This window comes from Rhea pennata, chromosome 10 (genome assembly GCF_028389875.1).
Source record: "Rhea pennata isolate bPtePen1 chromosome 10, bPtePen1.pri, whole genome shotgun sequence".
Classification (NCBI taxonomy): domain Eukaryota; kingdom Metazoa; phylum Chordata; class Aves; order Rheiformes; family Rheidae; genus Rhea; species Rhea pennata.
This window is the reverse complement of record NC_084672.1, coordinates 17,367,064-17,437,774: the sequence shown is the minus strand read 5'-3', so window position 1 is coordinate 17,437,774 and position 70,711 is coordinate 17,367,064. Positions and strand designations below refer to the sequence as shown.

General features: G+C 38.7%; 4 protein-coding genes across 7 annotated transcripts; 3 read left to right on the top strand and 1 right to left on the bottom strand.

The window, feature by feature from the left end:
- The first annotated feature begins 23,681 nt into the window (after window positions 1-23,681).
- TARS3 (threonyl-tRNA synthetase 3) lies at window positions 23,682-39,379 on the top strand. Its single transcript, XM_062584226.1, has 18 exons — window positions 23,682-23,912; window positions 24,815-25,005; window positions 25,571-25,694; window positions 26,883-27,004; window positions 27,767-27,884; window positions 28,511-28,575; window positions 29,270-29,348; window positions 30,600-30,746; window positions 32,304-32,402; window positions 32,754-32,920; window positions 33,470-33,632; window positions 34,529-34,666; window positions 35,156-35,233; window positions 35,329-35,429; window positions 36,478-36,582; window positions 37,412-37,484; window positions 38,153-38,267; window positions 38,392-39,379. The coding sequence occupies exons 1-18, from the start codon at window positions 23,682-23,684 to the stop codon at window positions 38,538-38,540; spliced, it is 2,265 nt and encodes a 754-aa protein (XP_062440210.1). The 3' UTR covers window positions 38,541-39,379.
- Window positions 39,380-41,089: 1,710 nt separating this feature from the next.
- On the top strand, window positions 41,090-47,579 carry TM2D3 (TM2 domain containing 3). Of its 3 annotated transcripts, XM_062584230.1 has the most exons (7): window positions 41,090-41,184; window positions 41,943-42,041; window positions 42,872-43,029; window positions 43,618-43,792; window positions 44,404-44,479; window positions 45,537-45,665; window positions 47,520-47,579. In XM_062584230.1, exons 1-7 carry the CDS (start codon window positions 41,103-41,105, stop codon window positions 47,536-47,538), a joined length of 738 nt encoding a protein of 245 aa, XP_062440214.1. In that variant the 5' UTR covers window positions 41,090-41,102; the 3' UTR covers window positions 47,539-47,579. The 3 variants fall into 3 exon arrangements, with proteins under 3 accessions (XP_062440214.1, XP_062440213.1, XP_062440212.1); XM_062584229.1 differs by lacking the exon at window positions 47,520-47,579 and having other exon boundaries at window positions 41,946-42,041; window positions 45,537-46,660; XM_062584228.1 differs by lacking the exon at window positions 47,520-47,579 and having other exon boundaries at window positions 45,537-46,660.
- Window positions 46,857-56,694, top strand: ADAL (adenosine deaminase like). Its single transcript, XM_062584227.1, has 10 exons — window positions 46,857-46,935; window positions 47,520-47,650; window positions 48,206-48,266; window positions 49,062-49,149; window positions 49,667-49,748; window positions 50,754-50,880; window positions 51,584-51,664; window positions 51,969-52,107; window positions 52,803-52,903; window positions 54,356-56,694. Exons 1-10 carry the CDS (start codon window positions 46,876-46,878, stop codon window positions 54,545-54,547), a joined length of 1,062 nt encoding a protein of 353 aa, XP_062440211.1. The 5' UTR covers window positions 46,857-46,875; the 3' UTR covers window positions 54,548-56,694.
- A 149-nt stretch (window positions 56,695-56,843) lies between these two features.
- On the bottom strand, window positions 56,844-64,842 carry LARP6 (La ribonucleoprotein 6, translational regulator). 2 transcript variants are annotated; one of them, XR_009959479.1, is made up of 5 exons: window positions 64,703-64,842; window positions 62,709-64,234; window positions 60,711-60,788; window positions 59,105-59,194; window positions 56,844-57,709 (listed from the first exon to the last, which is right to left on the bottom strand). XR_009959479.1 is itself a non-coding variant. In XM_062583923.1 (2 exons), the coding sequence occupies exons 1-2, from the start codon at window positions 64,742-64,744 to the stop codon at window positions 63,155-63,157; spliced, it is 1,122 nt and encodes a 373-aa protein (XP_062439907.1). In that variant the 5' UTR covers window positions 64,745-64,842; the 3' UTR covers window positions 62,608-63,154. The 2 variants fall into 2 exon arrangements, 1 of the variants encoding a protein (XP_062439907.1); XM_062583923.1 differs by lacking the exons at window positions 56,844-57,709; window positions 59,105-59,194; window positions 60,711-60,788 and having other exon boundaries at window positions 62,608-64,234.
- Window positions 64,843-70,711: the final 5,869 nt, after the last annotated feature.

Sequence of the window (70,711 nt, the reverse complement as noted above, 5' to 3'; positions counted from 1 at the left end):
TTTTTATCAAATATGTAGAAAATTTGTCAAAGGACTAAAAACATCCATTTGCAGGACTAAGTAATTTCTCAAACCAAAAGCAGTAAGCAATGGTGGACCTTAAATATGTGAAAGTTTCAGTCTTGTTCTAGAATATCTGCATAAGTATTTATAATGTTATAGGTTATTAAGCACGCTGATGTATAAAAATAGAAAGGTTGGCTGCTTATAGATCGTGTAGCACATAGAGATACTAACTACATAACAAATTAGTAACAACTGGATGATTTGGAACCAGAAGGCCTAATGTGACAGTGCAGGGCAAATTTCCACTCAGTTTACAAAACAAGACTACTTTACCTAGGGCAATAAAACAATGCCTCTAGACTGGCTTTTGCAGAACCTAGGGCTCCCTTGTGAAACTGTATGATAACTTAGTAATGACAAAGATGCCACAGGATCAGGGAGCCCAGAGGAGAAATTCTGCCGCTAGGAAGTACTCTGGCATGAGAAATCTTGGGTGCTTAAAGAGCTGAAATGAATAAAGGAATTAAGCTTGAGGATACAATATTAAAAATGGAAGTCTATGCTTTAGTATATCTTTATGAATACCTTTGTTTCTTTAAGCAATAAACCTGTATTCTATCATCTTTTACCTTTAGACAGATTTCATTTTATGAAGTGCTTAAGATTTTCTACTTTTAAATTATTTTTTTTGGAAGAGTTTTTTTTTTCCAGTGGAAAAACTCTTTAGTTTTAATATATTTTAAAAGAAATTTCCTTGCTTTCTCTGTCTCTTTCCCTTTGACAGCAATCATTGCTGAGTAATGCCGAGGGTCATACTTTCGAAAGGCAAATTCTTCATTTGCAACATTGCTGCAGGACCTAGGACAGAGTGTATATCCAGAAGACTAGGCACTTGTCCCTTTATAAGATATAGGTAGAATTTTGCAATGGATCTGTCTGGCACAAAGAATGGACAAAGAATTAGATGCAGATCAGTAAAGAAATATGTAAGGGAAATTCATCAGCTTTAGAAGTAGATTTAGGAATCTGTATACATATACACACACCTGCATACACAATTTGGGAATGATAGGAGAGAAATGCATTAAATGCAATATAATTTCTTCCACCAGGAAACACACTGTGAGCTGTTAGTCCACGTCCTTCTTCGCTTGGACAAAACTCCAGACCAAGCCAAAATCTTTGCCACTGAGTGCAAACAGCTTCCACCGAAGTCAAAATAGTTGACCCAAAGTATCAAAGATAAATCTTGTCTAGATAAAATGTCCTGAAATAATGCCTAGAGAGCAATTACTTTCCTAAAAGAATTTATTACTAGAACAAAACTTATTTGGAAAAAAACCCTTCTCACATCTCTTGGCAGGGTATCAGATACTGTAGCAAAGTAAAATAATCTTATCCGTCAACAAATTTCTGCACTTAAAAAATCTTGGTACAAAAGGTCACAAGCATTTGACTCATATTTAATGAAGAAATTGCCCCAGCCAGTGAGACCCTTCGCATAAATACGGCATTGCAGAATGATTGTCCAATTCTTTCATTGCTAAATTCTGCTTCTGCAAAATTAAATAATTAATTATGTTAATTGAAAGGAAAGCAGAAGTGGACCGTTACTTACATGACAATTCAAGAGATAATGCTTGTTAAAACGTAGTTTTGTTCACACTAAGCTGATGGATTAACAAATCCTGACTTTGATGGTTACCATTTTTCAGTCATATGGCAGGTCTTTTATAAGGACCTTAAAATCTTCCTTACTTATAATTTCATTTCTACTCCCTAGCTTTGTTCCAGCATTTTAGTTCAACTGGTTTATGGTTGTCCTACAGAAAAAATGACTAGTTGGTGTATGACATGTTACCTCTGCAGTGTATGAACATATTGTAATTTCCACAGCACTGAGTCAGCATTCTGATGAGTTAGCATTTATATTCCCGACAGCTGTTTATTCCTCTCAATGTAATTTCAGAGATAAATGTCCAGAAGGGATTTACTGCCCCAGATCTATCAGAAAACATATTTAAGATATTCTGTGGTATTTAAATCATAAAAATTCTATTATTCAGTAATCTTAGGACAAAAAGTGTTTAATTTTGAACATTAAATAAAAAATCTAAACTTTATTTTATTATTTTTAAACATAAGGTGATAAAAGTCATTTTTTCTCTCTTTTCCTTTATTTCCCTTGCAAAATCACATTGATGGTTTCCAGAGACATTATAAAATGAAAAAACATACTAAAACGTCCAATTTTTATTTTTTCTTTACCCTTTGTATTTGGAGTTGAGAAAGGAGGTAGCCCTCAGAAAAGAAGAGATAGTAACCAGTGTACATAAGGGGCCAAATTGTTCCTGGAGTAGCTGATGGGCTGTACCTTATTAAAGCCAGTGACTGGTTGGCATGGTAGAATATGAACCCTAATAGAAGCCAGCACCAGTATATGAGAAGAAGTCATTGCATTCTGAAATTCCTTCAGTGATCCTGAAGGGATATTTTGGCAAAGATGATGTTGGCTATGATCATTCATATGTCATTTTTATCTACAGTATTTTTGCTCGTAGACTTCTGGTAAAGCCATGCAGGTGGTACAAAGTAGCATAAGATTTTGTTTCCCTGCACAATTCCTAAAGACTCCAGAGGGGGTGCACTGAATTACTACATCCGCCTTGCCTTTGGATTTTTGTTAGAGTGGTACCATAAATATCTATACTAAATTCTCCCCAGGAGATGTTTATTCCTAAAACTCTTCTGTTAGGCTTGCTTTACAATATGGGAGGGGTATTAAAGTTGCTGTTAATGTGATCATAGATGTGTACATTATCTACACAAAAGTAAAATCTAGTCCTGAATCCTATTGAATTCTTGACTTTGATCATGTCTGGTGGCAATGAATTCTACAGAATACTTAGTTTTTGATTAAAAAATAAAATTACAGTTAATTGCTCTGTGCTTTCAAACTCCATTTTTTTCTTATCTCAGAAAAGAAGGTGAAAAGGGACTCCTGGTATAGCTACTCCAGAAGTACAATTCATATCTTCTATTACTCACCTTTTGCCTTTTCCTATTCTCCAGTCTAACAATCCCATTTTTCAGTGTCTCTTCAGGCAGAAAAATTCTATGCTTATTACAGTAATAATAAAGACAAATAATAGACAAAAAATTGCCTGACCATATTAATTTTATTTGTATTTATTCTGTATTTCTTGTATATGCTTCTGAGATAGAGTAAAATGAACAGGGAACATTTATTACAGAAGAGAGTTTTCTACTGATTTGAAATAATATTTTCAATGCTATTTTCCAGTACATTTTTTCTACCTCCTGATGTTTTGCTTGCTCTTTTGACTGCCACTGACCACTAATCATCAGTCCTCACTGAGCTCCCCATGTTACTGGCGAGTGTTTTTTTTCCCTCCATATAGTAAATCTAAATTTAGAAATAAAGATTATAGACCAAATAGCTTGCATGTAGTTTCATTCATCTCAGTTATAAATGTAGCCGTAAATGTGCAAACAAGCCAATGAATAGGATCATCATTGCTACTACTCCAGTAAAGTTTAAAATATTTAAAGTTCAAGCAGTGCTTTTGATGCTAAGCTCTTTAATAAAACACCAAAAATTGAATGTTGTTATCCTGGGACTGCTTCCCCAAACCTTACTCATGTCAATAAGCAATGCATTTAAATAAGGATTACTGATATAGGTATGGGCGTAAAGGATTAAACCTTAGCCTGGAAGATTCCTGTCTAATCCTGTTCATGAAAATCAAAATCATGATGTGAGGCTTTTGCTAATACAGAGATAGCATATTTTATTTGCCATATGAATGGACCCAGTGAGGGTTTTTCCTAAAAATCTTACCACATAACGGCCTTAGCAAATTTTCATTCTTTTAAACTTCTGTCATAATATTCCATGCTAACAACTTAGTTGACACCTCTGACTGCATCATTGCTAGGAAACTGTCATAGGGAAGAGAAAAAAAGACTATTCTGAAATGTCTAACTAAACTCCTCCTCTTCCATCTACATTAACTGTTGCTGATACTAAGATCCAATGTGTGCAGAATTGTGCCTAGAAGGAAAATACGACACAATTTAGGTTGGAATTTTACAGTCTGATATGTAATATAATACATAATGCAGTTAAAAAAAAGATTGCAATACTAAACATAGGCATGCCTTAGAGATGAAGTTAAAATCTTCATCCATATTTACAGTTAAAATCTAAGCTTTGAGACAGACTTTACTATAAAAAATAACTGCCTTGAACCTAAATATTCAAGATCTTTTATATGGCTCTGGTATATGCAACATAAATAAAAATGTGTAAGTAGAAGATTATACTGTGTAGGATCCATTCCTGAAAATCATTTGGGCCTTTTCTTTACAAAGGTTGCATTGCCAGTGTAGACTAATGTATAGCTTTCTTAACTATTAAATGACTCTTGAGAGCTGAAGGTTGCAAATTACTTGATTCCTTTTAAACTCAGTTCATAATCCTGTGTCTACTTTTGTCAGTTTTCTTCTGACTGTAAAAGATCTCAAAGATTGCAGTGCATGGATTGTGATTTTGAATCTCTTGGTATGTTCAACATTCTACTTAGGTTTAAAAGTGTAGAGAAGAACGGACAGTAGGGTCAACATACTTGTCTAAAAGACATTCTAAGTTTAATGCCTTACTCTATTCCTACATTTGTGGATACTGCAATTTCTTATTTATAGCTCAGTTTTGTAAAAGATGTAAAAAAATAAATTATTTGATTGATTGAAATGTGGCTTTAACTGGTTGTGTATCTAGCTCTGTCTACCTCTTGAGAAATCGTCAACTTGCATATTAAACACCTGCTTATATTTTCACTGCTAGAACTCTTCACAAATTAGCAAAGTTCTCTTGACTATTCACACAATATCCAATACAAGAGTCTCCAAAACAGTGTTGTAATACAGATTGTGAATACAAAAAGCAACAATAATAAATGTATTTTGCATGAACTGAATATCAATATTTTTATGACTGTATCACCTGCAGGTCCTGTGTGGCAGTGGATAAACGTGTTCCCACGAACAAGTGTTTGCAATCTAAATATGTGTTTATGGAAGTATTGCTGTGACAGAAAAGTCTAATGATGTTATAATATGTAGTTTAGTAAGTTTTTTCTCATTGTGCAAGCAGAGCATATGCCAACAGCACTCATAGGTGAATTTTTTATGGCAGTTAGTTTTATTATTCATTGCTGTTAGAGTGGAGCTGTAGCAAACAATACAGAAATTTACAGAGAGGTAATCAGATTTCTAAATAGAGTCAATTCTTGAGACAGAGTGTTTCTGTGAGAAATTTTTGCTGAGACATCATTTTATTATGATTTCTTACTCAAGGACTGGTGTGAATGCAAAATAAGTAAGTTGTGGCAGAAATGTACTCAGATTTCAAATGACTAATCTATAATCAAAATATTAACAGTGGGTATGCATGCTACCAAGTTCACTTCCTCTGACATGTTCCCCTTCTCAAGACTGACCCTTCCATTTTATTAATCTTTACCAAAACCCCTTCACTTTTAAAAGAGGAAAAGAATATAGAAAAGAAAAATCCTCTTAAGAGGGGAATATTGGGTGGATGGATGGTTGGATAGATAGAGACATGACAGAAGGATGGATAGATGGATGGACAAACAGTTACAAGGCCCAATTCATTTCTCTGTGTTCGGGTATTTTAACAACACAAAGTAGTATACCTGGCAAGCACACTTGGTGGAAAGAAACTCTCTGGATAGTGACGAGAAGGCGAGATACATGTATAGTAGCCCTGTCACTGCTCCCACAGCATGGCATTTGGCTGGATTATCACTGCACTCTGATCTACTGACTGAAGGAATAAACTTTGAGGCATTCTTAGACAAGAGTAGCCAAAAATAAATTACAGTAGTCTTAGGCTGCACTAATTAACTGTAGAAGCCAAAAATTAGAGAAATCCAAAGATCAAAAAAAATGATTTCAAGCCCAAAAGACACCTTTTTCTTTTCTCTGTTCTTTTTGCAAACAGAATTCAGGGAGAACAGATAACTGTGTTCTGGATATTTTGAGGCAGGATCTTGTCTTAGGAAACATGCATAATACATTGCTATGGTAATGGTTACCATAGTTGGTATCTTTTATGGAATAATTTTTAGAATTCTGTATAATATAGTTAGTTTACATAAGCAACTACCATTTTAGTCAGAAGTATAGATACTTTTTAAGTATCTATAATATAATAAAACTCATTGTATTTTACATTGTGTGTGCAACAAAGGTAACAGCTTAGGGAACTTTCAATTTATATAGATGAACAAGCAAGTTATTACCTTTAGCTGAGCAGACTATTTAATTTTAATTTGTGTTAATTAAGAAACAGTCTTGTATTTATTATGATGTCCTATACTTACAAGACAATTAAATATAGTATCTGATAACTGTTAATGTGGCAACAATTGCAAGGAATGCCAACAATAGACTGGAAACTATTGTTTATAGTATTTCTAAGAGGGAAATCTCTAAAATTACTTGTTCTGACATCTTTATTTGCTTTTCTCTTCTAATCCTTCATTTTGCTTCTACACTTCTTTCTGCTGCTGACTATAGTCATGGCACATCTGTTTCAGTTTGCAAGCAGAGACAAGCAGCTTCTTGTCAGATAAGCTAATGTTACCAGGCAAACAGACCTTGACCTGACTGCTGTGATGCCAAAAGCCACAAGATAACTGGTAATGATTGTTAGGTAGGTCAAACCCAGCTTTTATTATTGTTGCATCTCATGAAAATATCAGGTGGTAAAGAAACACAACAGTGTGGTTTATCAGAGTCTAATCAGTTGTACCTCAATAAACATTTGGGATAAGACATAATCTAAGTAAAACCTCTTCCATATGCTTATTACCTCCTGTATGAGTTTGCAGTCTACAAAACATGGATGTTCTTTGCACTAAAAATACATGTAAAATTAGGAATGGCACTTGCACAGTACTTATACTGGCAATGAGTTGGTCATACTAAGCAGCAATGTTTGCAGGAAGTCAGTTGAAGTTTTGTCTCAGTAATTGCTGGCAGGAAATAACCATTCCTACTTTTCTTGAACTGTAATTACATTGGCTCAGTTCACCCTCTCTTGTAGAATAACCTGCAGGAGGAGACTGTAAAGCAGGACAACTCCATGGGAATTTCCTCATGTAGAATCTTTCCATATTAATTCCACCAGGCAGGCAGGACTGCTTTTATACCTTCCCCCTTCCCCAGTCATTCAGACATATAGAAAATGATGATTCCAGGACCATTCATGACAAAGCTCTGTATTTCCATACCAAGTGGAAATACTTCTCTTAATAATCCTGAGAAGTAGGAAAAGTGTGAGCTGGAATAAGTAGCAGCCTCAGGTTCCATTTTTTTCTTTCTGCTAGCTAGTTTCCAGGGACACATCAGGAAGGTGATTTACACCCATCTTCCCAGCTGCTTTCCCCAGACAAAGCACGGGAGTTTGAGAAGGAGAGAAAAGGAGAGTAGCACTTTATAAGTCTAAGAGCCTATTTTCAGAACAAAGGTAAAGCATCTGCAGCTAGAGAATTGCTCTGTCCGGAGTGTGGGGCACAATCTACCCCCACGAGGCATTGGTAGCTCTGAGTGCTCACTGGAATGCTGCTTTACATTTCTAAACATGAGGCTTTCTACATCAGTAGTGTAAAGATGATTAAAATTCCAGGTAATAATTATGTTTGAAGGCTGTCTTGTCTTGATTTCAATGGTTATATTTTCTGTTCATAGTTCAAGGCATCTTATTAGAATCGGGTGTATTTCAGATTCCCTACACATTTGTTTAAATATTAAAAAGTTAATGAATTACATCCAGATACAGCACAGGCTTGTCTTTAATAGGATTTAAAAGTGTGGTTTTGGAAAGTGTTGGTTGGTGTGTTCTGAAACATGTTCTGAAAGCACAGTGGACCTCATTTCCATCTTTGGATGGAGCCTTGCATTATGCTGAACTGCCTATTCAGTGGCTGGCTGATTTCATTTTATGAATTACTTATGAACCAAAAGTGGCTCATCTAAGGTCCTTCCAATTTGGAGGGCCTGCTGCCCTTGCTAGTGTGGCTTTGCACCACACCAGGAGGAGGAGGAACCCTGACAAGGAGGATCCAATTGGCTGTGGAGCCAGATTGTGTTTCCTTATCCTGCCATGATTCTGGACAAAACACCACCAGGCATCACCTATTGCCTCCTCGGACACCTTCTAAAAGTGGTGGGTGTTGTTAAGGGTATCATGCTCAATATTCCCTCCATCAACCCAGTTCCCCATACTTGCATATCTGATCCTTTAATCCCTCTCTTCTTTTTTTTTTTTTTTTTTTTTTTTTTTGTCTCCTTCCGTAAGGTGTTTTCTGGAATAGAATCACACCCTACTCAATTATTTTTCATTTGGAAGTCACTAAGTCCCATTTCTCTGATCATTGTTGTTGTGTTTCTCAGAACTTTTTCCAGATCTAACCTTTTTAAGATACTAGCACCAGAATGGCACACAATATTCCAGGTATAAGGAAATGGTGGAATTATACATTGCATAATTGTATTATCTGTTTTGTTCTTTTTTCCTTTCCTAAGAATTCCTAACAGTTGCATTTTTGGACTGCTGCCATTCACTGAGTTGATGTTTTATGTAATATGTGATATTATTATGTGTTAAGCTATGATTATGAGTTATGTGATAGATGTATCTAACAATCCCAAACTTTCATGCTCAGGTGGTAACAGGCAGCTGAGAGCCCATCACTATTCATAAAGCCAAGAATATGTTTCCCCATATACATCATGTCACATTTATCTACACTGAATTTCCTCTGCCATTTTATTACTCAGTCTTACAAGACTTGTCTACAATTCTTTGTATTCAGCCATCGTAATAACTACATCAAGTGAGTTTGTATCCTTAGCAATCTTTGTCATTTCACAACTAACACCTTTTTCCACATCATTTATGAATTTATTAAGCCAAGTCAATCCCCTGCAGAATTCCACTGACAACTTCTCCATAATGTCACTACACTCACATGGCTGGAGGTTTGGGAGAGGGCATGATTAGGTGGCTGGGGACCATGGCATTCAGCACTGGTCTGCAGGCTGTTACAGAGCAGTGTGGTCCTGTATCTCAGACTTTGTGCATAAGAATCATTTGCAGTACTGTGCCATGCTCTCTGACTTGCAATGGGATCCTACATATCAGACAAAGCTGATCAACCCCATCTGTGTCCTCTGGTTCATCTGTGCCTGGCACACTGTTGGGAAGTGAGGGAATTACATGGCATCTCCCAGCAGTAGAGGACTGTGTCTTCTGCCAAGATTCTGCAGTCACTGAAGTCCTCATGAAAGGGACATTTTCTATAGGCAACGTGGTCCTATGGCCTTTGCCGCTCAGGTGATCTGACCCCCATGTTACATATCCCCCCATCATATGATCATATACGTGAAATATCACACATTAATAAGAAGAAACTTAAGAAGTCTGACTTCTACTAAGAGATAAGGAACAAATAGTTTTTGCTAAAGGAATGCATCAGGGCACATAAAAAGTATTTTAGACCAAGGAAGATTAAGAGCACACAGCCCAGTAACAGGATAGGACCTGACACATCAATTTAGTGAGGGAACTATGTAAAGGAGGGATGGAAAATCAATGGATGTGCGTTTGGTCTGATACATGCAGGCAAAAGGGAACCTTGTATAATCTGTTTGAAGTGAGTGAATATACCAAGTGCAGCTAGTACAGCAGATAAAACCTGCATATTTAAACGGCTATCATTGTTGATTTGGTTCAGACTCAAGAGGCTTGATTTACCATGACATTGCACTTAATTTTGTCATTTACAGATAGGAAAGTGGGCATGAGATGTTCCCAAATAAACAAAGAATCATATCCAAATTCCCAAAGTGATCCAAATTCCCAAAGTGTAAAAATTAACACATCTCCAAATTTGGGTTTGTATTCTTCACTGGGTTGTGTTTGGATGCTCTTTGCCCCTGTTTGGGGAACTCAAACTCCAAAAGGCAGTTTTGTTTACCACATGCAATGAAAGACAGGCAGTATTTGCTGCTATGTCTTTGAAACGTTGTAGTTACATTTGTATTGGTTGGTGAGGAGTACAGATATGCATGCAACCCATGTATCAAGTATTATGTACAGAACAACTGGATAAAATAATCAGTACTGCTAAATGCTATGATAATATTACAAATCTAAATATTATTTCATAATAGTAATTTCAAATAGGTAGCAAAGATGGTTTTTAACAACTGTGATACAGTACCATCTAGTGGCCAAATTGAACAGCATTGTATCAAAAACTTACACTAAGTATTTTGTATTAATTGCCAAATATTGCATATTTATTACATTTTTGATTCCTATGATTTTGAATCCTGGAGAGGACTGAAGATGATTTTAGAAAGTCTTCCAATTTTGAATCCAGCATTGCTTCTTTGACAATTTTGATGTCTATTATTATTTCACTGAGTATTAATTCTAGCGAAAGGTAAGTTCTCTCTCTAAAACAAAGAGTTTAGCTGTAAGGAAGGTTGATTTTTTTGTGAAGACACTGAAATAATTCATAGCCTAAGCAGACTGATTGTGATTTAAATAAACCTAAATAGAATGCCTTTGTGTGATTACATTTTGCCTTATAATTATTTATATATTAAATCTACATCTACATGTTTTATGATACTTTAAATCTATTTCAGCAGTGAAGTTAACTGATATATTGATTAATTACTTTTTTGAATTATAAAGGTAACAGAAATCTAAAATACAGCCTGGATTTCACACTGTTTACAGCTGGAGATTTTTATGTCACAGCCATCACAATCTCAGTAATAGAGAGTAAGAAAGAGATAGAGAAAGAGAGAGCGAGAGAGAGAGATAAAGTGATATAGTGGAGAACATTTGTATTAAATTTATTAGACCAATACGACCTCAGAGCTGGGCATTTAAAGCCTGGTTTAGAATTCGGCCCAATTCCTGTACAAATGGGTCATGTGGTCTAAACATGTGATTACTCTGACCAGTGAAAGTAGAGACTTCAGTTCCTCTTGTCAGATATTCACTGTCAGAAACATAATGGTTATTTGTATTTAAATAAATTATTCAGAAGATAGTCCTACAGCATAGGAAAATGGCAAAGAAATATATGCAAGCATGATCATGTGATCAAAATATATTTTTAACAACTGTCAATAAAATAATCTATAATGAAAAAGAAACAAGAATGGTTCATTCCATTGAATTGGGTAAAATGCGGCTCTAGCTTAAAATATTTAATTTAATTTTGAAGTTAGTTCTACTATTTGAATATAAAATTATATGTTGTTCTGCGTGCAGATAAACTAGACATGGATGGTTTCATTCTGAACCTGTTGAGAGCTGGTTGTACGGGTGTGAGAGCTACACAAGTCTGTTGGTGTAAATCCTGCTCTCCTGACAGCAATGGGGACATTTATTGTTGTCTTTCTGAGAGCAGAAATTGACTCATTGACTGGAACTGAAGTTTTAGTCTGGAAAATTGTTGCTTTGGAGTTGAAAAAGTGATTTTCAGTGGGATATAAATAATACCTAAAACTGAAAATCCCACTGATTATTCTATTACTTACAAATGGTATGGAAAAGGAGAAAAAAATCAAGTTACAACATGCAGTGTACAAACCTTTTACTGTAATACCTTCTCAATCATCCTGTTTTAGCCCAAATTTACTTTTTGTAGCTCAGTTCTTTTCATTATATGTTAAAAGAAAACCAAAAAGCTGTATTTGTTCAGCCAGACCAGAAGCTTAGAATTAATCATGTATTTTGAGCCTGACATATATTGTAGATATTATCTGATGTTTATAAGCTGATGAAATAGTGAAAGGTTAAATAAAAGTTTACATTTATAAGCATCAGATTGCTATCCTTCAGAAAAATGTAATCTTTTTGTGATGGCTGGGCCTTAGTGCCTTGTCAGATAATGGGGTCTTTGCCCTTAACAGCACAAATTGGTATGAATTGCATTTTTTGGATTATGCTCCCTGTCCTCTTACCAGGTTCCTGAAGGAATGCATAATACATGTCAACATGCCATAAACATGGCAATTCTCAAATTGATGATTATGTTTAAGGATGTCAGAAACCAATATATGGACCTGCATCTGCTTTACATGACCACTAGTCTGACTTTTGATAAAATCAGCAAAGGGTGAAACAGAGTCCGTACCCTCTGTCTTTGTTACATATTCTGCACTGTCTACTCTTAACAAAATTTTAGCTAGTAGTCTTTGATCAGATATCAAAAATCCTGTCCAGATAAATTATAAGAATCTGATGGTGCAGCCTAGCTCTGCATTTTTTTTCCTGAATAGATCCTGTTTACACAATCGGTGCATGTTATTTTTGACTATCTAAAGCAATGCAGGGACTGTCTGGGTGATGTTTTGCCACATCTGAGGTTTTTCACACTGCAAAATGTTGGATTTCAAATGTTGAAAACTGAAAAAAAAATATTTTAAAGCTTTAAAGTACAATTCCAATAGATTTCAGAATAGTATAGTCTGGTGTAGAACTGAGCCATTCCAAAAATTTAAACAAAACCAGGAAATCTGTAAAGCAGATTTCACATACAAACTACCTACACTCTAAAGCATGTATACAGACATAGTCCATTTATGTGAAAATGAAAAAGCCATGTGAAAAATCTCTTTGTGAGAAGAGTGAGAATAACTGGCTTGTGTTATAACATCTGTAAAAATATTAGCTGACTGTCACAGTTAGATATCATTTATTCTGATAATTTCTTTGACATTGTCACACAATCTTTTCTTAATACATGTCAAGTAACGCATATATGTTCTATTAATGCTAATGAGAGCTGTCTGCTTCAGAATTTCTGTCCTCAAACAAGAGAATAAACACAATTCTAGAGTAGGAGGGGAAAACAGAGACCTTGAGGAAAATAATTACATATTTTCTTGTATTTGATCTGCATGATTTTCATAGGGCCAGCATCAAATGTCCAGTGATGCTTCAGGAATAAAGGAAAATAGCAAAACAGAATTTTGAAAGCAGTGCTAACTTGAGACTATATTCAGGCAACTACTGACCCAACCCATAATTCCATCCTCTTGCCCAGTAGAGGTTGTCCTTTTTGGAAAGAATATTTTGGAACAGAAGATGAACAGAGAGCAATCAACAAATCCAAGAATGACACTTTCTAATCCAAGGCCAGACCCAGAATATATACTAAAGATTGATTTGCAGAACACATGAAATGTGGTAGCTCTCCCTGGTACCTCTGTGAAGATGCTGCTTGGATAGTGAAGTCTAGATTGGACTAGATGGTCTAGATGGTGAAGTTGGATAGGCTGCTTGCCCAGTGAAGTCCTAGACCAAATCACAGTACGCAAAGCCCTATCTTACATAATCTCACTTGTAACCATATTTGTATTATAGTCTTCTTATATTCTGTGATGGAGCTGACTGTCGCAAGAGGGAAGCTTGTGGAAGTGGAGCAGGGCATCCTTAGCAGAGCTTTCACCTTTCTTAAAAAATATGAGTATTAAAAAGTATTAATCTACATACTTTTGCATCTTTTATTTTTGTTTTCTTTTTTGCTCAAGGTACTTCACTGACTGAACTATGCTATGGCTATAGTTGGCTTACTCCTAACTTCCAGTATCAGCTTCACGTTGCAGAAACTTTAGAATAGAGGTGGTTTTGCTCTTCTCAATTATGTGAAGTAACCATATATAACACTTGTGCTCTGCAGTGATAAGACTCTGATAACTTGTATAACAAAAACATAGCTTTACAATTGCTATGTAACTGCATAGCATCTATTATTGTGCATTACAAAAGTACTCCAGCTTACCATGATGCTCCCATTAACATTTGGATTTTTGCCATCTACATCAAACAGGAAGTCTATCTGCATCTGGCATTTTTCTATCAGTGGAAATAACTTACAAATTATTGAGAATATTTACAAATACTGGGGGAAAGGGCAGTGATTTTATTTTCCATTTTCTTTTTATGTTTACCTCTTCTTTTCTAACTACTGCTGCATTTTTGTAGTTGTCTGTGTACCTCGTCCTTGCTGCACTGTTATATTTATGGACAGTATCGTCTCTCTCCTATTAGTTGCCTTGTTGATAGCAAGCTTGTTACTGTGGTTTGTAATGTATGAATTTATGCAAGATCTGTGTGGGTGGCATATTTGCTTAGCTTCCAGCTATTCCATTTTCTTCGAAAGTGGGGTTGTCATTCTCATGAGTTGTTACAAGTAATTGAGACTCTCGTCTCCACGAATACTGTGTTGATTGTGTGTTTAAGGTTTTCTTTGTGATGGTTGACACAAGCATGACACTTAGGAAGAAGCTAGCATAAGGTAGTTGCCTATTGTATTTTTTCTTTCGGATGGAGGACAAGAGTCTCAGCTTATAGCAACGTGTGGAAAGATTTGGATTTTTTAAATCAGCATACTTAACATACTTAAGAATGTGTCAGCATACTTAAGAAAAAAATATATTTTTTCGAGAACATTGGTCTTGGAGTAAATTATGTGCTGTTACATGCAATTTGTCTTCCCATCGAGTTCTGTGTTTTCAACAGAGGTGGCTATAATCCCTTCTTTCTGTGCAACTTCAGGGGCTAGAGCAACTTCCACACTTCACACAGATACAGCACTTACAGAGAGCACCTCCAGCACCTTCTCTACTTCCAGGTTATTCACAGGACTGGTACAGCCTATGCTTTCTTATCAGGTGGAATGCATATCACAGTCTGATAGTGAGACTACTTGACTGTAAATACTGATAGTGTCATGTTTTATGGTATCTATTTGATCTTTTCTAAGGATTTTTAAGCTATTAAGGATTTCCAACATTGAATGGCTTTGAGAAAGCTTTCGTATTTGTCTATTGCTTCCCTAATACGGTTCTTCAGCTGCAGGCACTTTTTAATTGGTTTGTTTCTGTAAGTGAATTGTCCTGTGGTATTACAAGAGCAGTGCTATAGAAGGAATTTATTTAAAGGCAAACAGCACAGATTCAGATTAGGAATGACTGCAAGCTCCTGGATGCTTTGTGAATGCCTGTATGGAGAAAAGAGTATTGACTGGGATTTTGTTAGCTGGGACTAATGAAATTCTAATTCTAACAATCTTAATTCTAATCAGAATTGCAGTTTGGGCCCACACTGTGTTGTACTGTTTGTCGTCATATTCTGATACTATTTCATGTGTCTCATATTGCTCAAGATAAATTTTACCTCTTACCTTCTTAATTTTTTTCAGTCACCTCATGAATATTAAGTTTTATGATACTTCTACAAGCTAGTGTAATATAATGCCTGTTTCACAGCCAGCTGAAACTTAATTTACAAAATTAAGCTAGACAGGCAAAGGTATTAATGCCCCTAAATATAGCCTTTTTATGCCATGGACACATCAGAACAGCAGTACAGCTTTTACCTAGCTTTCATGTATTTTTCTCAGAATGTAAGTTTCTGTCTTAGCCGGGCCATATGGTAACTATCTAAACACAGTATTTCTTCACAGGCAGTGAGCTGTTGAGAGCTGTGGCCCATTCTCAGCTGGAATTCTCATTGAATTCAGCAGAAAATTGATTTCAAGGCCTCAAATGTGAATGCCTGAACTGGATGCTACCTGCATAAAATATAGCATTCCAGAATTTTCGAGTTTTGTGTGGGATACCTTTTTAGGTTCAAATTCCTGAAGCAGGAACTTAAAGCCTCGGTGTAGTTTATCAAGTTATGTGCTGTTCTTATATAAGCCTTCCTCAGTTTCTGTTCTATTTATAATAAATTGAATGAACGGGAATTGTGACATTAACTTAGGTCTTCTTTCACAATCCGGACAAGTTTCTACGTAACTGCTTAGTCCCTGAATGCTGATAACTAGCAGTGTCATCAATATTATATCATTACAAAATACTTGTAGTAAAGACCTGAGATGACCCCCAGCATTCATCATCATCAAAAACATTAATTGTACAAAATAACGTCATATTATACAAATACCATATAAATTCAGATGCAAATGAGAATCATCTTGTAAGCATCTGTGGAGTACTTCACATACATAGAAACTATCTGAACAGCAGCTATTGTGATAATTAAAAATATCATGACATTGATAATTTTAACCTGTACTTGTCGAATGATTGATTCAGTTGTTCCTCAGCAGAAGGGCTTCCATCTCGGTCACTCATCTCACAGGTTTCAGGCAGCTCCATCTCTGATACAGCCCTCAGTTTTGTTTGCTCTGATAACACAGGGAAACATCTATGCATATGGTCTGAATAACAATAAAGACATTTCTCTAATAGCTGATGCATAGTTCAAAGTCGCACTTACTGCTTTATGTGGTGCTACTATGATTTTGCAGTTGGGTAAGAGACTGGTTTCAGCAGACACAACATCTTTTGACATATTATAGATAACATTGTTTCCATATTCATTTTTCCAACTGCCTTGAGAGGTACAGGTCAGGTTTAATTTATAGGAAATCTGGAAATAAACCTGCAATTGTTATTCCATATAAAATGCTTGGCCAATGAAGAATTGATTTCTTAATGTGTTACGTAGAAAAGTATCATCCAAAGCATTTCTCAAAGTCACTAGACTTGGGCTTTAATACCATAATGTGAATTCTACAAGAGAAGAGTAGAAGGATCAAGTCACTAGTATCTTGAAGAATGAATACTGCTATATCACCCCTTAAGTTACTGTGAGTCTAATTCTGTGAAATAATGAAACAGAAGAGTTCAAAATGACGTTAAATCAACTGTGTGTAAGCAGCAGAACATCATTCAGTGATCACAGTTCAGTAGCAAGCAGAGTTTGCAGTTTTTACAGTGAACTGCGTTAGTCCAGAGCTGAGTGACCTCTTGGAACTGTGCCCTGTTTCCAGCCCCTGTCAAAGGGCTCTTTATGTAGGGCATTGAGACAACGGGAACACATTAAAATACCCACATCTGCCAGTACGGGCCCACCCAGAAACAGAAACCGGCCCCTACTGTACATGCAGTTGATCAATAATGCAGATTGATTTGCTTGTTCAGCCTGCAATGTAGGCTCTCTAGGTAGTCTATACTAACAAGTATAGAGGACAGCATGGCACCCAACAGCTGCGTCCGCTGTGGTACTGAAGCCGTCTAACACAGGCATAGCAACTTCAGCTGATGCATCTAGACCAGACAGTATTCCTTCCCCTTTGATTCCTGTGTTCAACCCATCAGCTTTAGTAGGGTGGAGAAGAAAACTATTTTAATGGAAATAACCAATAATTCTCTTTTTTATCATACATTCCTCTGTACCTTATAGTAGGGCTTATCAAAATCAACATGTAAAAATGCACAGTGCATAAAAATTCATAATGCATGATCTTGTAATTGAATCCACAATGTATGCATGTGTGAATTTAAACAAAATACGTGCATGAATTAATGTGAATATATAGTATGTGTTTTCCTTTCCCTGCCATGTAGTAGATTATTATTAGCAATAATAGATTCTGAAACAGTGGCTTGGCACATTAGATGCTCCTGGGGGAGGGGAAAGAGGAAAGAGAATAGTAGTGGCTGAGCTGAGGCAGCCTGAGGCGTTTGCTGCCTACACAAGGCACAGACAGACAGAATAGATTGGGGAAGCTGTTCCAGCAGTATCCTTTACTGTTTTGGAAATGTGCAGCATTGGCTTTCTCCTTTATTCTCTATATCTGCTATGATGTTGTCAGGGAGACGGAGTCCTTGATTCGCATCCAGCTGCGGAGGCCGTCACCTTCTAGGGCAGTAGTAGCCCCCAACCATATACCCACTGGAGGATTTAAGCCTGTTCTGTGACAAGTCTCTGCATGAGAGGTTTAGGTGGTAGAGAAGAAAAATTTTCCCTCACCATCTCTACAGTTAATTCAGAGAACACCAGAACTTAATATCTGAGAACTGCCTTTGATGGTTTTATTTTAATTGCTGTAAAGCTGTACTGTAAATTGATCTTGAAAAATATACTAAATGGACATCTGTTCATAAGCAAATTATGGTAAAATATCTGCTGCCTTCTAGCATAATTAGATCTCTAACTGTCAAATTTAAAAGTAATCAGGCTTTCAAGCAAGGACAGACTCCAGCTATTTTAAAAATGAAAATGGTTTTAGAGTTTAATCTTTCTTTTTTATTTGTTAAAATTATGGTTCTCGGCTTTACTACTGCTTTTTTATGAGTAGTTGTAATTCCAAAGTGTCTTAAACCTTTTACTGAATGAACTGATAGAAGACATTAATGTTTTAAATAAATTTTAACAGGACATTCTGTACACAACCTTTGAGCACAACCCAGCAATCATTACTCAGAAAACTCCAACTGAATTGAAAGGCTCCAATTTGGAATATATAGACACACACACAAATTAAAAATAGGTTACTAGCATATGACCGTAAACACCATACATATTTTTTCATATGATCTTTGCTAACATCGAGTAAACCATTGTTTCTCAAACAGTATGAATAGGGCCTGATGTCCAAATAATATTCTGAATAACTTTGATTGCATTGTTGATATTTAGAATACAATCTTTTTCGTGCAGTTGTAAACAGAAAGGTACAGCAAATAATGTGGTTCACAACAAAAATTGCAAACAGATCTATCACTGAGGCACTATGCCTACAAAACTTCTCAGTGTATGTTTAAGTATTGTCGAAATGACAATGAAACTAAAATATCAGTTATACTTCTGAGTTAAGCCTTATCAGTAGTACTTAGGAATTCTTTTCCTTATGTTGCCTATAATTTATTAGCAGCAGCAATATTTAATATACAGTATTTTGCTAACAGTTTAAATATTCAAGGTGTCACGTAAAATATTTGTTCATAAATTTCCCTTCTTGTGAATTTCTCTAACAGAAAAACGGTATCACAGACAATGACGGTATCACAGAACATAAAGGAAACGAATACTCTCTCTTGTTTAGTGCAAGAGAGAAAGTAAACACTAATTATAGCAAATAACTATTAGTGTCAAAGGATTCCAAGACATTACCAATACACACTTAAGCATTTCAGAGTGGACAGTGACCTTACCTTCATAGCCAAGGAGAAAGCATGTCAGCAAGTTAGGACAGACCTCCTCCAAAACGGAACAAAAAACAGAGAAAGCACTTGGGCCTTTTAAAGAGAGTTTACCTAAAAAATACTCAGTTCTCTTGTAGCTCTCCTGGGACCAAATGTCTTCGTATTCCTCCAAGGAAAACACTCTCTCGTAAACCAAATATGACAGCACTTTGTTCACATCCAGCTCTTCCAGTATTTTCTTTCTCTGATTGCTTGGGATTTCAGAAAGCCACATACTCCTGTTTTCGTTTTCTTTTTTAGTAGATTTTGCACAGTTATAAAACCAATATTTGGCTGTTCTTCCAAACATTTTGGTATTTTAACACAAAATAAAAAAATCTGCCTCTGCATTTATTGTACAGTCTTCAGTATGCAGAGCAAACATAATGTGGATAGATAGAATGCAAATACATACTGCTGCCTGTAATTATTGTAATTCTAATGGAATAAAGAAGGCCTACATACAAATTATAAAGAAATCTAGCTCAGTGCCTGCAGCTCCTAAGAGGATTACATTACACTAATTAGCCCTTTACAACTGTTAACAGCTTCTGAACCATAATGATGAGACTGAGAATTGCTTAGTTACTGTTACTTTTTAATTCTGTAACTGATCTTCAAAGATATCTCTTTGCAAGAAAATAATTTATTCAAGAAGATAGCTCATCAAACTGAAATAATGTGTAGCAACTGCTATAGGACATAAAATAACATGTCATCTGTACATTTATTTTTGTATTCCTCAGAGACAGTCACACAACTCACAGTACAAATGATCCTCTCTTGTTATTTCATAAAACATTGACTTTACAACACATCAGAATTATATATTTAGCAATACAATATTTAGCTTTAGCACAACAAAGCATATTTCTGTAAATATACTGCAAGAATATATACAAAAAGCAAGAAAAAAAGGAAGCTTATAGAATAAGACTTTTTCTGTGAAGATCAGTATATGTCTGTGTTAAGATTAAACACCATTTCTGCATGTTTACATCTTTAAATGGTGTCCAAGCAAAGTAAAGCATCAGAGTAGTTTCCATTTCAAAAACCAAGTTTAACAGTGGTGATTACTGCAGTCCCAGTGGAGGTGTTCTGCCACTGATAATCATTCACTGAGGATCGCGCACTTACATAACCTCCTTACACAAATGCTGCTTAGTGCGTGGACTTCGTGGTTTTATTTTTCATACTTTCTGCCAGCATAAATTCCCTCTCTGTCAGAGCTGCGAGTACTTCTGTCTCCTCCTCCTATTTCTTAGTCCAGTTCTTCTATTTCTTCCAACTAATAATGTACCCATGTCCTCACCTGGGCAGCCTTCTCTGTGGGCTCTCTAATGGGCACTTTACCTCTTGGGCAGCAAGCAAAAATATTTTGCCAACCTTTAGGAAACCAAGCTTTGCGATATGTTTAGTCCTCACCACCTTAAGAATAACCTTGGTATCTTCCAGGCAGGCTGCTTCTGTTTCTGAAGTTGCAAGTGTTTATCAGTCAGCATTACAGCTGACCACTGACCATTTTATCCTTCAGGAATTGTATTATGTGTGTCACCAGCTCTACAATTAACTAGCCAGGCTTCACAGAAGTGGTTGAAAGCGATGCCTGTCACCTTGTGGTTGTTTGTAGATATAACAAGCCTTATAGGTGATCTGGAGCAAGGAAGAGTGGAATTACGCATTATTTTAAGTCATACTGATGACCGCTTTTAGCATGTGATGGCTTACTGAACGCAGCAGTGAGATCCCTGCTGCTGCCTCCGTAATCTGCTCAGGTAGAGCTACCTCTGCGCTGCCTGGCATTGCGGCCCCCGGGACAGAGGCCGTGCCTGGGCAGACACGGCAGCGAGATGCCGCTATCCCAGCTGGCAGCCTGGGAGCTCAGCCGAGCGAGGGCAAAGCGTGCTGGGCAGAGAACGCAGCCAATCTATCTGCAAGGCTTGGCGCATCCTCTAGGCAACCTTTAAAAGTAAGGGCTCCTTTATAAGCCTAATTTTTAAGATTCCGTTTGATTTGTGAACCACCATCATAGTAGTACAAACACTACTTCCTCTTCTTTCTATATTTTCAAATTCTTGCTTCTCTTCCCCAAATTGCTACTATTTTTACTATTATCAGTAGTGCAATACCTCGGCACATAAAAGCTCCTGGTAAAGCCTGCAGCCTCACTTATGTTAGACAGCATCTTATGAGAGTTTTTTTTTTACCTAATGCAGTCATTTTGAATCATTTACCTAACAGAATAATTATATTACTTTTATCCAGTTTATATAATTTGATATTGCCCTAAAGGAATTCTGGTATGAATCAGGCATTTCAGCCACTATAACTTGCTAAGTTTTTCCATTACTTCAATAAATTACTTTAATAAATGCTAGATCAAGCCCAGGTTACAGTTTTTCGGTTCATAGGATAATGGCCCAGATACCAGATACAGAGGATGTAGCCTAAATATACTTCTTAAAGTTTAACCTTGAAATTTAATCCACATTTCTTTATTTTTATAGTGGAGTACACTGATTGTCATCAGTATCCTAAACTAGGTAATGAACTGCACAGGAGTGAATTTAGAAGTTAAAAGGGGAGTAATTTGTCAATTTAATATTGAACTTAATTTTTAAAGGAGGGGATAGAGAATGTCCTATTTTGACACCTCATGGCAGTTCTGCCCATGACAGTCACTCCTCGAAGAAGAGTGACTCTGCTAAAAGAAATGCTACACATAGGTGCCAGTGAGTTGCATCTCTTCAGAAAGAGAAGCAAAAATCAGTGCAAAGCAAAAGTATACATAGGTATCACTTTGCTGAGGGAGATTCACAGTATCTATTAAATAAACCAGCATGAAAGCCAGTAACACTAAAAAGCCTGATTACAGGAAAAACACCTAATAGAACTAAGAGCTACCGAGCTCTTAGAAAAAGTTCTTAGAAAATTCTGGGCATTCATGGAGAGAGGAAACAGTATTTGGCCATGAAGATGCAAGGAGAACTTGGCCTAATAGGAACAGGTGGATATAGACAGTGAGTTGTGCTACACATGGCAGCTCTCCAGGGTAATGGAAGACAAATGGCAGCCTGAAAATTGTGATTGTGCAGCATGAGAGGGTCTTTGAGCTCTGAATACCTTATAATTTCTTTTTAAAGAGTACAATCTTCTGAGCCAGCAGTATCCACATGACTTACTGGTGAAAGAATATATCCTTTTAGTCTCAAATACATTTCTATAAACTTCTAAGGCCACTGCAGATAATGAGTTATATCATAGGAAATGTATCAAACTGTGGACAAATACAAGAGTTGATTCTCTACCTCTTCATATACCATGTAGTTATTCTGTAAACTGGAGGAAAAATGCTAAAATTCTGATTTGGTAATTACCAGAATTAAAATCCACACCTTGCAAACTTTAAGTATAGGACAGAGGCAAAAATCTGAAAGTGTGTGTTGAGAAACCAAAAGCAGAGAAGTGGGTGTGGAAACAAGGGAGGAAATCAGAGCAATTGAAGATGATGGAAGAGTATTTGAGACAAAAGGACACGTGGAAATAAAGGATTTGTGATGGAGAACTATTCTTGCCCCGGGTAAAGGAGCTGAGGGTTTTATCTGCAATGTTGCAGTGCAGACTGACTGAATGTGCAATGCAGGATTTACAGTCCTTGGCTTCCCGGACTCCGAGTCCTAGCAGACACGCACCGAAGTTCAAGCGCGCTGCCTAGCTGCTCAAGCCTCTTCAGCTGATTCAACTTGGTACCACGTTCTGCAACCTATGCGAAGGTCCTACCTGGCTCAGACAGTCTAATTTACTCATGAAGGTGCTACTCAGTTCAGACAGTCTAATTTACTCAGACATTAGATATGCCAGTAAAAGAACTGATTTGAGCTGCCTGGAAAGAATAGGGTGTTCATACATGCAGGTGTCAAGCAGGAAGCCTCCACAGAAAGAAGTGCCGTTTATTTGGCTTTCTAGCCCGGCGAGGATGCAGCCTGACCCACGGTTTTTGACATCAACGTTCGGTTTTTGACATCAACGTTGTTTTGGAGTGGGAATAGTGAAGAGGGATGCAACAGAAGGTCTCAGGCGCTGGTTGCGCTAACAGGCCCACGAACGTGCCTGATGGCCTCGACTCTCGGTTGGCCCCAGCTGCTGCCCTGCAAGAGAACCACCCTCCTGGGAACAGTGCTCACGTAGCCTCACCGCCCTATGGGACACCATGGGAGAGAAGGTGAATGCCGGTTACGGGGAGCTGCTGGGGAGGAGGCCTGAATAACCAGCTCACACGGGGCAGGAGCCCCGGGACGCCGGCGCGGCGGGGGCGGCCCGGCGTGCGGCCCGTGCTCGGCGAGCTGCCGCTCGTATGGCGCCGTCCATCTTCCGCGCCGCCGCCGCCGCCGCCGCCGAGGCGCCGCCGCGCCGGGGCGCGCTCGGCCCGCGCGGCCCCGCTGCCTGCGGGGCGGCGGCGGCGGCGCGGCGCGGGGCGGGGCGGGGCGGCGCGGAAGATGGCGGCGGCCGAGGCGGCGTCGCGGCGGCTGTCGCGGCAGGAGCAGGAGCTGCGCTGGCTGGCGGCGGAGATCGGCCGCCTGCGGGGGCCGGCGGCGCCGCGCGGGGCCGGCGGCGGCAGCCCCGAGCTGCAGCGGCTGCGGGCCGAGAACGAGAAGCTGCGCTACCGGCGGCTGCACCTGCGCCGCAGCCTGGCGGCCGAGCTGGGCCGGGCGGCGCCGCGCGGGCAGGTAGCCGGGCCGGGCCGGGCCGGGCCCCGCGGCGGCGGCGAGGTTCCTGGGTGGGGCCGGGGCCGGGGCCGGGGCCGGCCCGGCGCGCCCGGCCGGGTGGTCCCTGCGGGCCGGCGGCGCGGTGTGGCTGTCGCTCCTCTCGGGAAGGCTGCGGCGCGAGTGCAGCCGCTGCCGGCGGTGCGAGGGGGATCGGAGAGGAGACGGGAGGCGAGGCGAGGCTGCGCGCGGGGCCGGAGCGCTGCGGGGGTTGCGCTAGCGGCAGCGCGCGTGCGGGGAGCCTGCGCTGCCCCGGTGTCGTGCACGTCGCTGGCGGGCCTGCTCGTACGCCCTTAGCTCCGCTAAGGAGCGTGGGCCGGCGGGACACCGGGGTGTTTCGTGAGCGGTCGCGCAGCGGAAGGGGCGGGGGGGCTGCAGGAGGACGCTAACAGCAGTATCCGCAGTTCAACAGGTTTTAATAATTCTGTCTATGCCAAACTAAAAGAAAATGATTCTGAACTTCACCGAGTTATTTGGATCTGATGCTTTGAATGGTATGGTGGAAGTGAGGTCTTGCTGGAATGGTCCAGACTTCTCCACAAACTCAGCCACATGCAGGTTCTGAGGCAAGAACATACGGTATTTTTTGGAGTCAAAACACGCAAACCCATTCAGGCACAGATGAATGAAGATGCGCTGGAAAACTGAAAAGCCACTATAAAGTAGTCAGCAACTTGAACCATACTGTTCTGTGTATAATGATTTACAAATAATTTTCTGCATGTTAATATAAACTTTAGCACAGTGAACTCTAATCCCAGTTTGAACCTCCAGGGATGCGTGAATGCTGTAAACTCCTGTATTCAATTTGTCGTGCATTTTTTTTATTATTGTGTATGATTTCATGTATTTGCTTATTGTTGCAGCTGCAGCATGAGCCAAGCTTTATAGAAGGCAGACTGAAGCTTTATGAAGCACTGAAAGAAGAACATGATGCTTTACTAGCTTACCGAGCGGCCAACCAGAGCGAACCGATCAACGTCATCCTGACGGATGGGAAGAAGGCTGAAGGGGAGTCTTGGAAAACCACACCGTATCAGTTAGCTCTGGGAATTAGGTAACCTGCAGACTGAAGGAGTTGTGCTTTTGAGGTGGTAAATCTGTTACTAGCTATTCCCTCTTACCCAGTTATATTCACATCGTAGTCAGTAGCAGATGGACAGCTCTCTTATTTGGATTACCTGGAAAGCATTGCTAAAACTTGAGTTTAATGTAGAAATAGCTGGATAAAGTTATTGTTGTGGGTGATGCTTGAGGTCGTGTTCTGGGGTCACAGTGGTCACTTACAATTAAAAAAACATAAATGTATTTAAAAATATATAAATTCCTAGCAGCAAGACTGCTAGGAATTAATCCGTATATCTGAAGTCTTACGAGTTGTCAAATAACTGTGAAATGTACTGTTAGAAGCAGTATTCCTTCCTGATCCCCAGCAGTGAAAACTGTAGCATGAAGTTAAGTCCTTTAAAGAATTTACTGTCTGTACCTTAAAAGCAAACAAATACAAAGGTCTTTAGGTGCTACAAGATGTAGAGGGGTATCTCCAGGTGTTTACGTACCTAAATATTTTCACAAATCTAAACCCAGATGTTTTGTCTCATGCCTTCATTTGTGTTCTTCAGCCAAGGATTGGCTTCAAATGCAGTCATTGCCAAAGTGAATGGTGAACTGTGGGATCTGGATCGTCCACTGGAGGGAGATTGTACTCTGGAGCTCCTTATGTTTGATAATGAAGAAGCACAAGCTGTGAGTAAACACTCTCTGGTTTCTACGTGACTAAAAGAACTAATGACGTGGAACTGATTGCAGTATTATGTTTTTAAAACCTTTAATTAAAAAAAAAATCTGAACAATTATTCAAATTACATTTGTTAATGATACTTCAAAGAATGTAAAATACCTATAATCTATAGATGAATAAAGTCTTAGGGTAGTCTTAGGGTTCTTTTCTTTCCTCCTCTTTTACATAAACAGGTTATTTCTCAATTGAGATTTAGCTTTTGTACTTCATGTCTTTATTCATGTGCTAATTTGAAATAGTTTGATGTTTTAAAAGTGCATGTGTCTCATTGTTTGACTGTGTGTTTGAAGATCAGACACTGGAAGCAAGCATGGTTGTCTTAGACTGTTCAAAAAATTGTCCAATATTGGATTTTAGCCATAAATAAAATGTATATGTCCCTGTACCTGCAGTGTTTATTAGAAACTTTGGTAGGCATATCTTAGTCAATTAAATGATGACTATACATAAAATCACATGCCTAAGTTTTATGGGATTCAGACTCAAGCCTATGTTTAGCTTTATGCAGTAGAGTTAGACTTCATTTTGTCAAAGACCTTTTCCTGCAGTTAAGCTTGTTAAAGGCATTTCAAGAGCTCCTAAAGGTTCTGTCGTGTAGTGGTGGCTATTAAATGATCTAAATTAATATGGACTTAGAATGTAAGACTGGTGTTGATCTACTGAGTCACTGGATTCTCTCTTCTGACATTTCTGGTAATGTGGTTTACAGTACTGTTAATAAAGATACCGTATGTGAAAAATGGCAACTTAGTTGGCTAGATTGCTTTGGATATTATTATTGCTGCATGGGCTTTCAACTGACAAGAAACTTATTTGTAAAAAAGCAAGTAAATCATGCATGGGTATAATCACCTTTCAGATCAGGATAAAAATGGGACTTTAAGGCTACACTTGCCGCTGTACTAGCAATTGGACTAGCAGTTACCAGATTAAAAAAAAATCAAATGAACATTAATCATATAGCATAGCACGTAATGAGAGCAGAGAATTGTTATCCTTCACACAGAATTTAAACAACAATTTCAATGTTTTTCCCATCTGCCTATATAGCCCCATTTTGTTTTTAACTATGCAGCACCAGTGAGCCCATGACTTACTCAGCTGACTTTATTATTATTTTTATTTTTTTGCAGGTTTACTGGCATTCAAGTGCTCATATTCTTGGAGAGGCCATGGAAAGTTATTTTGGTGGTTGCTTGTGCTATGGACCACCTATTGAGAATGGATTTTATTATGACATGTACATTGAAGATAGGTAAAATTTCACAATGTTGAAGGACTTCAATGATCAGCATTAAAGCTCTGGATTTGAATTATTTTTGCTTGATCATGTCTCTACATGCTAAAAGTAAAATGCTGTTTATCAGATGCAGTTTAAAAATAACCACTAAGTTGCTTTTCTTCGTAATATAGGTATATACATCTTATGTATTTTTTAATTAAAGAGCAATATTCAGACTCCTGCTCTGTAGGACCTGTGGCTGTTGAACATTCTGTGAAATACTGTGATAGGTAACATTTGCTGAAGTACTTGAAACAGGAATTCCTTGAAGTACAGAAGTTTGTCTTCAAAGTGACGAGAGTCAATTGTAGAAGTGCACGTATGCATGTAACTCCTAGATGTTTACTGCTTGCTTAATCCTTGTGCACAGCTTTTACAGTCTGTTTTTCCTCATTTATCTCTGTGTAGTCAGGAAAAATACAGGGTCTGCATCAGCTGATAAACTACCTCTTGCAACTGACTTGAGCCTTTTTTCCCCTTTTTTCTTAAAGCATATATGCTTTGAGCTGCTGATCTTCCAGACACTTATACATGTGAAAGAGTATTTTTGAATGATTTTGGTGGGATTGTTCAGAGTGATACAGTTTGTCTTTCAGAGTTTAGTCTCTGGAAGTGCAATTGATTGTAAGAAACTAATGTTACAAATCACAGCAATGCATCCTTTGTTTTTCACTTAAAAATGGGAATATCAATATAATTAACTTCTATTTCTTTTGCCCTTGTTTGTTTGTTTAGAGGTGTATCTAGTTCTGAATTTCCAGTACTAGAAAACTACTGTAAAAATATAATAAAAGAGAAGCAGCCTTTTGAAAGGCTAGAAGTCAAAAAGGAGATTCTGTTAGACATGTTTAAGGTAAATCTTTGGAGTAGCTATGATTCTGTTATTATGACCTTTTAAAGCTGTAGCTTCTATTAAACAGTGCACGTGACTAACTCATCAGAATACGATCTATCTAGTACAACAAAAACAAAGTATTTTCTTGGCCCTCACTGTATCACTTCGAAGTGTTCAACATGTTTTAAAGCAATAATAAAACATTTTCTTACTCCTCAAAAGCCTGCAAAATCAATGAGACTACCAAAAGATTGGTACACAAAAACATTCATTCTGGTTCACTTGCAGGAACAAGCCAAAAAAGCTGTGTTCTCTAGCACTCTATTTATACATGAGTATTACCAGTCTTACTGTACTGTGTATTAATTGGCTTTCAGAAGTGCTCTGAGGTGTTCAAGTAGTAATGACCATGTTTAATATGCTCTGAGGGAAATTAAGGTATTTTCTCTGTCTATCTGCTCATGATTTATAACTCTTCTAGAAGGAATGTCAAAATTGTGCACATATGTGTATGTGATCATGTGACTTTTTACTTGTGATAGTGTCTTTTACTGGTGCATTTACATTATTAATATATAATTCTAGAATAGTATTTTAGTAGTTGTTTGAATGATGTCTCTAACTTTTTATATTTCCCTGTGTAGTATAACAAGTTTAAGTGTCGTATCCTGAATGAAAAGGTTGACACACCGACTACCACAATATACAGGTAAACAAAATAAATGAGAAGATACTGCAAAATATTTCTACAGTTGGATATACCTCATTTGAACTGAGAGGAGAAGGAATTATTTTGTTTACTCCAGTTTCAGAGTACTAGTGTGATGGGGCCTAGGTTTGTAATTAATATTTTGTAGATCTTTTCTTCCTCTACTAGGACAAGTCATGTCTCCATTGGTGCACAGACGACAAATTCACTTCTCACTAATTGCCTCTGCTTTCAAGAAAAATACTAAAACAAGTTACCACCAATGGAACTGTATGACTGGCTAATGGGTGAAGCTAGCGCAGTGTAGGGTGAGGAGCCTGTTCGTTCAGTTGAGAGGAGTAAAAGTAATCGGAAAATGACAAATATGTTTGCTGTTGGATGTGTTTAGTTAGATCCGTATATAAACTCTGTCAAAGTTGCTCAGGAAATTTCTATGTGAATTACTGAGTGTTTTGTGATGCCCCTGAAGAGGATCAAGCATGCTGAGTGTTTACAGGGTGAATATTCAGTTCAAGTAGAAGGGCATGATTACATTTAAGAAGTACTGAATTTGCTGAATGTTGTATGATACTTACTTAGATTAGTAGTTATATGTGTTCAAATTAAACATATCAAGCAATACCCTGAATGCCATTAGTGACTTTGCTTGAAAATGTTTGAATGCTTTAAAAGAACCTATTGTTTTGATTTGTAGATGTGGTCCGCTGATTGATCTCTGCAGGGGCCCACATGTGAGAAACACTGGAAAAATTAAGGCCCTTAAAATATTTAAGGTAAGTTCATAAGTTAACTCTGCTTTTAAACTAACCTAAACAGGAGTCAGTTGAAATCAGTTATTTTTTTTCCCCTGAAGTGTTTGTGTCAGTGTCCTCTGTATTGTTCTGTTTGTATATTACCATAAAAGTAATCCTTAACTTCTTTCCCCTGTCCTGTCATCCAAGTAGAACTATTGATTTTCCTCCTTCATCTGCTTCTAAGGTTTACTGATTCTTTACTGATTTCTTCATCAATGAATGGTAACAGCATCTTTATTGGAGTAATTGCTCACATGTAGTTACACACATGCTTATGCTACTATTAAGGTCAGTGTAGAAGGTACTCAAGCTAATGGTGACTAGATTTAGCTGTGGAACCTGCTACAGCATGCTTGGTGCCTAAGCGAATATGGCAGTACTGCTTTGGGACTCTTGTGGTATCTCCACCCACCATTGCGTTGTGCAGCATAGATGTCCTAGCTTGGACCAGTAGTAGTTAGGACATTATGTGCCATGCTATCCGTGTAGCATGCCTGTGGCCTCTGTTCTACAGTAAACAAACATCCAAGACATCCATTGAGTCAGGAAATAGTATTCTGACCTAGTAAGATGGGATCTTTGAGATACAAGAGCTAAAGTGAGCACTGGCAGACATGTAAATGCTGCTCTGTAAAAATGACATTGCTCACAGGAAAGTCAGAGCTGGTGTTTGCAGATGCTTATGAGAACTACATCGTGCTAGCTATCTGCAGATGCTAATTTTGCTAACCTCACTAGCCTGACCTCCTTGGAGCGTTCAACATACTTGCTTTTGCTGGCTTCCTCACTGAAATCTCTGGAACTCTGAGATACAGAATTTAAATGTTCAATTGTCAGAACAGATAGGATTTAACTGTGAAAGAGAGAGTTATTTTTACATTTTCAGTCTTTACCGTTTCCCTACTGCATTATGTTTTCAACTTAAACAAGTGCTTCTCTTTTAGAAGATACAATGTGAAATAATGAAACATGACACGGTGCAAGTTAAAATAAGGTACCCAAGTAGAAAAAAATGCATGACTTGACTAGTCACTTGTGTTTATGCCTTCTGTGTTAGTATCCTGACTAAAAGATGGTGCGAGTATCTGTGTGTTGTAAGCAAATGCTGGATGACTAGATACAGATCTTTTCCTAAGGAAAAATCGTAACATTTGAGTGGATTGGTGTTTATTCTTCTTCTCCCTGAGATTATATAATAGTGTATTAAAATATGGGGTTCTTTTGCATCAGAATTCTTCTACGTATTGGGAGGGAAAAGCTGACATGGAGACTCTGCAGAGAATTTATGGCATATCCTTCCCTGATAACAAAATGATGAAGGAATGGGAAAAATTCCAGGAAGAAGCTAAAAACCGGGATCATAGGAAAATTGGAAAGGTTTGTTATTTTATGGCCTACTTGTCTTCTATAATCCTGTAAAAGAATTCATTCTTTCTTTGTTTTTCTATATTTGGATAGTTCAAGTGGGAGCCAGTTCTAAGAATTTCTTGAAGTATCAGTTGTATTTTAAATTTTTAATTCTACAAACTCAACCTGTGAGTTGCATCGAAGTGTTAGTGTTCCTGACTAATGTTAGGAAGACGTAGTAGGGTGGTCCCCTGGGTTCAGGGAACTGTCTTAAACACTTGAATGCATGGTGATCTCTTCAGATTACATACCTAAAAGACTAAATTGTTCATAGAGGAGATACATTATTTCTACAGTTTTCTACAATTTGTTTTGGTCAATCGTTATTATAGATGTAAATAAGTTAATAGCTAACTTAAGTGTATACTCATAGTACCTTAGCTGGCATTGTGAAAGTTGTTCGTTTGTCCCTCTGCCAGATTTAATAAACAATGTTAGTATTAAATTAAGTGTTAAATTAAATTAAGTTGGAAAGTGTTTGAATGGCACGGTGAAATATTTTGACCTAGTGTTGGTTTCACTCATAGGTGGTGATTCCACAAATCAGTTGCCTAACTGTTGTCACCTTTACCATTATTTTGTAGAGCAAGTGGAGTTTTAAGGAAGGAATTTGAAGGAAGATAGTAAGTAGCTTTGGGGGTGTTCAAAGGCACAATAGGCAGCATGAGGGAAAGCAGGAAGGCATTTACTTAAAAAAGAAAAGAAAAAAAAAAGTAAGTGCAAGTGAAGTTTAGCATCAATGGCAAAGAGGATGCAGGCATGAAACTCAGTAATTACTGATGGATATGAGAAAGGGACTTTGAAAGGCCTTAATACGCACAGGTGAACAACTTGCAGGTAGCTCGGTAGAGGGAGAGCCAATGAAGAGTGTACAGAGAACGGTGACAAAGGGAGGGAGTAGTACAGTGGTCTTTGCTGAAGTATTCATGCTTGTTCCCACAGTCCATTCAGACCTGAATATTTGTTCACTATTTACCCGATGAATACTTCTTTGCCTTTTTCAAAACCAAATTATCTAGCGTCTATGTATCTAGTATCAATGAATTAACTAATATCAATCAAACAAATTGTTTAGTATCTATGTATTTAGTATCTACGATATGTAAGAGACTAACATTCTCCAGAGCCACACTTCTGAGGCTGGTTTTTGAGCAAGGCTCTGAAATAGGATGAATGTCTCATAATCTGCAGCCATCAACCCTCAGATCTGATGGGTATGTGTTCTAATTGTTTTGACTACTAATGGCAAGATTTCTTAAGGCTTTGGGTTTTTTTGAGGAAACGTATTTAGATGGTCACAAAGTCAAGATATTACTATAAAGCTTCTAAGAGTAAGAACTAGAAATGAATTAATTTCTACTGCGGAGAATTTATAAGCTTCTAGAAGTCATCTTGTTGCTGTAATCGTTCACCCTGGTGAACGAAGTGTGTCGACATGTGAATTAAAATCAGTCATTTTCTGCAGTTCTACAACTGGGGATACAGTTGAAGTGGTCTTACACTAATTATGTTTTTTAATTGATGTAGGAGCAAGAACTTTTCTTCTTTCATGATTTGAGTCCTGGAAGCTGCTTTTTCCTCCCCAGAGGTGCCTTTCTTTATAATACACTCACAGATTTCATAAAAGTGAGTAGATACTGATAGAATTCCTAATGTGCTTAGTATCAGTTGTGATCTTAAGTGATATGTCATTCACAGTACTGAACTGCCCTCACAAAGAAAAACACTTCTGTATGTAAACACATGCCAGAATTTCACTGAGATTATATAGATCTAATCTCTTTAAAACTAGAGCAGGGGAAAGCATTCTTAGTTGACACATGCTTTTTCCAGTTGTGTAAGACCTATATGCACAGTGGTCCTTTAGTCTCCCAGTAAATGGCCATCATAAGAATACAGTTATGGAATCAGGCTTTTGCTTATTGAAAGTTATTTTCTATCTGTATCACCTTTTAAAATATTTAATATGTTTTATAGGAGGAATATCGCAGGCGTAATTTTACAGAAGTTGTATCCCCAAACATCTTCAACAGTAAGCTCTGGGAAGCTTCAGGACACTGGCAGCACTACAATGAAAATATGTTCTGTTTTGAGATTGAGAAGGAAACTTTTGCCCTTAAGCCGATGAACTGTCCAGGACATTGGTTTGTACTCTCAGCTGAAAAATGTTCTTATTTTGCTATATCTGTGCTGTGTGGGGCTGAGGGAGATTAATGGAGTATCAATGCATGTTATCCTGTGTGTGCTAGCTGTACAGTAGACTACTTTTCCTAAGCAACTCGTTTGTCCAGAGAGTTACCCTCATGGTGTCCCAAAGCAGACCCAATGCAGTTCTCTTGTGGATTTGCTGGAAGATCCCCCTGCTAAATGAGCTAGATGTCTGTGTGCTAGCACTAGTTTGGCACTCTCAGCAAGTATGACTTTAGTTGGGCAGAAATAGGCATAAGCTGTGGTGTATCAAAAGGAGGTGCAAATCCTGGTTGTTACTGGTTGTTACTCTCATAGTGGCTTTTCGAGGTGGTCTTTACCAAGCGGAGTGCCTCGGTTTCTTCATTTGTCTGCCTTTTCAAATGCAGACAGCTTTAAAAATGCTGTGTGATTATTGTGTACATTAATCTTGTTTTAGCTTCTGTGTTGTCTTAAGTCTTGTACAGGAAAGATAAAAAAAACAAATTCCTTCATGTTCCTTCTAGCCTAATGTTTGCTCATCGTCCGCGATCCTGGAGAGAAATGCCTCTAAGACTTGCAGATTTTGGGGTTCTTCACCGAAATGAGCTCTCTGGGACTTTAAGTGGCTTGACTCGTGTTAGGCGCTTCCAGCAAGATGATGCTCACATCTTTTGCACAATGGAACAGGTTAAAACACAATGAAAATCAAAAAACAACAACAAAAAAGCAAACCTAAAACATTTTCACTTTTTAGTTTCTTCTACCATGTAGTTTTGTAGTATAACGCTGCATTTGCAGGTTTTCTGCCTTTTTTTCTTTTTTTGTTAGGTTGCTTCCTTCTTATTCATCAGGTATATGTCTGAGCTTTCTGTAGTATTGCTTGAGTCAGTAGTCTATTGATCTTAGCTTCCCACTTAGAAATTTATCAAATGCCAATGCTATAATTTGCATTGTTTATTTTTTTTTCTTTGAGGTTAAGAAATACTTCTAGGAAAAGAAGATAAGATAACATCTGAGAGATGTTATTAACTGTGAATTACTGAATAAGACTTGCTCTAGGTTTTTCTCCTGTGGAAAGATATGTGGGTGCAACTAAATCCCAAAAGGTAAAGTTCCCCTCCCGTCTCTCCCCAAAAAAGAAAGAGAGTTGTCAGTCACACTTTGCTTTCCATACTAATGCTGAATAAATGCTTTATTCAAACAATAATACCATAGGTTTCAGTGGAACTGTGTGAGTAAATTGACATACTTTATAATAAAAGTCTGACTCATGCAATCTGGCTCCAGAAAGCTAGGCTTAGTAAGAATATTACTCTTCTTTCTATGTTGTGAAGCCACAGCACCTCAGTTCACTTCTCACCCTTTTCTGTAGGTTTGAGTTTGTAGAATATAATTTTCATACATAGTTGTTTTTTTTAACTTAATAGACTCATATGAGAATGTATCTGTGTGCATCTGTGTGCACAGAAACGGTTAAAACCTGATGAAGAATACTGCAAATCCAAATCCTTTTTTCTATTTGCATTAAAATATAATCTTTTATTTTATTGTTAAAGTTTTTTTTTTTTTTTTTTACATTTAAGATTGAAGAAGAAATTAAAGGCTGTCTTGATTTCTTGAAGTCTGTTTATGCTATATTTGGTTTTACCTTTCAACTGCATCTTTCTACAAGGCCTGAAAATTATCTAGGAGAGTTAGAGATCTGGGATCATGCTGAAAAGGTAATTCAACTTAATATTTGTATTTTCAGAAATGGATATCTAAGTAATCTTTTTCATGTTAAATATTGAAATTAGTGAGATTAAGTCAGATGCTAAATACTGTACCTAATGAAAAAGCTTGTTGAAAAGCTGTGTAAAATGTGGACTTTCTGTATAAAATGACAATTGTCTGGCTCTTACTTAGACCTTTATTTTGAACTGATTCTATTTCTATTAATATTTTTTCAAATTCAAAATAATCACAAAGTTTTTACAAGAAACTACTCTGATTTTAAGATTTTTTAGCATGAACAGCTGAGTATTTGAACCGTAAGAGCCCCGCTGCCCGCAGGAGCGTGACCGTGCGCCAGGGGAGCACCCTTTGTGTTCCAGAGACCCCACGGCCGAGTGCGGGCCAGTGCTCTCGCTTTTGCCGTAAAGGAAGGCCTTGAGAGACCTATAAAGGTTAAAAAAATCTTCTTTGATTTATTTACTTATTTTTATGATTAGCAACTTCAGAGCAGCTTAAATAACTTTGGAGAACCATGGAAGTTGAATCCAGGAGATGGAGCCTTTTATGGTCCCAAGGTTAGTGAATTAGTAATTTAGTACAACTTTGGGACAAGAATACAGACAAAACGCAAAGAAACTGTACCTAGTAACTGTGATGTTTTGCTTGACAGATTGATATTAAAATTAAAGATGCTCTTGGCAGATACCATCAGTGTGCTACGATCCAGCTTGACTTCCAACTACCCATTCGATTTAATCTTACTTACGTTGGGTGAGTGGTTAAACAACTTATCTTCCTCTTTTAAATGTCCTCAAAATTGATAATTTACTTTCAATATTTGTAATTCTCACTAAACTGAGGTTAAACTGGTTACTAAAGTGCTATTTTGTATCTTAGTAAAGTGAATGGCTTAAGAGGGGAAACGTCTGTGAGGGGAGGTTAGTACTTGGACTGAGTCATGAACTTGAAAATTTTCCTCAATATCATGAGAGCTCAGTTTAATTGTAAATGCCACTGATTAAAGGGAAAAAAAATGGTGATCTGCATGTCTTATCTACCAGTTCTCAAGATCATATAAGAGAGTGGGCTGAGCTAATTTTCACTTTTAGCCTGGTCACCATCTCTGCTTCACTGTATACAAATTCAAACACATCTTAAAGAGTTGGTATGCTCAAAGTTCTTATCACATAAAGATAACACACATGCTAGTACTTGTTAAAACCTACTTTGACTTCCAGCATGGAAAAAGGATGTTTTAATCTTAGTATCAAGTTGCCTTGAATACATATTTTTTTAATGATTATTTTTGTATATTTTAAAGAACTTGATAGGAAGATATTTGGTTATTATTTTTGGTGCTGCTGCATATTTTTCAATAGATGTCACAGTCCTTTGGTAGATCATAATACTGGTACAAACAGCAGCTGGCTCTTTGCTTTCATTTCTTTTTCTTTCTTCTCTTTTCTTTTCTTTTCTTTTTTTTTTTTTTTTTTTTTTTTGATCACAGGCTTGTAACTTAGCGAAGGAAATTAACAGTGAGAGCAGATAAGATCCTTTGTGGCAAAATAAATGCAATCATAGAAGAAAACAGAGAGGAAGAGTATACAGTATTAAAATGCACAGAAATGGACCTGAGTCAGAGCTTTGGACTTCTTCACTAAAAGTAGTAGATTTTACAGAAGTATAAAAAAAATCCATTTTGTTTTTCCATGAAAAGTAGAGTCAAAATTGTTAGTAGGGTTATTTGTGTGTAGGTTAAGAGAAGGTGATTTTTGGGGGGGTTTATTTTGTTTTTTAAATCTTTATCTGCCTTTTCCAGTAAGGATGGTGACGATAAAAAACGGCCAGTGATTATTCATAGAGCTATCTTGGGGTCCGTGGAGAGAATGATAGCTATTTTAGCAGAAAATTATGGAGGAAAATGGTAAGTGGCACAAATACAGTTTTAGGGAACATTTAACGATGTAGCTAGAAAATACAGATGCTTCCTGTATATCATAATGCAAAATAATTTTCCTAGAATTTTCTCAAAATTAGTAGGTAATACAAGAAGAAAAAAGAAGTCTTATTTTTATGGTCTGAGCTGTATGATATCCTTATATTTGCAGTTCATGATTAGAAAGTCAGTTTTACGAATCTGTAAGGAAAAATTATACAGTGCAACAGAAGTAAGAATTGTAATTAAATGTATTGCTACTCCATTTTACTTTGTCCTTTTTTTACTCTTAAAAAGTTATGCCTTTATACTAGGAAGAGGATAAACATGCAAAGTAATTATATATACAGACATGAATTCATCTTAAATGAAAGGATTTTTTTTTAATTTGTAAGATGTTTTATTTCATCTTGAATTAGCTCTGAAGATATATCTCTGTTAATGGATGGAAGTATTAAGAAAGGGTTAATTCTTACTTTCGAACTGAAAACCTGTCACTATAAAGGTATATAATAAATAAAAGTAGATAATATGTGTAAAATTGAAACTATGTTAAAAATTGTGAAACCGGTTAGGAAGTGAACAGAAGCTCAAAGTTGTGCGTATGTCATTTAACCTGGATCAATCTATTTGCCATTTTATGTGAACTAGAAAGGGTGAATAATAACATATCCAACATCATCCAAGGCTCACATAAATATTTTTATAAAGTAAAGGAATTAATTATTGGGAAATAAACCAGCTAATATACAGGTATAAAATACACATTTCTCTTTTTTTTTTTTTTTTTTTTTTTTTTTTTTAATACACTTGCCAGGCCATTCTGGCTGTCTCCGCGGCAGGTCATGGTTGTACCTGTGGGACCTACTTCTGAAGAGTATGCCCAGCAGGTGAGAATAGAGCCTTCCTTTATACCAGGCACTTTTAATAGCTTCTTAAATGCTTGTCCCAGAACAACAGATGATTGCTTTAATGACTTTGCAGACTTCTTTTTTTCCCCATAGGTGACATCTTTCATACCTCTTAAACTTTGTGTAAGCTTAAGAAAGGGATATGTAACAAGTATTTTGGGCTGTGCTATCATGTACATACGTCAGTATTTGTTAAAAAAATATTCTGGACTATAAACTTTATATAATTATAAAATTATCTGCTTGAAGTAAGAGTGGAACCAGTTTCCTCCGTTACCCAGCACGTATGCTTTGGAGTACATTCGAGTACATGTACTTTTACTGCCCTCCCGTGCTTTTCTTAATGCAAGCATAAATGGCTTCGTTTCTTCTCCTCTTTCTCCTTCCTCTGATGGAAGAAGCCTTTTTGACGTTCAGCAGTGTAGCTGTCCGGGGAGATCAGCAAACATTTGATATGAATGTTACATTGTATTGTCCTCTTAACTAGAGTCCTGCCAAGCCCTTGAATCTGTGTGCAGTTTTCTTCAATGTCTTCCATATAACTATTCATAAGAGCAAAATTGTGCATTTATATGAATTACTTATTGGAAGGGATTACAGGATATACTATTTTGTGGTGTAGAATATATATACTCTTATTTTTTTAGGTTTGCAGTGACTTTTTTGAAGCAGGGTTTATGTCGGATGTGGATCTAGACCAGAGTTGCACATTAAACAAGAAAATAAGAAATGCACAGCTGGCCCAGTATAACTTTATCTTAGGTAATTACAGCATCTTTTATTTCTGAACACTGTGAAAGTTTGAATGTTGGGTGTAGAGTTAGCCTAGACTCTCATTTTGTAATGCAGGAAGGCAACTTAATATTGTTTCTGATATGTCTTGCAGTGGTTGGAGAAAAGGAGAAAGCAGATAATGCTGTCAACGTGCGAACAAGAGACAACAAAGTTCATGGAGAGATTTCAGTATCTTCTGCCATTGAAAAACTAAAGAATTTTAAGAGTTCACGTACTCCAAATGCAGAAGAAGAATTCTAATTTTTGCTGTTAGTTAGTATCAGTTTATTAGCTGCCCATGTGAAATAGTATTTCTTTCCTCCTCTACTGCAGTAATGCTCATTTGCAAGAATTTCCGCTTAGTGCGTCTTCAAACCAAGTAAATGCAGCCCATTTTGGTGCTTTAGGAATATCATGAAAGGGCAGGTACAACGGTCAGCTGTTTTGACAGTCCAGTGAATCTGCGCTGCTTGATAAAGGCTATTTAAAAAAAAAAATCTTCTACTAAATTATTTTGATTTTACTGTGTAAACGAATCAGGAATGCCATTAACTCAAGGAACAGGACACTGGGCAGTGTATTAGCTGCTGCTGCTGCCATCGCTGAATTACCTCAGTCACGTAGGAGTTATATAACTGATGTGACCTGGAATCCAAAACTTGACAGTTGGTAGGTCTATAAGGAACATTTTGAATCTTTTTTTTTCCCTGACTCTAAATTTAATATCAGACGTGGTGGGCAAGGTGGGGATAGTCCAATTCTTTCTGAATCATTGTTCGCAGGCTACAAATACATAGGTGTCTGTTGGAAATCTCAGTGAAACAAAGCACTGAATGAGTAAGAATGAGATAACTGGTTACCATAAATATGACTGTGAAGAAAGAAGTTGAATTACCTACCATATCTGTGTGTGGAAGGCTTTTACTTTTGTTTGTGCTTGCTGTCAGTTTAACTTCTGTCAAAAAACACTAAATTAATCTTTGAAAACCTTTCTGTTTATAATTTATTGCTGTGCTTGTTTGAGATCCTGAGTATGCTGAGGTGTGGATGACATAATTTTAATTTATTCTTTTATATAATACAGTATGTTGGAATTTAAATTGGTTGTATCTGTCTGACTTTAATTGTTTACATTTACACGTTTTTAAAAGCTAACGTTGCAGGCCATTGAATCCAATCTTTTGGAGAGGAGAGCTGAAATGTCAGTGACACTTTTCCTTCCACTTTTATAAGCTCTTTTTTAGCAACCAAGCTTAGCTAGTGTTTGATGTGTTACTCAAATATAGTGTACAACCTCAGTTGCAGTGATTTAAATATAACTGAAATGGAGTAGAAAATAATATGTGGCGCATAGACATTGCACAAATGCAAAGCTAGTGTTTTCCTTCTGCCTGTCACTTGTGTAAGTGTATGTTCTATAGGCCTGCTTTCGATTATTGTATTAGTTTGGGTTTTGTGAATCAGTTTCTACCAACTGATCATGCCAAGGTTTTAAAAAATTTGGGGGAAAAAATGAAAGGGACGAGTGCTGGGAAAAAGTTTTCTGCTCACATTTATAGAATGAACATGGTGTGTGGAGGAGTGATTTTATATATATGTATATATGTTTATATATGTGTGAGAGTGTATGCATGTATGTGCATAGATACATATATATATACACATATATATGCACACATGTCTATGTATGTAAATTCACAGATGCTATGTATGTTTATTTCATTCTTAGGGACTTCCAGCCTTCTTGCTATGTATGTGCCCTATATGATGTACCCCAGGATTGAAAGCTTCATTTTTTAAGGTGAATTTCTAGGTTTTCCAGATGTAAGAACAGTTTATCAGCGCCCGTGTATCTACCCGGTAGCCATCCAGCTAAGCTTCCAGAGGGCCTGCAGCAAGGGCGGAGGGGTGAGGTCTGAACGCCGGAGGCGGCCAGGTCAGAGGGCCGCCACGGGGCTGCTGGTGGACGTGGCTGGCGGCCGGAGCCCCGTGAAGGCAGGGTGGCGGAGCGGCGGCGCGCGGCCCCTCGCCCCGCGTGGGAGCCCTTGCTGCGAGCTGGCGCCAGGGTATTCAGGGCCCGAGGCCGAGGCCTTAGCTGGCTGCAAGGGCGCGAAGCAATCAGAAGGGGCTCAGTGGAGACACACCGTGCCCTTGGAGCAAGGGAAGCGCCGGCGAGGGAAGGGGTGGTGGGAAGGGGCGGAAGCGTGCCCGCGCGGCTGGCGTGGCGGTGGCGGGTGGTTGCTGAGGGTGGGATCCATGCAACTTAATCTGGAGGTATTTGTGTAAGCCTGAGATAGCTCACTAATAGGATTGTGACTGCAGAGTGAAGGATATGAGTAAAGGACATGAACGTGGAGGAGTACCTACGATAGGGGACGCGAGACAGGCCCAGGAAGAAGGGGGGAGGACAGCCAAATGCCTGTTAGTAGCCTGAACGCGTAAAAAACGTTTGGATGAAGGCTGTGATGCTGAGAGCAATTCTAGTGAAAACGGAAGCTGCCTTTTCCTCCTCGGCCAACGTTCTTTGCCAGTGGGAAACGCTAGATGCAGCACCAGGCTCCCTGAAATCCCGTTTTTTCCCTTGGAGCTTCGGGCCCGCTCTCAGCCACGGAATCCCGTACTGGCGTTCACCCACCTCGGAGCCTGCGGGCGGCCTGGCGGGGCGGCCTGGCGGGGCGGCCCGGTCGGCCCCCGGCCCGGCCCGCCGCGCTCCGCCCGGCCCCGCCGCGCTGCGCTGCGCTCCGCCCCGCCCGGCCCCCGCCCGCGCCGCCCCGCGCCGGTGGTGGCCGCGCCGCGCCCCGCCCCGCGGCAGCGGCGGGCAAGATGGCGGCGGCGCCGCGCGCCCTGCGGCGGCTCTGCGGCGCGGCGCTCTTCCTCTCCCAGCTCTACGTGCTGTCGGGCCGTGGTGAGCCGCCTTCGCCCCAGCGGCCCGGGCCGGGCGGGCGGACGGGAGCGGGGGCCGGGGCCGGGGCCGCGGCGGGGAGGCCCGGCGGCGCCCCGCCGTGCTGCGGCCCTGGCGCCGGGCGCCCGCGGCCAGCGGCAGTGGCGCCCGCCTGGTGCCCGGGCAGGGCCGAGCGCGGCTTCCCGGCAGCCGCGGGCAGCGGGCCGAGAGCGCCGCGGGCGGCGCGGCGGCCCTGGGCCCGGCGCGGGCCGGGGGCTGTGGCAGCCGGGTGGCCGCCCCGGCGCGGCCCCGGCGGGCTGTGGGGCGCGGGAGCGGCGGCGGCACGCGGTGCGTAGCGCCAGGGCCCCGCGGCCCTCGGAGCTGGGCGCGGGCAGGGGCCGTTTTGCGCTGGCGGAGCCGCGGTTTCCAGCGAGTTCTTCTGCTCGCGCTTTCTGCTGAGGAGGTCACTGTTACTTGATTAGATGGTTTTGCTGGTAACACGCGATCAGCTTTGAGTACTCTAAGGGTCTAAAGAATCAAAAAAGAGGCCGAATAGAGGCAAAAATAATTTCTTGTCTGACAGGAACAATTCTAGCACTGATCTTTAATGTTTGGGCAGCCTATTATTTCTAAACTAGGAAAGCAGTTTTTTGTAATTACCGTTTTTAATCTTCATTACACTTTTCACTTGTAATTTCCTGTCAGGATTTTGGAATCGAGCTGTTTCCGAAAAACAATTTTCTTCTGGAAGTATCACCTTCTCCATTTTTTTTTTCTTATAGCAGGATCTTTGATGACCACAAAGCACTCACAGACCCAGTCTACGCTTGCAAAAAGTCTAACTTCAACAAGTACAAATGCTCCCTATTTTAAAGCAGCAGGTACAATTATTGCTTTTGTTATATCTTCTGTTGTTCTTCTATAGGACTTCTTCCTCAAATCTTGAATTTAATAGTAAAGTTCTTGAATTCTATAAACCTGTGTATGCTTTCACAGTCATAAAAGACATACTATAGTATAGCACAGAATTAGAATTACTTTTAAATGTTCTTAAGCAGCTGTAAGGATTATATAATTGGAAGGGTTGTCTGTGTAAGATCTTACAGCTAGAAAATGACTTTTTAAACCAGGATCACGATTCACGTGTTTAACGCCTTCTCAGGATGGTGGAAGTTTTTGAAGGTTCCACAAGAAGTTGTTACTATGTCACATCTGAAATAAATACAGCTTTTGTAGCTTATTAAGCTATATCAAGTTTGGCTGTAATACTTTTCTTGCCAACAGTTTGAAAGAAGTGATTCTGAACACAGGCAGACATCAAATATCTGAGCTTACTATTACTTATTTAGTGCTGAAGCAAAACTAGATTGGTGTCAACCTATGTCAACCTGTTTCTGTACCAAAGCTGATTAATTCTGTTGATAAATACTGGTTGAGATGGTGTTCTGTATAAACAGTTACATTACTTCTGGGATTCATGCTGAGCCCTATTCTTGGTGTTGTGCTATGTTGTGTTGATGCACTGTCCTGTACAGACCTTCTGCAGGGATCCTTGCAGCGTACCTTACACTGTTGTGTGGCCCGTTCATCTAGCTCAGCAGGCTCTAGTGGTACACAATACTCACCTTTAGTTCTGTTCATTGCCTAATAGAGAAAGCCTTTTATATGTGTACACACTCACTTCATATAGGCTTTTTTATTCATTTTTCAGAAACTACAGAAATGCCGTTTTATGTGACTAAATGTCCTAGCAATGGACTTTGCAGTAGATTGCCAGCAGACTGTATGACATGTAACACAAATTTTTCCTGTGTATATGGGAAGCCAGTCACTTTTGATTGCAAAGTTAAGCCACATGTTCATTGCGTTGTAAGTAACCTATTACTTTTAATCTGGATTAAAGTCTTTTTAATTTAAATTTTGGTATCTTGTCATTAAAGAAATTTTTAAGATGAATTTCTGTTTTGTTACATAGGCAGGTTTACAGATTGGTACGTTTAATCCTTAACTATAGGCTGTTGTTAGAAGAGGCAGACCTAGACTACTACTTTTTGTCTCCCCTTGCAAGGATCTTTTTGTTATGCAGCCATGCGATTGAGTTAAATCAGCTTGTTGACGAATGATAAATGAAACATTTTGAGGGTAGGGGTTTAATTGTCTGTTGGATGAGCAAACTGACTGTATATAAAAAAAGGTAAGACTAAATTGAGGCTGCCTCTTTTGACTATAGCCTACAATTAGACTGGACTAAGCAGCAATATTAAACTGCACTTTAATGACTGTTCTTACCAATTTTCTGATGTTGATTTTCTATTATACTTGATCGTGTAGAGATGGCAAACATAGAATAAGCCTTACTTTGCTCGAAACTTCTATCTGTGATTTGTAGCTGTAATTTGATACTGTACACTGTGAAACTCTTGATTATTAACGAAGTGTCAATACTCCCTTTTATAGGATCAGAATAACAACGAGCAGGAGAACTTCACAATTAACATGACATGCCAGTTTTGCTGGCAGCTTGCAGCAACTGATTATGTATGTACCAATTCTACAAACTGCATGACAGTTTCTTGTCCACGACAACGATATAATGCCACTTGTACAGTACGGGATCATATTCATTGTCTAGGTAAGGTGGGCTAAAATAGATTTTTGTGAATAAACTCTTTCTAAAGAATTTCTTAACTTCTTGGTATTGAGTCAATATAATGATTGTTTATGTCCGTTGCGGTAACAGTCTGCACCTTGTTTAATGTGAAAATAGAGTATTTTTATAGTTATATTTTCATTTTTAATTATAAAAATGACAGTTCTAACTATTGGCTTGAAAGACTACTGTTACCTACCTTTAGGTGAGCGAAAATAGAACTATTTTATTTCTGTCCGTTTTTATGAATTAAACTAATTTGGACACCATTAACAGAATCAGTTTCAAGTGTCATCAATTAAACTTTAAAAAATTCATGTTAGTTCCACCCACCTAATTTGATTCTCCATCCCCCGCTTTATTTTTTCAATTGCCTTGCCTTTTTCTGGTGTGAGACAAAGATTAATGGAACAGAGGGCAATAGACAATACATGGGTTTTTCTGTTATTATTGGTGGTTCTTGGTTCAATTAATGTCAACCGTTTTAGTTTCTTGTTAGCAAAAGACAGTTTGTTCTAGCTTCATGTTTTGGGGTTTTTTTGACTCATTTGTCTGTCTGTTGCATTAAGGTTTGAATATGTTTTAACATTTAGGTAATCGTGTCTTTCCTAAGATGCTCTATTGCAACTGGACTGGAGGTTATAAGTGGTCTACTGCCTTGGCACTAAGGTACACAAGAGCTATTAGAGAACTTCATGCTAAATTATAAATATTAATTGAGTATTAAATCTTCAGTCTGTGTTTTTCTGCTCAGTGGGCATTACTTAATTGAGAAATGAGTACCTATTATTTTGTGGCAATTTGTCTGACAGGATCTGGACACACAGGATGCCTTAAGATTTCATATACAATGGTATTGATGGTCTTCATTAAACAGAGGTTGAAAGAAAACCTCTACCTTATTTCTGCAACTAATGTACTTCAGAGTAAGTGCCAATGATTTTTAGGCTTCACAGAACGATCCTTTTTTCTAAATAGGGAAGACATGTGTTTCACTCTGGTGTCAAATAAGGTGCAAATGTTCAAAAATTCTGCAAATTCATGCTTCTGTTCCCATTTCTTAAATAATACTGAAAATTGTTTATATTAATTGTTTCTTGGCATCTGAAATGAATGTGGATGTTCTGGATTTGACAGATGCCACTGAGTTGGCTAGAGCTGTCTTGGATTTTTTAAGATTTCCCTTCCAACTCTTAACAGCTAGAAATACTTTAAAAGGGTATGAAATCGTATGGCCATATTGAAATGAACTGGTTAATTTTTGACATATTAAGCCATTAGAGGACTACAGTAGTGATTTGAAAGTAATTGAAGTAGTTTCAAGAGACTTTTTCATAAAGTTAATATTTCAAAAATGGTTAATACAATAGATTTATGTAGTGAGTCTCCATGTTATCTGAACCAAAGATGTAATAGCATCTTCTGTCAGGCTAGAAATGTTGAAACACAAATTCGCAAAGTTTGAATGATACACATATTTTTAATCTCTCGCTATGAATGAAAAACAGTTGAGTCCACAAATAATACTCATCTTAAGAAATAGTGCTGTTGCATCAAGAACTTACTCATTACGTAAAAAAACAGCTGACTTGGTAATTATAAGACCTTTGTATTTTGCTGTGTGATAGAAAGCAAAACTATCATCAGCTTGTAGGTATATTAAAAATAAGTGAGTGTGGATACCCAAACAGTTCAGTAAGAAATAATCATGTTTTTATTTTTGTAGCATCACCCTTGGTGGATTTGGAGCTGATCGTTTCTATTTGGGCCAGTGGCGCGAAGGTCTGGGAAAACTCTTCAGCTTTGGTGGACTTGGAATATGGACATTAATTGATGTGCTACTAATTGGTGTTGGGTATGTGGGACCTGCAGATGGCTCCCTTTATATTTAAATGTAGATGTAATATGTTTCAGAGAGGAGTAATCGTTTGGAAAGGGGCATAAATAAAATAATGTAGAAATGAAGCCTTTAAGGTAGAATGAAGAACAACTGTTCTTTTTATGTGTATAGATTTTAATGTACAGTATCTGTACTTAGTCTGCCTTTAACTAAGGTAAAATAAAAGAGTGGATCACTGAGTAAGTTGAAATTAATTTCTTTTGTTTATGGGCATGCTATTTTTCTATGAAAAAAGTTGTACAGATAACTGAATTCCACACTGTTCTTGAACTTGATCTGTCAAGCACCCAGAGATGTAAACTGATTTGATATTATTTACTTTGTATTTATATGTTCAACTACAAATTTAAATTCCCTAAATATGTCAGTAATATATTCATATTTGGAGGATAATTTATTTGCCTAAGCCTAAATTACCTTAGCAGTATGTAGATTGCCATGCTTTATGATATTAATTATGTTAATCTCTTTGTGGATATAGCAAGGTCTGACGTTTGCTTAGTGACTTGTTGACTTAAAAGTGTGGAGGGGTTTTAGAATTAGATTGCAGTAACACCGAAAGCTAAATGTGAAATAATTAAAATACAGTTTAGGATCATTCCAAGATGTCTTTGTTATGTTTGGGTTTGACCTGGCATATTGGTGAAAGCTGCATTTGTCGTTGTGCTAGCAGACTTGGAAGTTAATTTCAAAGAAGAGGTCTGGTATGTAATGAGTAGCTTATCCACTTAGGACTTTGTAGGGAGATACTTCCCTAGTGGAGTATCACCCTGTAGCAGACTGCAGCGCCGGGAGGAGGAGTGCTGACAGCTGGCTGCCCACCTCGCGGCTCCGCGGCCTCCTGCGGGGGCCTCTTACACTGGGCTTCAACTGCTGCTTGTGTAGCGCTAAGGTGCAGTGAACCTGACAACTATGACTTGAATAAACTAAAAATTGAAGCTTTCATTGAATATTAGTTGTCGTTTTTGAGCAGGCCTCCTTTCTCGCTGCTGCTGTGTTTCAGCGCACCGCGTGTGGAAGCGGGGGCCGCCCCTGCGCGCCCGCTTCCAACGGCAAATAACGGATCCCGCCGGCGCCGCGGGGCGGAGCCGCCATGTCGCCGCCGGCGGGGCGGGGCCGCCATGTCGCCGCCCGCCGCCGCCCGCCCGCCACCACAGGCGCCGTCATGGCGGCGGGCGCGGAGCGGCAGCGGGAGCTGCGCTTCTACCGGGAGCTGCCCAAAGTGGTGAGCGGCGCGGGGAGGGGCGGCGCGGGGCTGGCGGCGTAGCGCAGCCGGCCGCGCTAGCAGGCAGCGTTTACCGCTCTGGAACGCTCCTTCCAGCGCGCTGTATTCCGCGTGCGGAGCGGCGGCTTTGCACCTCGGCTGGTTTGCAGCTCCTCCGGCCTGATCGCCCTGCAGTCAGGTCGAGCCCGCGCAAGCTGTAGCGGCGCCGCGGCGCCCCGCTGGCCGCCCGTGCGCTGCCGCGGGCGCCGTGCGAGCCGCGCCGCGCCGCGGCCGCGCTCCCGGGGGGGAAGGCGGGGGGTTCCGCTGCGGGGCGGCGCGGCTCGGGCTCCCGGGCGGGGGTCGGGGCCGGGGGGCCCCCCTTTTTCTGCGGTTAGCCCCGCTAGGGTGGAGGCGGTTCTGGGCTGCGAGTTCCCTCTGCAGAGCGAGAAGAGGAAGGTGAGCGGGTAGAAAAACGTTGCTGTACCTGAGCAGTGTAGAACTCTGAGATTATAAATTTGACTTCTAGCTGATGAGGAAAGAGTTCTTGGATCCCATGTATTTTTTTTGTAATGAAATAAAAAATAAAGTATGGCTTTCTGTTGTAGGAACTTCATGCTCATTTGAACGGCTGTATCAGCTCTGCCACTATGAAGAAGCTTATGGCCCAGAAACCGTACCTTCAGATCCAGAACGGGATGACTGTGATCGACAAAGAAAATAAGAGGACGCTAGAGGAGTGAGTGTACATACGTGTGTGCGCGTGAGGAACAGCTACCAAGCTGCTTTGGACCAAGTCGAAACAGAAAAGTAGATTGCCCTACTCTGACTGCCGAAGTTTTAATTGCAGTATAATCTTGTAGCTTTTGTGCTTCTTGTATCTGTAAAGTCACTTCTTCAACTTGTGCAAATTAAATGGAAATGTCATGTAGATCAAATTTCATTCCTTTTTTGAAGGACTGAAAAGTTGCACTTGTAGCATGGGCTCTTTTGAGAAAATTGGCTCACATGGTTTCCTTTTATGGAAACGTCGTGTTTTTCTTTGCGCTTAAAAAGCGTGATGGTAAATGTAGTAATAATTTTTGTTGCAAATGAATTTCTTAGCACCTAAAATCAGAAATGGCTATTAAGATGATCTTGTTTGTCTTATAAGAAGACATATATTTTAAGTTATAGAGAAGCTAGTTAACTGAGCATGGTGAATACATGTTTTCCAGATATAGACTTTATTTTTTAGAATACTAATTTTGCCATTAAACTTTCATCCAATTAATTTTTTAATCTTTTGGTTTAGATGTTTTCAGATGTTTCAGATAATCTATCAGATTACCACCAGAACTGAAGATATTTTACTGGTAAGTTAATCAAAATTTAGCTTAAAACAAGCAAACAGAAATATCTCCTCTTGCTTTTTGAAAACAAGGCTAGTATTACATAAAAACAAAATTAGTTGATTTAATAGCATTGGTTGCTGAGCAACAATGATATCAACAATGATCCCTTCAATTGGAGTTGAAAACTAATTGTAAAACACGAAAATTTAGAAATACAGGATTTTATGCAACTTCTTAATTTAAATATTTTTTAAAGCAATGGTCTTGCAATACGTAAGTGGTAATTTGGAGCTCTCAGATACTTGGACTGATAATGACTTTAAAATGTTCATAGTTCTGTAATCGGCTGCCTCAGTGTATGCCAAGAGTACTGAACTGGAATTGCTTTTCTTTTTTTTTTCCCCCTCTCCCTGCAAATTACAAACAGACTAGGAGGACTGTTGTGTGATAAAAATAGGGCCAAAAAGTGCTTTGGCCTTTTTGCCTTTTCTTTTAAGCAGCTTGATCAGCTTTCAGAGCAGTAGATACGTGTGAAAGGGATTGTGACTGTGCCAGCTGCTGGGTGTTCTTGTTCAGACACAGAAATTCTCGTTTGTCGTAACTCCCGTGTACTCTCTGAGTATTGCTGAAGGAACTGAAGTTACCCTCTGTGAGTTCTATTTCCAGGGATGGAGAGTGATGGAAATGCATGGGACCTGAAAATTACGCAAGTGTTTCACACCAAAACTTCACTTTTCTTTTTTTTAAGCTACAAAAGAGAGTGTAACCGATTATAAGCATTACTTTCATCATATGGAAATGCTGTTTTTTAATCAGATAACTAAAGATGTTATTAAAGAATTTGCTGATGATGGTGTCAAGTACCTGGAATTGAGGAGCACTCCTAGAGAAGAAAAGGCCACAGGTACGGTGCGTTCTAGTTTTAATTTAAGTCTGATTGTACTATAAAACTTAATTAGCGTTGTGTTAGTAACAAGTCAAATTCAGTTAGTTCAGTAAAAATATATATGTATTTTGGCGGGACATATGTATACTCTTTTGACTTCATTATACAAGAATTCAGGCCATTTATTTTAGTAGGCTATCTGTTTCTTTTAATAGCTAATATATTTTAATTACTTAATTTTTATTTTCTTTTACATATGATTTTATACAAATGCATCAGAGAAGTAGCTATTATTAATCTCTGGTTCATATAAAATTATTTTCTTTTTTCTAGATACTCAGGAGGACATTTAATCCAAATGTATACTTGAAAATAAATCTGTGCATTTTTAAGTAGAATCAGAACTGTACAAGTTAGAATACCATGGAGCAAAATCAAAGGTGCAGAATGAATAGAGAGCTGGGTCTTATTGTAACATGACTTAATGATATTAGTTCAAATATGTCGATTCAAAAGGAGTACGTGTACTTTGTAGGTATGACCAAAAGGATGTATGTTGAGGCTGTACTTGAAGGTATAAAGCAGTGTAAAGAAGAAGGCTTGGATATAGATGTAAGGTAAATAATGCACACAGTGCATCTATTTCAAGGTTTTGTTGAGTCTGATGGTCAGTCATGGTTTGCAGAGAGGTATACAAACCATCAGTGTAGGAAAGAAAATCATGCATATTCCAGAGGAAGTTTAGTGATGTCTATTTTTTGTTGTTTTGTTAACCTACAATTTGACTAATGGTTTTATACAGTCCTCTATATAAATTAGATAATTCATATAGAAGCATGAATTTTTATCTTCCTTTTTACTGATAGAGAAGGAAACTGAGTGAAACTCCTCACCTCTAAGAGTGTGCGTTCTCTGCAGCATTTTCAGGAAAAAGTGATTTTTGGAGGATACCGCATTAAAGACCCCTCCATTAGGGCCTAGGTTCATTGTGAAGTTTTTTGCTGGTTTATCTGTACAAGTCACCTGCCCTAGAGAAGAGGCAGTTCCAGCTGGCAGAAGGGTTTTAGGTGTCTGTGGTTGCTTGAAGACAGTGAGCATGTTTCTGTCTTTTATACTCTGGGTAGTGACCCCTGTCAGATTTACCTGTGGAGGCTGAAGAATTCCTGTCCTTCCCACCTGCTGCTGTCACAGCTTGTTCCCTGATAGTGCAGGCAGCAAATGGGCAGGGTGTTCTTCCCTGCTCCTGCCACCACTGTAGCTACTGCATTTCATAGGCTGGCATATTAGTATAAGCTGAAATTGGTGACAGGATAATTCCAGTCATTTGTTCCAGTGTTATGGACAGGAGAGAAGATACTATGAAAACAGCTCTAGTACCAGAGCAAACTTTTATGGTACAAAGTGTATTAATAATCCCTGATGATAGCAGCAGCACGTGCTATTGTAATTGTTTTCCCTCTGCACTTTAGTACCTCCGTTACTTGAATAATTGCCTGTAGAAATACTCTCTGTACTCAACCATGAAGGAAATGTCTTTTTCTTTTTTTTTTCTAGGTATCAGATTTGTCAGTTTCCTGTTACTAGTTTGTAGTTAACTTAATAAGATTTCTTTTATCTCCTAGACTATTAATAGCAATTAATAGAAGAGGTGGCCCTGCAGTTGCTAGGGAGACTGTTAAACTTGCTGAAGAGTTCCTTCTTTCCACTGATGGGGTTGTAGTAGGACTTGACCTCAGTGGTGATCCCACTGTAAGTTTTTGTTTTGTTTTGATCTGTCCTTGAAGGTGAGTACTCAATGTTGTTTAACAGCAGATCCAGCCATACCTTATTCTTTTAAATGTTTTTGTCCTACATTTGTTGGTAGTTTGAATGGATTGCTTGTATTCTTGCTAGCAGGTTTATGCTTGTTGCTGTAAGGGGCAGATATTCTGACAAAGAATCAGTTGCTTACTACATGATATTCAGAGGAGAGCCACTGAAAAGCAGTGTTTGTATGAGAAGTGTCTGTAACTAAATTGTGCTGGTCAGATCAATGGGGTTGAGGTAACTTAATACTGAAAGTTGATACTAACTTAAATTTTTTTTAGAAGTATTAGATACTCTTTGGTTATTAAGAAAGCAAAGATATTTAAGGATAGCTGTCAAATTGAAATGAAATACATTTAGCTGTAGGTAATGAATGTGAAATAGGTGTCAAAATTGAGACTTAATTGGCTTTAAGTCAGTGTTGGGTATCATATGAACTACTTTTGGCCAGTTGGACTAAATTGTGTCCATGTAACAGAACATCAGCTATCTCACTGCATTCAAAAGTGAAGCACTGGAAAAAGAAAAATGATTAAAATTTAAGTATATTTAAATTAACCATCTTGATATTGCTAGACTTCTTAATTATATAACTTGAGCTTCATAAAAATAAGCTGTAGAATGATGATATATTTCTGTCTTCAAGGCAGGACATGGTCAAGATTTTTTGGAACCCCTCTCAGAAGCGAAAAAGGCAGGTCTTAAGCTGGCATTGCACCTTTCAGAGGTAAAAGTTTTCTTTATTCTCTGCAACTGAGGCTAAAGCTGATCTGACAGCCTCCAATTAAAAGTACTTTAGAACTGCAAATAGCTATGGCTTCTTTCTGTTTTGTAAGTCCATCTTGAGTCACTTTCATGCACCAATGCCCTCTCTAGAGGGTAGTAATGCGGATATTTAGTCTCATGAACATCCCCTCCCTTTTTTTTTGGATAAAACGTGCTATGAAATCAAACTTGAACTCAGGTGTAATTTGTTACTGTACAATAGTACAGCTGTGCTGCTGTGACAGAATGTAAAATATCTTCTTTAGATTCCAAATCAAGAAGAGGAGACCAAAATTCTTCTTGGCCTGCCTCCTGACAGAATTGGACATGGAACATTCCTCAACTCTGCAACAACAGGTTCAGAAGAATTAGTGCCACTTGTTAGACAGAACCATATACCTATTGGTAAGAAAAATAAGATCAGAAAGTTACTCGGTAATCTCTAGACTTCTGGGTATTGAACTTAATATTGATCCAGTAGCTCTAAAAGATTTGTCTTTGCCCAGAGCTGACTTACAAAGATACTGACATGAAAGGGTGTGTGGGAAAATTACTGATAAAGGTGTACTGCTGACACTTCTGTTTTTTCATGTAAAATCAATTTTATCAGAGAGTACTTTTCGATGATTTTTGAATTCCCCTAGGTAGGCTTTACTAGGTATTTTATGAACCTACCCCTCACTTCAGATAAATTTTTAAATATGCATTTGTGTTAATTGTTGTTCTTCTTTGATCTTAATGACAATTATTGGTACTGACTCAACAAATAAAACAAAAGGATAGAGAGAAGCATTGATATTGCAGCCTTGTTATGTCTGGTGTCATATTTGTCGCAGGAGCCAACAACTGACATCTGAAATGAAAACAAAACCAAAGTATAATCTTTAGTTACTGTGCAAAGCTGTTTGGTGTTTATGGGTGTGGTTTGCAGGCTCCCTAAATTGGGCATGCAGAGAGTAGGTGAGAAGGAGTTGACTAGTGAACTTTCCTCATAACAATTGGTTTGAATTTTCATTCAGGGATAGAAGTAAGTCCATTAATGTGTCAAAAACATGTCTTTTAATGTGATACATATCCTTGTTTCTTCATTTTTTCCTTAGAATTGTGCATGACATCAAACATCAAAACTCAGACAGTGCCTTCCTGTGACAAACACCATTTTGGATACTGGTACAACATAGGTCACCCTGCAGTGCTTTGCGTAAGAATTCTGATTTTAGACCTGTATTTAGGCAAAGACTGTAGAACTAGAAATAGTGTGAAATTGGAAAAGTATCTCCTTATTATGAATCAGAGCTGACTTCATTTATAACTTCTGTCCTTATAGCAAACCATCTGTTTATGGCAAATCATGATGTTCTGCTTTGAGAAACAGTTGTGGTACAAATGCAAATTTTAGATGTATCTTGTTTTTATTGTAAAAGCAAGACACACTTGATTATCTTATTTATATGGAAAATACGTATGCCATAAACTTTTTAAGTATTTGCATACGGACAGATTTTGCTTAAACATACTGGTCCAACATCTGCTTTTAAACTTGTACTTGCTAGGGTATTTATTGTGTTGAATGAAATTTCTTGGGGGTGCACTTGACAGCTAAATAAAGTCCTGAAATTTTGACATGCCAAGTACTTCTGCTGATATTTGCAGATTTTTTACACCCTTACTATCCTGTTATTTAACCCTTACAATTTTTAGCATTGTCCAGGCATATATATGTATTAGAGTTGCATAGAGTTGTCATATTATTATTCAAATAAGTGTCAATCTTTATTGTACTCATTATTGAGTTTGAACTCTATGATATTTGTTTGGTGAAATACAATCCACAGTTAGATGTTGCTCTGAAACAGTGAAGTCACGTGAGAAAACTGTTTACCCATTAAGACCTATAAAAACAAGAATAGTAAGGGAGAGAGATACTACAGTCTCTTAAGTTTAACAAGATAGAGATAGCAGGGTCTTCTCTATCCAGGGACATGAGAGCTCTGAATTGCAGATGAGAAATCTCATTAGCCCTCAAATAATCCAGATTCGATCATCTTAGATGAAAAATCTTTGGGTTGCTTTCTGTCGGATGTGCTTAAGATGCCAGCTTAGTACTTCAGTCAGCATCAAGACACAGTTCCTGCTGACATTGTACAAATGCAGGTGGTGATAAATACAGCCTCTCTGAAGCTGTAGGAATACAGACTATGTTCCAGGTCCCAAATTTGAGGAAAGGGAAAAGGACACAAACACAGACAAACACAGAGACATAGTTCACACGCATACATCTTTCTAGCTATTATTTATTATAAAATCTAAAGTCAGATTTCTGAAGAGAGTAAGCAGGTAGTAATCTCATTGAAGTTTGCTCAGGTACTCCAGGGGCAGAAGATGGCTTAAAATAGATACTTCTTATTTTCATTGAAAATCCTATTTTCTTGACAAGTTGTCTTTCCACTTTTAAGTTTTCTTCTATACTTGAGCAATATATTAATTTTGAGGAAAATGGGGCAAATAAGGTATAAAGTAATTATCAACAGATGAAAAGAAGTATGAAGTAAAATGTGAAATACAATAACATAAAAATGATTTGTGACATGTAAAAATGCCTGTTTTGATATAGAGGAACTAATTTAAACTACTTCTTTCAATTTAACTCTAGACTGATGATAAAGGCGTCTTTGCAACAGACCTATCTCAGGAATACGAGCTGGTTGCAAAAACTTTTAATCTGACTCGATCACAGATGTGGGATCTTTCCTATGAATCAATCGACTATATCTTTGCTTCAAGTGTGGTAAAATCAAAGCTAAAAGAACAATGGTGTAAACTGAAGCCAACTCTATTTAATTAATCAAAATATTGTTCTAAATATCTTGGATGTATTAGTTTAGTTAATAAGCATTCTTTACTGAAGTACCTGGATTTGGCCTTTTTCAGATCTCAGGGTTATGAATCCAGTCCTGAAACTGTGCCTGTGCAAAATCAAGAATGTAGGAAAGCATCATTGATTAATGAGGATAGAAGCAAAAGTCCTTCCAGATAATCCATTTGTGTGGAAGGGTTTTCAGTCAGTGACTAAAATTCTAGATGTGTCATCATGTAGTTTTTCTCTAGTTGTTACAATATGATTTTTTAAAATTACTCTGTTGAAATATGTGATCATATTACAAACAGTTCAGTATTGGAACGAAATAAAGGCATGATCTGAGGGATAAAAACAAATCTGTTGGCAACAATACACCAAGTGGTTTGGATACTTGGTATGTGTGTGTGAGATCTGTTTTGCTTTGTTTTTAAACATGTTTTGAGCAGTTGAGTGAATGTGAGGACAGAGACAACCTCAGGGAGAATGAAATATTTTTCTCAATGGAATTAAATACTGCATTTGTTTCTGCTGATGTATATGTGTGACTGAAACCTGCTGAGGATTGTTCAGTGTATGTGGTGGTACCTATCAATACACTTAGTATCCATAGTATCTTGTAGGGCCTCCATACTATATTTATACTATATAAAGATAAGAATCTTAAACATGTAGCAGATTGTGATATGTTCAGAGGAAAGGGTGTTGTTCTTTAGAAGCTTTTTAGAATTTCTAATTTATTTCTTTTAAAAAGCAATAAAAATAACTTGAACCTGCATGCTTTTGAAACTGGTACTTCTAGTGTGCATGTATGTGTGGTATTTATTGAACAGAACAACATATAAATGAGATTTCTGGTGTGTGTGTGGTATTTATTTAATAGAAGCATATATAACCTGCTTCAGAATTCGTTAATAGTCAGCTTTGAGAGGTATACTTATTTTCTTCTGAATTTTGTTCTGACAGCAGAGGGAGTTCCTTAGTTCAGGCAGTGAAAGGTACATAGGGTGAGTGTGTATGCGTGTGCATGTTTGTAGATATGTTTTATCTACTACTGTGCAGAACCACCACCACCACTTTCCCCCAGAGAGATTGTTGTTTTGGGGAAAGCTCAGCCATTATTAGAAACTTCTATTAGTAACTTTCTGTTACTTCAGAAAATCGTATCTGAATTTGAGAGGGTTGAAGTATAAAGTGACCAGTCATGTTTTTTTGCAGTTCTAGCAAAGCCAGAAAGCACTGAGTGGGTGTTCTGAAGGCAGAAAATCAGTCTATTTGAATGAGAGGATTACCGGTCTGTTGCAAGTTTCCTTAATGAAATTGTCAGTGTTGTTGACTTTGCTGAAGAAATTAGGAACATGGGCTGCGTGTTGCCCTGACAGAATTCACTGTCAGTTCTGTTTAATCTTTACATAAACTTCTTAGTGAGAAGGGGCTATTTTGCAGAAGCCTTGGGTAGTTAATACAGTGTCTTCAAATATTTGTGAGGTGTCCAAACTCAGCTTGTCAAATCATAGCATTGCTGCTTGTTGTATCTCAGGACAACTAGATAGCATGGCTGATCCAGTTGAAGAATATTTCTGAGGATAAAGCCTTGAGTATTAGCTTGAATAGAAATGTATTTTAATCTAAAACAATTAAATGATTATCAATATCCATTTACATAGGCATATCTTAAGATTATTTGAATACAAATACCAGCTTCGATAAAGATTAATGTAGTAGTAATCTATCAGAAGTGTGAATTAATTACTAAATTGGAAGATAGCACTGGCCAATCACACATGAAATTAGAATATGTTAAAACAGCAAGTCAGTTTATCACAGCTCAGTATTTGCAGAGATAATATTTTCTTTTCCTTCTTGTGTTTTTTTTTTCTTTTTTTAAAGAAGTTGACTTCTGTAACAGTTGAGAAATTGACTGGAAAGTTAAAAAAAATTCCTCCATTTTGTTAATACGTGCTGTGCTTGAGAAACAGAGCTGGTACATTTGTATCTTGGATGAAATAATTCTGTTCCCTAAGTATGGATAATAAGTATGGATAGTGTTTGTCTTTTGTAATAATCTTGTTTTAAATGCAAAAAGAATGTTTAGATAACTTTTTCTTATTAATCTGAGTTATTTGATATAGCTTTATTTAACTAATAAAAACACTTTTATAACTCTGTTTTCAGTATTTCAGTTGAACATTACTTTTCCTTTAAAAGTATCTGAACACAATACTTTTCCTTTAAAAATATGTGAAGACAAATCAATGGAAAAATGTAATAATCTAGTAAAACATAAATCACCATTTTAGCATATTAATATGTAGATACTGAGAATCTAAATGAATGCATTTAAATGCCCTGTAATTTGGTTGTGCACAGTGGATTTGTCTCTTATCAATTTACCAAATTTAATGTTTCATCGAAGGATAGCTTTTCTGCTGAGAACTTGCATTACTCACGTGCTAAGCTATTACTCACGTGCTAAGCTATCAGGCCAGCTAATGAATAATACGACTTTCTAGCTGCAGCTGGAGGAAACACATGTAGCTTTGCCATCAGCTCTTCAGAGAAGCAGCTGTCTGGACTGAGCAGTGCACCTTGTCGGGGGCCAGGAGCTCATTCTGTGATGTCCCAGGTAAGCATTTAGTTGTTTGCTTTGTCCACTTTCAAGTGACTGCTTATATATGTGTAAAATAGAGCAAGAAACAGCTGTCACATCCATCCTTGGCTCCCTGCAGAGCTCTGAAGTCACAGAGAAGCTGAAAGGTGCAGCTGTTAATATGAAATATTATGGCTATAAATGGGCTGTAATAGTCCCCAGCTTCCAAAGAAGTGATTGAACTGTATACTGTCAATCTAATTACTGCGCTCCTAACTTCATCCTGACTGTACTCTTCCTATATTAAGTATTTTGACAGTTAACACTTTGGAGTATCTTTTAAGAATTACAGATCAGTGCTTCTATGCTTGGACTGATTGAGATATCTTTTCTTTATGTAACTTAGTTTAGATCTGCCAATGAAACTCAGCCAGGTGTCTGTAATGTGTAGCAGCAGACTAGTGAGATATGAGGAAAGCAGGAGTTGCGGTTGTTCAGCCGGGTTTCATATTTCTTCTGTCCACTTCTCTAACTTGCCCAGAGAGTAAATCGGTCGCACACTGCAGAAGGTATAAATCAGGTATCAACCACCATTGCATCATAACTCTTAGGCCATTTTAATTTTTGAAAGTGTAGCGATGTGAATACCATTAGTTCAACCCACCTCAGTCTTCCTTGTAGTTAGGCTACAGCAGTGTGGTGGGTTTTGAGCAACTGCAAGCTCACAGTGTGTTTACTATTGAATTCTAGTACATTCAGCTGTCAATAACTAACGCGAGGAATCCAAGAAATCGTATTCTAAACATATCTTAACATTATTGGCTGGAATTCTTGCCGTTATTTCCACAAATAGAAATAAAAAGGCAAGTAAACAGTAAATGCATCCTTTCAGTTGTTAATATTTGTAAGAAAACATTGATATACTTAGCTTAAACTTGTTCATGAAATGGTTATGCAGTATGGGTCTATTCATCTTAATCTCCTGAATAACCACCAATTATGATACTTTCACCTACACACTTCAATGCTGTAATACACAATTTGCACTGCTATAACTAGTGAAATAAAAATTTAGAGACATAAAGCTGACAGAACTAGAGTTTTGTTCTAAAGTTAATTTCAACGTATAGTTTATTAATCCATCTCTGTTTCCAAAACGGATAGCAATAGTATTTTGTGAGGTATATCTTCTAGAAGCCGCTTCTTCTGCTGTGATGGGAACTGCTCTTACTTGTTTTTATTCTTAAGCATTTCAAGATTAGGAAGCTTGACTAAAGCTTATAAAATACTGATAACTGTCAGTAGGTTCCCAACACATTTAATCACTGGAAAGCTGGATCAAAAGTTTTACCTCTTTGTGGCCGAGTGCTGCTGGCTCGGTGCCCCCGAGCACTTGGCTACGCTAGGCTGGCCTGGGACGTGGCTCGTCGTCCCTCTCACAGCAGGACCGTTCCTCTGGGCACAGTGTTGGAGCTGACTTGCTCCAGTCATGGCTGAGCTTTCTGCCTGGCAGAGCCGGCACACGCCACCAGTGGGAACTCTCCCAGGCAGGCCCTGGCACCTTTTCTCTTGTGCAGCCAAGCCAAGGGCCCGGCAGGAAGGACTCAGGCCAGATAAATAGGGCAACTGGCAGCAATTCACACAGCTCCCAGTGGATTCCCCAATAGTCAGATAGTCATCTGCTTTAATTAGCTGAGTAATGTATTTCACTTACAGTAATTTTATCTGTTTGTGTTGCAATGATACAGTATTCTTTGTGGCTGTGTAAAGTGCTAAAATAAATGTTGATGGTAGCAAAATTACCTGTCCAAAAAGCTTATCAGTTAAGTTTAACCTATATTTGAAAATGTTATCCTCATCCTGTTGTGGTCGTATCCTGCTTTGCTTGCACTAAAGTCTTCTAAAGTACATGCAGGCGGGATCCACTGTAGGATAAAATAGCAAATGATTCTTACCAAAAGGTTTTCCAGCTGTTCTCCAGGGCTTGATGGTGTCTATGACTTTGATATAGCTGAGTTGTCTTCTGTCCAGTACAGAACTATTGGCTGAAAAAGAAAATGTTTTTGCAGTGAATACCCTTAGCTTTTCGTGAGTGCAAATTCTGCAACCTTTACACGTGACTGTAATGTAATCTTCATGTATATAAGCGTTGGGAATTGGATCTAAAATACTTTCTTATTTCAGGTCCGGCAGTGTTAGGTCCTCCTTCATTAATGAATGTGAAGGAGATGAGAGTAGATTTTGTCATGATGTACTTAAAAATCTAGTCTCTTGTTTTGATGAAGCTGTAATTTCTCTTTAGGGAGATACTATATTGTGAGCAGTGTAAACAATACTGCTGTTCAAAATAGGATACCACGTACAGATAGAGCAAAGTAAATTTCAAATAATCTCCACTGAGATGTTTAAGGAGACGCAGTGACAATGTAACAACAAATTTTCCTTTCCAAAAAAAATTACTTTCTGTAGTGAGACTTTTTTGTAGACCTGACAGATTGAGAATTATTACTCTTTCATACATTTGTACTAACTGTGATGCATATCTGTAATTATCTTAAAGGCTCACTTAAAACTGAGGCTTGTTTCATTTTATTCAGGTGAGTCTTCTAAGATTTTTAGTTTGTGTTAATTAAATATACTTGGTATAAGCAATGTGTCGAAAAGATGCATGACCTCATTTTCAGTTTAAGACTGCAGCTGTGTTGACACATTGGCATGATCAACAGGAAGCGATTTTAGAAGGGTGAACAGGAGATGCTGGGATGTAACTAAGCTGGCTGTTTAAGTGGTATCTTTTATCTGCATTGAAGCCCCAAGTAGGTTAAAGTGAACTCAGCCTGTACTTCGGCAAAAATGCATCTGGTAAGGCCATTGAGGACTCTGGTTCCTCTCCCTCCTAGACATAGGTTCCTTCACTGCAGTAGTTTTTATAACTCTCCTCACTGTGTGCCCCAAAACTATGCAGTACTAACTTGTATTGCATTGTATTTTATGACTGTTAATTTGTTAATGGAGTATACATAACGATTTTCTTTTCTTTTTGTTTTGGTTTTTTTTTCAACTTTCAGAGTTTCAACTTCTGAAATCGGTTTCCATTAATTACAATTTCTGATTCTCAGAAATCACTGTTGCAATTCTTAAAACACAAAGGATTTTTTTTTACTGAGTGACTTATGTCATAGAAATATTTTATTTTATTGTGGTTTGTTTTAACAAAAATAACTAAGTGGCTACACATTAAACAAGATCCACTTTACAATGGAAGTATTTTAAAACAAAATATGTGATTATTTACCTGTTAAAATCTGTGTAGTATGCTGGGATGACCTAAAACCAATTAAATTTTACCTGATATGGCAGCACATCTTGGTATTATGTCTTGGACTTTGACATTCATTGTACTTGTCCTGTTTTGGCTAAGCAGAAAGTCCCTCTGCTCCTAGAACACATGAACAGGGGAAGACCCTCATCTGTTTCATACCGGTTAGCTCAGAGATTTGGGACCAAAACATTGCTTCATAAAACAGTATTTTTGCCTGTAACTAAAAAAAAACAACTTACTTGATTAATTACAAACACCTTTGATCTGTTCATGTTGTGTTTCAAAAACAACTGTACTACAGTAACTGAAGTTGGCCTCTGAAAACAAGGAGAAATAGAATGATAAATTATACACTGATTCAAAAAGTTGAATTCCTCCTGTAAAATAGAAACTTTACACTTGCATTATTTCAGACATTTTACTTTTTCACATAAAAAGCGCATACAGAATACATGATTCTAATATAAATTTTCAAAAGGTAAACTTACGGTATACCAATTAAGACAAAATAGCATTAATGATGAAATGTTATCTGAGAGACATCTGATGTAACTGAACTGAGGATGGGTTTTAGTTGTTTTCAGTGCAGCTATTTTAAAGCAGAGCAGTGACTTCACAAAGTTCTCGCGGAGATGCCTGTGATGTGTAAGGCAGCAGCATGGGCGCACGCAGTAGGAGCGTCCAGGAGAAATGTCAGTCCGGCTGTCACGCTGCAGTGAGAAAGAGGGATAGGCACAGAGGAGTGCTAGGGACCCAACAGGGTGATCGGTGATGACTGCCACCGCTTATGTGAGGATTTCTTTTTTACTTACACAAAGGCACAATACTGCACAGGGAAAGATGAATTTGTATCAATTTACCCTAACTCAAAGGGAATTAAAATATTGGAATTTTACAATTTTACAAACAACTGTGGTGTTTTCCTGATTTATAAAATCAGTGCATATTTATTTTGTGCCTTTTGCTTTCCTCTGCTTATTCAAGATTCTAATTTACAAATGTTCATCAAATCAGTTCAATCTTTCCTTTTGTTTCTGAACTGAATTAGCCTCACAATAACGTACATTAATGTTGTTGAAATCATCCTGTTATAACTGTTTGCAGACTAGCACTGACATTTATTTGAAGAATACTGGCCACATTAATGCTACAAAACGTAAAATGAATTCAAGCTGTAAACAAAACATTTTTCACCTAAATTTTTTTAGGTGAAGTAAAGAACACACACTAAGATTATTAGAATCCAAAACACATAGTTGTAGTATATGATTCAGAACTGAGATGATTAAAATTGATGCCTCTAATAAAGGTAATATATAGTCTCTAGAATCTTTAATGGATCAAACTGTGGGATCACTAATTCGAGATTTCCTGTTTGATTCTTAGTTTTTGGTTAGGCACAGATCATACCTCTGCCAAACCGGGCATCAAATTAAGATCTTTCTCCAGAATAATGGAGTACATTGTTTTAGGTACTGCAAGAACCAAATTTTGCCCCTATTTTAATCTTATGCATCTCTGCTGAACCTTAACAGTCCAGATCTGAATTCTTTTTGGTTTGTGTCAAATTACAAGTCTATGCCAGATTCTCAGGATACACAACTGATGTCTAAAATCTGAAGTAAGATACAAACAAACCCATCATGTTTACCAGCTAGTGTAAAAAGTAGCCAGGGAGAAGGTATTTTGTGCCTAGAATATTTTACATTGCTATGAAACAAGCAAACTTTTAAAGCTTTTCAAAGTAGTACTGAATATGAATATACTAATATAGAAACTGTTTCTGACTTCTGTTGGGCTTTTTTCTGTAGCAAAATAAGACTCATAATTAGTGCCTGATGAGATTTTAGTTTAAAGTTGTCAGTGTTGAAGTAAATTTGATTTTTAAAACAGATTACCATTGTTTAATTTACAATATTGTGTAAAAATATCTCTGTCATATAGTCAATATGAGAGTGAAGTATCACCACTGAAATAACAATCCATAGTGGGGTAGAGCACGTTTTAATCTATTCTTTTTACTGAATGAGTAACTGCTATAATTTTATATGGTGTAGATCTAGTTTAGGTGTTGGTTCAGGTGCAGCTTTCTCCTTAAAAAAAAAAAAAAAAAAAAAAAAAAAAAAAAGATATATGTTGAATTAGTGTTACAGTTTACTTCTATCTGTTTATAAGTTAAAACTTAGAGAACAATCTTCAATCCTCAGCATCCTTGTTCACAGCACAGAAAAACTTACACTTTGGTCCTGTAAGCCATAGTTAGTGTCTTTGGAGATAAATGCAAGGTGAGAACTGCTCACTGTAGCGTACATTTCTCAGTTCCTTTTGAGACAAAACCAAACCAGGAAGGTTTCAAAAACTCTATTCCTTAAGATAAGACTAGTAATATACCATAGCTATCAAAATACAACTGCTAAACAGTAAGTGTCTACACACTAGTCTTCAGGGTCATAGCTTTACAAATAGTGCCTGTTTCAATGTTTAGGCATTTCAAACTAATACATAAAAAAAAAAAAAACACAGATAAGTGAATACAGCAATATACAAATTATAAAGTCTCTACATGAATACAAAATTTTTAAAAATTAAATACTGATTTAATTCAGTCACTCAGTTGACAGTCGTTCACTAGGCTTGAACAAAAGCAGCTGGCTGTCTTGCAAAAATGTTTGTAAGGAATGATTTATTCATTCTTCATAGCTTTCCTTCTTTCACATCCGCTATGGAATCCTTTAGTGCCGTCAGGCCCTTTAGGTAGCCGCAGCACCCCTACAGGCAGACCATCTGCATTTTGTATTTTGCGAGCCAGCATGGGGCTACTGACTGGACTCTTCTCTTGTGTTACCATTTGACCTTGTCGTCGTCTTTGTACCCATGGGCTGCTAGAAGGAGTGATACTGCTATCTGAAGAATAATCTGTGCCTTTCCCTGGAATTTCAGGGCTAGTGTTTGGGTTAAGTTTGCCGTCTTCAGCAAGAGGAGACTTTTTGGTCGCTTTTCTTAGTGAAGATGGACTATTCCAAGGACTTGATCTGGGTGACACATTAGGACTCAAATGGTTGTTTGGGTGAATAATAGGGCTTAATTTATTCGTAGTGCTTGTTGCAGTACTTCTGCGTCCTGACAATGGTGATGTAGGATTACTCTCTGGGTCAGAAGAGCTATTCGCTGAAGATTCATCACCAACAAACTGAAGCTCTTCAACTCTCTTGTTCAGGGATCTAACCTTGTTAAGACTCTTGGTGGAATCGTCATAACGGTTCTTGTCTTTGGGAACTTTTTTCTTTGGAGGTTTCATGCCTATTAGGACAACTTTCATGCTAGTCTCTTTCTTTTCAGCACACATGGAGTCGTGAGCACGTATAGCAGCATCTACTTCTTCAAATTCTATAATTGCACATTCCTGTGTTCCTACTTGGTTGTATCGACTGCTGAACCTCTTGACATCAGGTGGTAGATCCCTACCAGGTTTGAGAATACGAATGGATGAAATGACACCAAAAGTTACAAAGGCTTTGAGGAGATGCTCCATTATCTTTTCTTGCATACATCCATTTTCTTGTTCTTTGTTGTGGAGAACCTGCAGCTCAGAAATCAAGTGGATATCATACACCAGTAGCATCTTGGTAGGGTGGCTTTCACTTGGAAACACTGGAACTGGAGTCTTTCTTCTAACTTTTCTGTTATCTTCATTGAGTTCAAGAGTGTTTGAGTACTTCAGTGCATATGCCGTGGTTCTCCAGTCACGGGTAAGCTGTTTCACCTTTAAGACAGACATGGTTTAAGGAGAACAGTTAATTTCAAATTAACTATCCACCTAAAGTATTTACAGTAAGTCTACGTAAAGTCTACATAGATTTTTGAATTTAAGTGACTTCTGCTAGCAGATACTTTCTACTACTGTAATTTTTGGATCTCCATAATTTTGCAAACAGTATCAAATTCACCATCCCTTCTCAGTGGAGGGGAAAAAAAAAGATTGACTGCCTCCCAAAATAATTTAAAAATATAGTCACTTTAAAGCTTATGTTTTCTCTAGACAATTATGAAGGAGTTCAGAAATTTAAGTTCTAACAAAACTAACCATCACATCAAAACTGCATCAACTCAGAGAGGCACAGAAAGAGGAAGACTCTAAAACTGACCTTATGAAACAAGTTCTCTTCATGACTTCCGAATTTTTGAATTCAGGCTTACAGAAAGTACTAAAAGTTTTTGAAAGTTAACTTACATTCTTAAAAGAAGTGAGGAGTTTAACACTGACATAGCCCATCTTATTTCTTCTCACATGCTTTAGGAGGAATGCATCTTTCTCAAGGTTCTCATCTGAGAAGTTATATTCAATCTGTGCTATTAACTTCTGGATCAGATCATTTTCTGGAGGTTTCCAGTTCTGGTCAGAGTCGTCATCATTTTCCCCACCACTGGAAAACAGTTACATCATTTTATTAACAGATGGCAGAAAAGCCATGGATGCAAAAAAAATTTCAGAATGAGCAGCTTAATCACAGTGCTGACTTCAGCTTGTTTTATACATAGGCACTGAATCGATGCAGTCATCTCCATCCAAGGCCAGCTGAGAGGATGAAGCTCTCCACTCAGCCAGTCAGGAATCAGATTCCTGAGCTCATTGCAGGAGCTGATCTTAGCGAAGAACAATGAGTCACAAACAATAGTGTCTTACAAACCCTCTGCCAACCCCGCTCTGGCACCAAAATGCGAGACGCAGGTGCACAGGCGCTTGGTGCTCTGCAGAGTTCCTCCCGTGACAGCAGTTTACTTTCCAATCTGAAGCTGTTAGACTTCTTTTACCATATCTCAGAAACAGATGATCAGGTGCATATGCAGGTTGCTGCTCTATTGCCTATCTACCCCCACTGCCAATCACATTATCTAGAGGTCTGTGCAGAACAGAGCACTGCTGAAAATCCTATCCAGAGAAAATCTCTTGCAGCCATGCATTTGAGATAAACTTTTGCTACATCCAGTAACAGCAACATATGCTTGTTGCTGGGGGGGGGAGGGAGGAGGAAAGAGGGAGGAAGTTGTTATGTAGTATTAGGGCAAATAGTTCACCCACAGACTACAACCATAGATGTTACTACTTGAACTGTAGTGCCCAAGTCTAAATGATATCTTGAGCCAGAGCCATTGTTTTTTCAAAACTATTAAAGGTCTAGTTTTACAGTAGGACCATCTTGTAAGTTAAAAAGAAAAACAAAAGAAAAAAAAAACATGCTACTACTTATAAAAAACAACCCTGTAAGCTTTCTAGACCCTATAAATCATGTAATTGCTATTACTAAGGTCTCAGTGAAAAGGGGGAGCCACACAACTTTTCCCCAAATTGTCTTAAATGACTCGCAGAGCTCCTGAAATAAACAAGAGGGAGTAAGTGCCGTACTAGCCTCCCTTGAGGGCAGCCTTGCAGGGAGGATGAAGCCTGCTGAATTGCCTTTCCGCGCAGCAGTTTGTCCAGCCGCCAGGGGTGATCTTAATGCAGAATGATGGCATCACGTATGCCCACACAGCCCTGAACTGCCTGTGCCTACACATGGGCAAAGATAGTGCCCAGGCAAATGCTTGTTTTATGTCTGGAGAGCCTACCTAGGTCAATGGATTCTGCATAAGGAGTGTGCTCACAGGTGTCACAAGTTTTTGCAGCTGTCTAGGGCTTGACTTTTTGAAACTGATGATTTTTTGACTTATGGCTCCCATGATAGGGCAAAAAATATGTAGTTAATTTTTTATCTTTTTTTTCAAGCATGATGCTTTGTTTTCTTTCCATCTGAACCTTCCAAATACCTGTGAACATCTCTGCTAATAAAAGCTGTAAGCTCCATCCTGAGGTAACCTTTTCTTAGCAGAGTGAGATTATCTAGCAGTCATTTACCACTTTGATTTACTTTTTTCTTTATTCAGAGCTTTATAAGGATAAGCTTGTTAAAACTACTTGGATAGTATGAAAAACAACCTTTTAAAATGACTCAGCTAGCTGTTAGTCATACAGGAAACTAAATGCATATGTGCATGGAGAACAGATACTGTTTTTTGGATATCAAAACTCACAAGCAATATATTAAGCATTCTGGATGCAGCCTAGCCTTTTGACAAAATTTTGCCAAGTCTCAAAAAGAATGCTATACTGTAGTAATAAGCATGATGCGACAGTATCATTAATAGCATAGCTAAACTTCCAACAGTGCAGCCACTGAAAGCTTGGTAACAAATACCAGTGGGTACAATATTATGGCTCCTAATATGGGACTGGCAGCAGCAATCTTAAATTAATTTCTACTATGAAGCATTAAGACTCTCAATTTCATATAAACATAAAAACATTCACCATTGTTTAAATGCTCAGCTTTTTCCAGTGTCTGGCTACATCCAGACAAAATTTAAATTGAGCAAGAACAGCTATACTTCATGTGTAGGAGACATTGTGTTTCTGACAAACATTCTGAAGAGTTTTGTGAAATACCTGGCAGCTAAGTGGCTGGAGACTGAACATCACAAACACTTAAAAGGAAGAGACCTCCCTGAAAATTATAGTGTTTTGACCCTGAGGAAATGGTGTTTAGTTATAGAATCTAGATGTCTAGAAAAAAAATCTCAAAATTCTCTTAGCTTAGCTGAAAAATTAAATGGCTTATTCACACAGGAGAGGTAGACCAGGCATTACAATGCCAAGTGCTTGGATAAATATTTTTTTACCAAATGTTGCGTTCTTGAAAGTAAATAGCTAATAGTAGCTATTTACTTAGCTAATGTTGCATATAAATAGTAAAAGCGTGCGTGAATTACACTCATCTGTTTGTGATGCCTTTACAGTTTTCTCCATGTCAGTACTTCAGCCCTTTTCTGGATCAGGAAGAGGCCATTTACAAAAAGTCAACCTCTACTGAGAACTTAATATAGATCAGCATTGTCAGAGAACATTTTTGAAGGTAATACCTACTGCAGAGGATTAAGTAAGTGGCATTTAAGAGTTAGCTATTCTGTCTTAATAAGCTTGAAAATGACCACATTTTTTTGTGGTCTAGACCAGAGGCTAGAAGCTCTTATATAAGCTTTGTATATACAGCATGCTTATTGTATAGATTAAGAACCATATCTTAGTTTTGATACTGGTATTATTACAGTGAACTTATATCCTGTTTTAATGATATGTGATATCTTTAGAACTGCCTATGTCCACAAGATGTACTAGTTTTGGCAAGAATCATGCCACTAAAGCAGTTAAAAGCAGTGAAAATAAAGTGTGCACACCAGAACCAGGTAACTGAAAAGCATTTTAAGTTGTATAATGATTGTCTGGGCTGGAAATAGTCCTCCCTCAGCAGCAGCCTTACTCCTCCTTTGGCTGACTTGTGCATTATTAAAAAAAAACAGAAAAAAAAAAAAAGAAATCCTTTAATTAATGAGCTCCTCAAACATAGTCTCAGTTGTTGTGCATGCAAGAGCATCTGTACATGCACTGCTTTTCTAATCTTCCTTAGAGCTCTAAATCTGCTATTTAGCATAGCTGAATTTCCTACTTTTTATACAGATCTGCAATGCCTCACTAAAAGAAGAAACATCAAATGGTGTGTTCAGGCAGACCCATGTGTATGCCACAAGTGTGGTATTTTTAGCACTTGCAGAGCGGTGAAACCCTAGAGGCCAAGCATGGCCCATCTTCCCAGAAATTAACTGTTTACTAAAATGTTTGTACTCATGGGAGCCACACAGGAGGTGCCTGGGAGAACTGAAGCGCAGCTCTGCTGCTGCAGGCAGGAGCTGGGCACCTGCTTGTGCCGCAGCACAGCTGGCCAGGCGGCCCCCGCGGCCCCCACTGCCTGCCGCAGCCGGAGACATGGATCGCCCAGCACCAGCCCAGCCCCCAGCTCCCATCGCTGCTGCCGCCCCGGTGGGAGACCACGCGGGGCTGCCCCAGCACACGGCCCTCGGCCCTCGCCCCCACGGCTTGAACTCCCACCTGTAGGCCAAACTTCCTTGCCAAGCAAGGAACGTCAGACAGAAGTCAGGGAATCATCAGGGTAAATAAAAGATACTTCAGATTTAAGAAATCACTTAAGTAGAATGTCGTACTCTCGGCTGTTGTACACATTTGATTTACAAAGAGACAATAATCGCGTTTGACTGTGGTAAGACTAAGGAGATTCAGGTTAAGTACTTTGCTTGTGTTTAGCTATGTTTGCCTCCCGTTTATGCAGTGCATAGTTGACAATGTTGGTAGCTGCAGAAAATCCCCCCAAACTAATGTGCTGCAATTCATTCTAATGTGTACTAGGACATTAAGTTAGAGAAAAAAATTATAAATAACTGGCTTTTGAACAAAATACTGAAATTCGTATTACTGTACCTGAATCTTTTTGTGATTGGACCTATTATGGCATCTGCAGCTTTAGTAGAAGGCACAAGATCACAAATAGCAAGCTTTATTTTCCTGAGACAAAATCCTAGGTGTTCCTTTTACAGATGTGCTGGCAGGCATTAAAGGAACTTCAGGCATTGATAATACTTCCCACCATTTATTATTTAATACATTGTATTAAAAACATTGATGGTACTCTGAAGCAGTAGAGGGAGAGCAGAGGAAAAAGTAGGTTGTATGGTAGTAGTTATTTCTGCATTTAACGAAGTCGTAATTTTGTGACTGCTCAACTTATTTGCAAAGCTATAAAACAAGGACTAGTTCATGGCTTAATTCTACTAAAGTCACGGACTGTATGTAAAAAACAAACAAACAAAGCGAGGCGTTTCTATCGGAAATAACTTGTCTAGTAAGTGTAACGTAACTAGCTGGATGAACAGCACCCGCTGCGCCGCTGCTCCCAGGAAATGCCGCGCTGGGTAACTGCTCCGCGGGGCGCCGGGCCGGGCCGGGCCGGGCCGGGCTCCCCCGCGGGGGCGGCGCCGAGCCCTGCCGCGGGCTCGCTGCGGCCTCGCCCGCCGTTGCATCAGCTGCGGCCGCGCCGCCACCTCGGGGCCCGCCTGGCTCACCTGGACCTGCCGCCGCCGCCGCCGTCCTCCTCGCTGCCGCTGCCGCCGCCGCCGCCCCGCGCCGCGGGCCGGGGGGCGCCGCCCGCCGCCGCCGCCTCGGCGGCCGCCCGGACCGCCACGCGGGCGCGCTCCGCGCCGCCGCCGCCCGCCGCCAGCGCGGGGCCGGGGCCGGGGCCGCGGGGGGCGCCTGGCTGCCGCTCGGCCATGCCCGGGCGGCCGGAGCCGCGGCGGAGCCCCGCGCTGCTGCTGCCGCCGCCGCTGCCGCCGGCGCTGCGAGGGCGGCGCCGGGGCGGCGCTCCCGGCCCCACTCCCGCGGCCCGGCCCGGCCCGGCCCGGCCCGGCCAGCCGCGTCCTGTGGGAGGCGCAGCCCCGCCAGCCTGGAGCCGGCCGGGCGGTAAAGGCCGGGGAGATGTGGAAAAGGGGGCGCTGACCGCGCCGGGACGGGGCTCGGGTGCTTTAGTCTTCTAGAGCGCTGCTCCGTGGTGCGGCGCGGTACCTAAGAAGCGGAATGGAAGCGCCCCCCAAAAAAACACACAATCAAACAAACAAACAAACAAACAAAACCCCCCAGCTTATTACTGCCCCATTCCTGAAACTTTTATGCATAGAGTTAACTTTGAACTTAAGACTAGCCCGCTCGATTTCAGTGGACTGTTTCTAGCATTAAAGTAACACGTATGTTTGCAGGATTAGGTTAAGTCTGCCTTGTCAACACCCACTCTTCAGTCGGGAAGATCTTTCTACAGTATCCACACAAACTGTGTAATGGAAGTAGGATCTTTAAGCCACCCTCTCATCTGTGGCATCCCTGTTTTCATCTGTACTCTGCTTCCCTGTGTTGTTTCAATATTTTGCTTTTAAAAATCTGGATTGGCAAAAATGTAGACACCACTCAGGCCAGTTGCTATTCTCATCACTGTAACAAACCGTTCTCATGAGTCAGATTGCTGGCACTGAAAGTCGTACTGAAAGTACTGCTTTGCCTCAATGGGTTTGGCTTATTTTTTAACATGCCTTAAGCTAAGAAAAATTTTATGAAATATGCATCACTAACCAAATCTCTACATTCTGCTACGGCAACACCATTTTGTAGTAAGTCTTGGGTAAGGCACAGTTTTGCTACTGGTTTCAATGGGAATATAAATACAAATACAAAAGGCATTCTAGGAGGTAGTAAGTACAGGGATTGTGGATCTAATTATATATCTCTTAAATTCCTGGGGGTTGTTTTCTT

Excerpts from the sequence above, each read along its gene's own strand:
- TARS3 (XM_062584226.1), top strand. The coding sequence starts at position 23,682 with ATGGCGGCGGCCGAGGCGGCGTCGCGGCGGCTGTCGCGGCAGGAGCAG. Across the intron at positions 29,349-30,599 it reads AGGCCCTTAAAATATTTAAG|AATTCTTCTACGTATTGGGA; the intron begins GTAAGTTCATAA and ends CTTTTGCATCAG. Across the intron at positions 34,667-35,155 it reads TCTGGGATCATGCTGAAAAG|CAACTTCAGAGCAGCTTAAA; the intron begins GTAATTCAACTT and ends TTTTATGATTAG.
- LARP6 (XM_062583923.1), bottom strand. The coding sequence starts at position 64,744 with ATGGGCTATGTCAGTGTTAAACTCCTCACTTCTTTTAAGAAT. Across the intron at positions 64,235-64,702 it reads TCCTCACTTCTTTTAAGAAT|GTGAAACAGCTTACCCGTGA; the intron begins GTAAGTTAACTT and ends TCTGTCTTAAAG.
- TM2D3 (XM_062584228.1), top strand. The coding sequence starts at position 41,103 with ATGGCGGCGGCGCCGCGCGCCCTGCGGCGGCTCTGCGGCGCGGCGCTC. Across the intron at positions 43,793-44,403 it reads GGATCATATTCATTGTCTAG|GTAATCGTGTCTTTCCTAAG; the intron begins GTAAGGTGGGCT and ends TTTAACATTTAG. Across the intron at positions 44,480-45,536 it reads TCTACTGCCTTGGCACTAAG|CATCACCCTTGGTGGATTTG; the intron begins GTACACAAGAGC and ends TTATTTTTGTAG.
- ADAL (XM_062584227.1), top strand. The coding sequence starts at position 46,876 with ATGGCGGCGGGCGCGGAGCGGCAGCGGGAGCTGCGCTTCTACCGGGAG. Across the intron at positions 50,881-51,583 it reads ACCTCAGTGGTGATCCCACT|GCAGGACATGGTCAAGATTT; the intron begins GTAAGTTTTTGT and ends TCTGTCTTCAAG. Across the intron at positions 52,108-52,802 it reads ACAGAACCATATACCTATTG|AATTGTGCATGACATCAAAC; the intron begins GTAAGAAAAATA and ends TTTTTTCCTTAG.